Source organism: Condylostylus longicornis, unplaced genomic scaffold (genome assembly GCF_029603195.1).
Source record: "Condylostylus longicornis isolate FDR11 unplaced genomic scaffold, ASM2960319v2 ptg000001l, whole genome shotgun sequence".
NCBI classification, from domain to species: domain Eukaryota; kingdom Metazoa; phylum Arthropoda; class Insecta; order Diptera; family Dolichopodidae; genus Condylostylus; species Condylostylus longicornis.
The window spans coordinates 5184228-5256316 of NW_026577970.1; the positions used below are offsets into that span (position 1 = coordinate 5184228).

Sequence of the window (72089 nt, forward strand, 5' to 3'; positions counted from 1 at the left end):
TACCAAAATCTTCGAAATCAAAATTCAATTTATATCAATTTGGCATTTTTAATACTCGTAATTCAGTTTTATGCGTTGTACACAAAATCTGTACTTTTTAACAATCTTTACTTTTTAACTTATTTTATTTACATAGTTCATTAGCGTTTTAACTGACGGTGCAACAGAAACTTTGCAAATTTTTTAATTAAATGATTAAAAAAAAAAATAAAAAATTTTGGTCCAATAAAGCAGCCCTGCTTACAACTAGAGCACATTCGAAAATTGCTGCTATTTTTAACATTTTTTTAAAAAATTTTTTCTAGAAATTGATTACAAACACATTTAAATTTTTGAGTTATATTTTAACATTACAAAATCGGCATATTTTTTCCTATACCTTAGTACAGACTAAATAAAAATTACTTAGCACTTCTATTTCAAATTTTCTTTTCTTTCTTTTTTACTTTTTTATTTTTTAAAAAATTAATTAAATTTTCTAAATTACTTTTTATTTTTTATGAGTATTTACTTTTGTTATTGTTATTATTATAAATTCAATTAAATACAAATACACAGCATATATATATATATATATATATATATATACATATATAAATACAATTACAAAATAAAAACAACTTTGAAATGATCCAAACTCGCTACCTAAAATTTCCTGTAATTTATTTCAACTTAATTTAATTATAAAATCAAAAAAAAGAAAAAAAGAGTTTTTAAATTTAACAAAGAAAAAACACACAAAGAAGGTATAATAGATAAGGAAAAGCAAAATTACTGAATTATACAACGAAAATTTAAAATATTTATAAAAGCAAAAAAAAAATATTTAAATAACATTATTATTAATTTTTAATTTTAATAAAATAATATTTTTTAATTTATTTTGTTTGTAATTAAATAATAAAATAATTCAACTTAATTTAAAAAAAAAAAAAAAACAAAAAACTAATGATTGTGGAACTAAAATATTACAAAACTATGAAAAGAAAGTCAATTCTAAGAAATTAAAAAAAATTAAAAAAAAATTAAATTATCAAAAAAATAAAATGCTTAAAAAAAACTGTTGTAAGTCCACAAAAACGAAAATTGTTGTCCCTCCACCCTTAATCCTTTTTCCACTTTCACAATCCCTAAAAATTTCTTAATAAATAGAAAAGAAATTAAAAAAAAAAATTAAAACAATTAAAACCAATAATAATTATATAAAGAGATTGCCTTTGTAAATATATTAAATTAAAAACTAATAAAACAAAAAGAAAATAAATTGTATTATTTTAAAATTTAAATTATAAATGGTATTTTTATTTAAAAAATAATTATTATTTTAGAAATGAATGAAGAACCTATTCTTTAAAATCAATTTAACGTTAACTTTTGATAAATAATACTCTACTAAATTAATCTACTATTACTAACTACTGAATTACTCTACTTGCACCTTTGTACCACATAATTTGAGAACTTAGTTTTTTGTGGTACCACGTTGTACCACAAAAAAAACTGAGTTCTCAAATTATGGGTGTTTTTGAAAAGAAAGCGGCTCAATAAAGACAGTCGATTCAAAATCAATTTTATATGTTATCAGTCGATTTAAGTCGAAAATGGCTATTTTAGTTTTTTATGACAGTGTTATTATTATTTTTAGACTTGTCTAAAACTAGTTTATTTCAAAACCACATATATTGGCAGTCATTTTGTTGAAACAGAAATTTTCGGTTGCAATTCAAAAAATTTGGAAATAGCATTTTTTTTCTCTTAACACAGTGGCGTAGAATTATTCTTGTTATTATACTTGTAGAATTATTCTTCTTCTATCAACTTCTAATAATATTCATCAATACGTTCTTACAACTAACTAACATGCTGCCGTATTTTCAAAAAAAAAAATATATATATTAAATGTTAGAAAACCAAACAGTTACGAAGAGGGTATTTTATCCATATCATAAATTTCTTCATAGATTTTCCACGAACTATGAATTATGAAATTATTTAATTGAATTTTTAAGAAAAAGTCTCATTTAATTTGAAATACTATGACAAGAGAAAACTTCTTGGACATATAAAAATTTTTATGAAATTTTCTTGGCCCTTTTCTAAACTAATTCGCTAATAAACATAGCCATATAACGAAATAAGCATGAGGAGTGCATTTTAAATAAATTTTACAGAATTAAGTTAAAATATATTGCACATAATCACCACGTTGTTTTTTCGCAGTAATGCGTTTTGCAGTTATTGTTTTGCAGTTCATGTTTTTGAAAATTCATTTCCAACTTTTCTAGTAGTAAGCATTTACATGCAGTGTGTTAGTTTAAAGAATTTTCAAGGTAGTATTTTTGAAAATTAAGTTCTAATTTAGCAATATTTTTGAAAATAGAACGCTGCAAACTATGATTCTTTTTAAATAAACTTTTTTAAGAACTTTTCTGATTTCAAAACTATACTAGGACTTCAGATTTTCTCTCAGTATTTGACGTAAGAAATTTTTTGTTTTTTTTACAACAGGTCCAGCTCAGTACTGATTTTCAAAAACATCTTATACTGCGTTTTATATTAAACTACTAATTGTTAAGATTGAAAAAATTCACATCTCAAGCGTAAGTATTGTTGTTTTCTTTATTACAGAATTCGTTTTCTTTTTAAATTTATAAAATTATTTTTACATACATGTATTATAAAATTTCAAACAATTCAAATTTAAATTTTCTAATTACAAACTTTAACATAAAATTTATTAAAAAAATGAAACAAATAAATGAGGTGAAAATAAACAAATTTTCATTTTAATAAAAAAAAAAAAACTTAATTTTTCTTAAAAAATTTCAATTAAATTATTATTTTTCGAGTTTAATTACAATTCAATTTAAGGTTTAATCACAATATTATTTTCTTTTGTATATTGTACAAATCTTAATTTTAGTTTTGCTTTTTTTTTACCTTTTTATTATATATGTAACATGCATGAATATTGAAATAAAACAAGTATTTTTATTTAATATTTTAATAAAAAATTAACCTAAATATAAAAAGGGATTGAAAGAACTTTATTGTTTTAAAGACTTTTAAATGCAATTTAAAATTTTTTAATTAAAGCCTAATTTTATAAATAATTTTATATTTTTATAATTTAGTATTTAATTCATATTGAATAGAACGACTTCAGGTACTTCACAATTTTATTTGAAATACAATTAAAATACAAATTTGTGTTAAAAATCTTTTTTAATTAAAATTATAAATGCTTTCAAATTTAAGAAAATTTAAAAATTTTTTGGTATATTTTCAATCATTTCTATTATTATTTTTAAGTCTATTTTTTTTTCATTAAAAAATATTATAATTTTTAATTAAAAATAAATTCTAATTACTTATAACCTAATAAAAAGTACATTTATTTTTTTGCTTTATAATTCTTTATTTTTAGTAAAACTTGGAACTATTAAAGGATTGTTTAAAAAAAATATATATATGTATGAATCGTTTATGTATTCTAAACTTATTTTTAATATTTGCATTTTGTTGCAAAATTACAAACAAATAAAATTACTAATATTACTAATATTAATATAAATTTTCTTCATAACGATAATCCCCAACATTAAAAACTTTTAATAGAGCCGACCAATATCAAAATATTCGAAAAATTTAACTATCCTAAATATATTTTCTGTTTTTTTTTTTTTAATTTATAAAAATTTTTTTATATAAAATTTTGTATATTACTTTAAATTATTGCAAAACCTTTCTTATTTTTATCACTCATATTTAATAAAAAATTATTATCAGGTTAAAGATCATTCATAAAAAATTCATTTAAATACATTATTTTATAATAAAAACTATAATAAAGAATTTGCAATAAAAGCTATAATGAAAAACTTTACGAAAGTTTAAAGAATTAATTTCTTTTAATAATAAAAGTTATTTTAATAATAACTTATTAAAATTATGAAATTTATAGTTTTAAAATTATGTGAATTATAGAAGATTTTAAAAAGTAAAATTAATTAAAATTTATTAAAAATACGATTACCGCAATACATTTATTAAAATATTTCCGTACGTACTTAAAATTTTAAAATATTAACAATTATGTATCTTATTATATTATATGTTTTAGATAATTTCCAATTCAAGCATAAACATATTAAGTAACATAACACCATTTTGTAAAATAACATCATACAATTTTTCAATATTACTAATTTAACTACATTGATTTTATTACAATTCCACTTAGCTCTTTTTACTTTACATTTTTTTTGTCATTTCAGTTAAATCCTTAATTTTAACAATATTTTATAAAATAAAATTAAATTAATTCAATTTTCTTAAAAATATCATGACCAAGTCTTTGTGATTATTTGAACTTCACCTTAAAAAAAAAACTTTTATAAACTTTGCAATTTACGAAATTTATAATATTATTTTCACTTATATTTCTTTTATTATTTTGAACTTCACTTAAAATTTTACTGGACATTTTTCTTTTTTTAACTATTTGGAAATATTTAATATAAAATCGATCATTTTCTTTTTTGACCACTTAAAAATTCAAACTATTTCTTATATCCAATTCATTTTTCATATCAAAAGAACAATCTTTAATAAATTCGTCGCATAAAACTTTATTTATAGCAGTTTCATATTGGTTAATTGCTGTTTCCAACATTTCATTTTTAGTAACCTAAAAGAACAAATCCATTTTAGAAATATTTGATTTTTCGATAATTCAGTTCTAACTTAGATCTTAATATCGAAACTGAGCCCATGTTAACTGAAAAGTTTTATTTATATTGAAAATTAATTTAATGAACTGATAAATAAAATATAGTTTAATTATTTTGTTAAACTATCGCCCCTTTAACTCAACATTGCGAAAATTGAAGCTTGAACGGGACGAATTCGTTCCTCCCAACTCTTGTTTTTTTAGCAAAAACTATCACATTTCGTTTTCGTCCTGTTACTGAGAAAAGGAAAAAAAATTCTTACCAGCTACATTAATTTACATTGGCCTAATAATGCATCCAAATTTATAAAATTCGAACACCTATGTAAAAAATAAACAGGCTATATACATATGCTCATTTTATTTGAATCATCAAAAAACAATTATTTTACTTCGACATTATATTATTTTCACCAACTCACCCAAATTTACCAAATCAAAACTAACGAAAAAATTCCGAATATATTGTTTGACACATTCATACGTATTTAGGTGTTAACAGTGTCGCTAAAACAACATTAAATGATTTCCGCCGTAATTTAACTAACATTTCAATATTTATTAACACTAATTCACACAATTAATAGGATGAATCTATTATTTTGTTAACATTATTACTATTACGTTAATTAATAGAAATTAATTTCTTACAAAAATTACCTTAAGATATGAATTCACATGTTGTGATATTAATTTTAAATCCTGTACCAAACCGTTTACATTGTCATATCCTCCAATTTGCGCCTTCATGATTATAGATCGTAAGTCTAAAAACTTGGGAGATTTCATCATAAAATCCGGAAACTAAAATAATATTTATTTAAAATTTAGTTTTCTTGGTATTTAGCACATGATCTTACATAATTTTTCATGAATCTTCCTTCCAGAAATAAGTTTCCTTCTGGGATGCTTTGAATTTTCTCTAGCAATATTTCCAATTTATTTTTAGTATCATTAACTTTTAATTTGACAGATGAAACAAAAGGACCCGGAAATTTGTGTATATTTGTTTCCAACATCTTAATATCATATGGTTCAAAACTACTTGTTGTTTTTTCATTGCCGACAATATTAATCGATTCAAGTAATTTAGTATCTATTTCTTTATTTACATAACTCGTATCAATGCACGAAAATTCAAAATTATCCTTTTTTTCATTATTAGGAGTTTTGTAAACATTATTAAAAGAATTTATAAAAGGATAACTGCTATCTATTTTAGATATGGATAATGAATTTACTGTAGGTAATTGATTAGTCCACCCCAAAGCGTCCGGTGAAATTGAGGTTTCACCGTTCATTTTGAAACCGTTTTCGAAATTGGACACAACTGGCCCAGTTTCAAATATATCGAAAGGTTCAATAGTCTTAGAAAAATAATCTTGATCATCATCTTCATTGTTTGACTGTTTTAATATTGGATTATAAACTCCAGTTTTAATGTACACTCCACTATCAATTGTTTTTCGCTGCTTTTGTCTTGAATCTTCTACCAACGATGAATAGTGACTTTCGTTTACCGTTTTGGCAGCAATATCTACAAAAAATAATATTTTACTCAAGATTGAAAATTTCCTTAAGTTTTTTTGCAATCACCTAAATCTTTAACTACGTTCAACTTTAAATGTTCTAGCGACATTGTGGATTTTCCATTTAATTCGATGTTTATATTATTGATTGATGTTTTTACTGGAGTATTAAAGCTATTAGTTTTTACTCCATTTTCAACCTTTTTAGCAATATTTTGATTTTGAACGAGTTGATCTAAATTAACGAAAGATTTGATTAAATTTTCAACAAAATTCACAGTCGCGTCTTGCCAAACTGCAAAGCTTCCTATAAAGTCTGAACTGAATTCTGCCTTTATTTTATTTAATCCCTCTGGAGTGTTATAAATGTAGCCTTTGACAATAATCCAAGCATTTATAATTCTTGTAAAAACAAATATCAAATCTTTTACAGCCCATGCTATTCCTTGGGAGTTGATATTAGGTAAAACACCATCTGGACGAATTAAGTCTTGTTTCATTCTGGCGCAAAGACTATCAATTTTCTTAAAGCATGGTCGATTCCGATGAGTATACGCAATTCTTTCAGCAGTTTCGCTTCCACGCATCGCCAAAAGAGTCAATTCTCCTGATTGTTTCTCGTTCAGTGTTGAACTCGAAGTACTATTTTCATTCTCTTTCACATTTACAAAACTTGTATTAATAGATGGTTTTCCATTTTTGGAAGGAACCACATTGGAATCTGGTAATTTGTAACTGCAAATATTAGAACATGAGCTGTAGAATAACAAGAATTGTCAATATCTTTCATTTTTAGAATTTTAAGTTGAATAAAAGCGATGTGTGTAGTACAACATACAAAATTTTTCTTCAACTTCTTTATACTATGTTCAAACATTCATAGATGATATGCCATACGAACAGACTCGCCTATATAAATGGCGATTAGTTTTTATTTGGGCTAATATTTTTTACCTAATAAAAATCGGCAATCAAGACTGTATCATCTATGTATCCTATATTTAATAACCACTCGCTAAGTATTGAAAGCGCAAATATCAAAATTCCATATTGTGGGAATTACAAAAAACATGGAATTCTCCCACAAGAATATTTAATTCTTCGTACGTTAACATCTGAACGCATTTGCATACTACTTACATACATATGTAGGCGATTATGTATACATATTATAATTAAATCTTTACCTGTATTCTTGTGTTTGAGGTGCAAACTGTGCTGGATAATATGGTACTTGAGGGTAAAAACCTGGTGCTGGTGCTGGGGCTAATAACCCTGTTTGTTGCATACAAAATGGCGAAATAAACTGAGGGTACGGCCAATATGACATTCCTACTTTTTGTTTTTTTTTTATAAAATTATAATTTTATTAGGTCTCTATTAAAAAAAAAAAAAACTTCAACTGATATTTAAATTTGGCCTACCTTCCGAAAACATTCGATTTATATTTTCAAAATTCATAACAACGGAATCCTTAGATTTATTTTTAAAATTTTGATATTCATCATGAATATCAAAACTTTTATTATCGGAAATTTGTGGTTTATTAACAGGTACATGCTCTGAATACATTCTTTCGTTATCTGGATAATTCACAAACGTCTGTTCTGTCTCGTTTTCTAGCTTTATATTGTTAAAGCCTAAAATTTGGCGAGCTTCAAAAAAAATGGTATGAAAATATATTTCACGCATGTTCCTTATGAAAAAAGAAAATAGCTTACGTTTCTTTTCATTAGACATCCTGTACAAAGTTATATGTACATACATATATAAACCTGTGCTAAATATTTGAATTCTTTTTTAAAAAAGAATATTGAAAAACTTTTTTGCAGGCAGGCAGGTACAGTATAAAATAATATTGCAATTGTTTTAAAGAAAATTTACTTGCATACAAAGTTAAAAAAACTGCGTTCCTATAGTTACCATTATTTTTAACTACTAGATGTTAAAATGTGAATACCGAAAAACCGTCAATAATTTTTTTATTTCGCCAAAAGAACGAAGAAACTTATTTTGAATTTTAAATTAACCAACTGGGAAAATTTGATTCCAACATAGCACAAACCACATTACTACCAACACAAAACAATTACCAGTTTTGCCAAAAGTTAATTAGAAAATAAGAATCATTAATTCTCACTACGTTTATATGAAGCTTGAAGCCGATTCGAAGTGAATTTCGAATTCATATAACGCTACTTGACTTGAAATTTTCAACTCTAATCAATCCGACAAAATTATTAGCTTAACTTGAAAATCAACTGGATATACGTCGATTGAAAAATTTAAAATAACAACTTAATATACAATGCTTGTCAACTATAATGTCAAACTCAAATCTATTTCAAGTAGTATTATTTCAATCTGTAAAGTAACGTGTATACGCAGATTGAAATTTTGAGGCAAGTACTCGATTCGCAATATAAACAAATTATCCATAGGTACTGGTCTCACAGAATAAATTTTTAGTTTTGTAGTTCTGTCATGTTTCAAATTTTTAGTTGTCAATTGTTGGCTTTTTCCATATTTTATTGGATATTACTTCATTTAACATAAATAGCTTTTTGATTTAATAAACAAACAAAATGTGCCACATGTGAGAGATTTTTTCGGGAGGCGATAAACATATTTATACTAATGTGATGAGATAGAATTTTCTTGATTACAAACAATATACATATGTGTACATAAATAAAACCCATCCCAATAAGAAAAAAGCTTAATAGTATCAGAATTATTATAAATGAACAAAAATCTTGGTCTGTTCTCGTCATACCCCTTTGTTTTATTATGAAGAGATTTGTGGTTTTTTTCTGGAAATCGAGTGAAATTAAAATCAAATTAGAATGAAATTTATATTTTAGACAGAAAATTAATAAGTCGGTTTCCGAACATACTACTTTTTACTAAAATGTAGTTTATCACACTATTTGTTTCAATTCACAGATGATCGCACACTGTAATAAAATAAATAACAAATTGAAATAATTAAAAGTGCTAGAGAAATATTTAAAAAAAGTGCATATTTAAAAAAAGATGAGTAATTTAATAGATCATAATATTCTAAGAAGAAATATGGTAACTAAATATCATTTAAAACAACATCCTGAATGACTGGAACAAGCGAGCATGAAAATTATTTCTTATTATTACTCATTATTATTACAACTTTTATTTTTCCTTTAAGATATAATAAAAACATTGCGTTCTGAATATTCTTATACGAATTAAAAAACTACGAAACAAACAATAAGAAAATTCTAATTGAATATTCGGAATGGATTAACGAAAACGACAACCTAGAACAGCATCAAGTAACGATTTTGTGTTTAATTACAGCTCCTTCTGAAAATCCCAAGTTCAAATATTATTTAAAGTACATTTTTTTTCCAAAAAGCACCAAAACAGCTGTTAGAGGAATTGCGATTGATTACAATAATATTTGGTACAAGTACTAAAACTATTCGTGGAACCTCAGTTAAAAAAAATAATCAATAAATTAAAATTTGTTTTTCATTGTTTTTTTCTCCAATTTAAAACTAAACAATAAAAACTATATTTCGTAAAAAAAATAGCTATCAAAATGGCTGAAATTTCGGTTCCAAACAATACAAATGATAAACTAACGAATCTAATAAAAGAAGCAGAATCTTTGAAAACGAAATTGGAAGAAGAACGCCAAAAATTAAATGATATGAATCGTATGTGTGGGTTTTTCTCAAGAAAAATAATTAAATTTTCTCACTTAAATTTTAGTCACAACTGTTGCTGAAAGGCTAGAAATGATAACGTACATTAACATTAAGCCAAGAAGAGTTTTAAAAGGTCATCAAGCCAAAGTACTGTGCTCAGATTGGTCACCAGATAAACGTCATATTGTTTCATCTTCTCAAGGTACATATAAACAATTTAATATTATTTAGGCATTATATGAACAGAATGAGATAATTTACTCAATAATTTTATTTGAATGAGGTATTTAAATTATTTGAATCAAATTTAATTTTTAGACGGCAAACTTATAATTTGGGATGCATTTACTTGCAATAAAGAGCATGCTATAACAATGCCAACAACATGGGTAATGTCATGTGCTTATGCTCCATCAGGGAATTTGGTTGCGTGCGGGTACGTTGCGTTTAATATGCATTTATTAATATAGTGTAACATTTCATTTTGTATTTAGAGGCTTGGACAATAAAGTAACAGTTTATCCAATATTAAATGATGAGGATATGTCAACAAAAAAGCGAACTGTTGGAACACACACGAGCTATATGTCTTGTTGCATATTTCCGAATTCTGATCAGCAAATATTAACTGGTAGTGGTGATTCTACATGCGCTTTATGGGATGTAGAATCGGGCCAACTTTTACAGAGTTTCCACGGTCATACTGGGGATGTTATGTCTATTGACTTAGCACCTAACGAGACTGGAAATACTTTTGTTTCTGGGGTATTTTTGCTTTAATTTTCCCATAGATAATTAATATATACTAAAAAATTCCCACAGAGCTGTGACAAAATGGCTTTTATTTGGGATATGCGTTCTGGGCAAGTTGTTCAATCATTTGAAGGGCATCAATCTGATGTGAATAGTGTTAAATTTCACCCTTCAGGTGATGCTATCGCTACAGGTTCTGACGATAGTACTGTAAGTAATAACTTAGTGATCTAGAATAGATTTTTTTAAATAGTTTAAATATTTTCTTCCGATTTTAACTTTTTTTAGTGTCGTCTATTTGATATGAGGGCAGACAAAGAAATTGCTATTTATGCAAAAGAAAGTATAATATTTGGTGTGAATTCTGTAGATTTTTCAGTCAGTGGTCGTCTATTATTCGCTGGTTACAACGATTACACTGTTAATATATGGGATTCATTAAAATCACAAAGGCATAACCCTACTTTTAAAATCAAAATCAAATATAGAATAATATTTCAATTTTAGAGTTTGTCTATTATATGGTCATGAAAACAAAGTTTCTTGTGTTCAAGTTTCCCCAGATGGAACAGCGTTATCAACTGGTAGTTGGGATTATACAATCAGAGTACAACTTTTTATATATTTAAATATTTTTCTAAATTATTAGTATCACGTTATTTTGTAATACAGGTCTGGGCTTAAACTTACTATAATAAGCATAAAAAGGAATAAACAAAATTACGCGCACAAATACTTCAAAAAAATATTAAATATAAATAAGTTACAATCCGGTTTATGGAAAAAAGGATTAAAAGTTATTAAAAATTGGTATAACTTTGAAACTGGATAACAAGATTGATCTTTATTTACATACGAAATCTAATAGAATTGAACTTAAAACTTAATAATTCCTATAAGTATAAATTGATGTCGTCTAGTCTTTTTTAAATTTATGTATTAGTTTTAAGATTTTTATTTTGTGATATCTTTTTGTTGGTTTAGTGTAAAGTAAACTTATATGATTGTATAGTTAAAGTGATAACAGAAAATCAAGTACATATATTAAATGTTACTAATTGCATTTCTCATATGCATTAAAAATTGTTTATTTGTCGATGGTTATTTATTTTCGTTGAATTTAACATAATGTTGTACAAAAAATGAAAACAAAATATTTTGTTATCATTAAAGTATAATAAACAACTAAATTTAAAAGTTCAGAAACTAAATTTTATTCATTTGAAACACATTATTTTCGTTTATGAATATGACCTTAATAAAATCCAAAAAATTTTTAACTCTTATTTAGAAAAAAAAATATGTACGTAAATAGTAATTTTATAAAATCTAAATAATAGAACTTAATGCAAATCGACTAATTTTCATTCTTAATTCTAAGGATCTTACAATTAAAATACAACAGTACATAACTAACTTTAGTAAATACTTTATAAGGAATGAATAATGCAGAAACAAAATATAAATATAATACAAAAAGGAATTTCAAGAATTAAATATCTTCTTTTTTCTTCTTAATTTTCTTGAAGTTCTCCTTTTTGTCTTTAATTTCGATATCGCCATTTAATTTGCGCTTTTTATTATAATCTTTCAATTTATTTGAATATACTTTATCCGTTTCTTTTATTTGTTCAGACTGTATTGTCCATTCTATGTTTTTTGAAACCATTTTTGTAGGATCATCCTCAACGTTATAATCAGGAATCTCAATCCCTAACCTCTTACAAACTTTACTCATTATAACGTCCACATATCCAGATATAATTAAATCAGCTTTTTTATCATGTTTTGTTGGTTGCAAATTACAAATTATTAATTTGCCACCAAACTTTTTGTTCTTCAACGGTAAATTACCACTGGGAACTAAAAAATATATCCTAAATATGTTGTACTAATTCTCTAAAATTATTTATATTAATCCAAAACGTACCGATCTGTAATGTGGTTCCAAGACAAACATTTAAATCGGCTAAACTTGAATTTAAAAATGACAATTCTAAATCTCGATCTGGTAAATCAGCCTCCCAATCTAATATGTTGTCTATCAACTGACCACCACGGCAAGCTCTTGAATTTCCCCCACCTGAATTAAATTAGAACGATGTAAAATGTAATTAATTAAAGCATGAAAATAATTCAGTACCTCGACATAAACCGCCTATATATTTCTGTCCCACAGACGTAGTGCATTTGTTTCTTACATATTGCTTTTTACATTTGTTACATTGTTCTATAAACTAAAAAAAAAATTAAACTAAATAAAAAAAGATATTAGTTCTGCACAATTTTGATGCTATACCATATTTCCATGAAGCTCAGCTAAAAATTTTCTTTGTAGCCCAGATTTTAAATGTAAACCATCAATGTTTTGACTAACAACATAATGAATGTAACCTTTTTCAACTAAAGCTTTAATAGCCATATGAGTTTTAGAAGGTATTGCATCATCAAAAGAAACGTTAATATTTGGTTTTTCTCCTTTTTGCTCAAGAGTCCACACTCCTTTAGGTCCGCGAAAATCTGGTATTCCTACTGATGTGCTAAATATAAAAACAACTTCAAATTGGTTTTGTTCGAATATTTTGCAATATATTAAATTTGAAATATACCTGATTCCCGCTCCAGTGTGGAAAACAACATGTTTTGATCTAAAATTAAGTATTTTTAAAATAAAATTTTTTTTTGCAAAAATACTAAAAATAAGTACGTTTCAAGTAAGCTGACTAACGATTCACATTTATCGTTTAAAACTTTTTCATCATCGAATTTTTCCGGCAAGCCAAGAATTCCTTTATTTTCGTAAGGAGATAATCCTTCGGCATAATTGCAAGACATTTAAACAAATCACTTAATAGAATTTCAAGCCTAAATTGATATTGATTGTTGATAATAACAATAATAAAATAATAAAGAAAGATCTGATATTGACAGCTAAAATACTTTTGCAGACTGCATAATTATATGAAAAAATATCTGTTTAAAATGCAAAGTGAAACATGTCATAATATAATGTACACAACGAATTAGTCCATTTTACAAAACTAATTTTGATTACTAAAATTTGTGGGTTGCAATTGTCACCACCGTTTGATTGACAATGATAATTGAGATTGTGGGGATTGGCCATCAAACATAAGCTGAAACTTTTTTAAAGCAAAAACTAAAAAATAATTCAAAATATTTTTTTATTTTAGATATCTGTAAAAAAAAAACAAATTTAAACAAAACTCTTTTATTTTTTTTCTCTTTGAATAAATTTATTTTATAAATTGCAAATAACTATAAGTATTTTAATATCACAATATTTTATTTCCATCGAAAATGAACATATTTTGTTAAAAAATTTCTTATATTATCAGTTTTGTTTGACAATTTTACTGAACAACTCTAAATAATATTAATAACAATAAATATAAGTACATATAAATTTTAATAACTCTAAAACAATATAGTTTTTAACCAATTTTTATTAATATGATGGTTATTGCTCATTGAGGTAGATTGATATGTTGTCGTTTTCTTCCTTATTCATTAATTAAGGTTCACATACTAATTCGTTCTAAAACAAAATATTTTAGAATATAAATTTATTATTAAATATTCTATGATTTTTTATTTAGAAATTGCACTAATTTTATAAATAAAATGACAAAATCTCCTTTGTTTACTTTTTTTACAGCGGCGCGTAGTTTTTTCAGAAAAAAAAAACAACACTTGACATTTAATGTTAATTTCATTTTGACAAATGACAATGCTTAGAGCAAAGAAATTTTACCTGAAGTTTTTGGCTTCACTATGTTTTTTTTTTCAAGATACGATATTTTAGGGATTGTAAGTGAAATAGAAACAAAGATGCTCCTTCATTTAGTATTTCTAATTCGTTGTTTAAACCCATGTCTATTTAGTCAAAATATAAAATTGGATATAAAATGTTTGTCAACAGTAATTTATGTACATATATATACTAATTTTAACAGAAGTAAAAAAAATATTGATGACATGTAAAGATTTCCAACTTCATTTTGTGGGGATTTGTAAAAAAATAAACATGAAAAAAATTGTTGTACTGTTGGTATGAGAAAACTTTGTTAAAATTCTGAAGAAAAAGAACATATACACAAGGAACGTGGAAGAATTATTTAAATCAATAATGAGTTAAGATTTTCTATAAAAAATGTTCATTGAAATTTTTTGCAGATCACTAGTGTTAGGACCAGGTATTTTTTAGTTTATTAAGAACTCGTATAAAAATGCTATTTGTGGCCTTTAATGATGTGTCATTAATTCTCATTTCAGGTCTGTACTTTTGTCATATCAAGACACGTATATAATATGTACAATTTTTTTAAACAATGTTTTTAGTAGTATAGGTTTGAAAGAAGTTTATTAATTGATAAATTTAAAATTAAAAACAAAGAGATTTAAGTTGCAAGAAATAAAGGCCTTTATTTATCTTATATACAACATCGAATTTCCGGCAATTTGACATGACTAAATATACATAAATACTAACCGGTACTAAAAGATAAATTAAAATAAATTTTTGCGGAGAAAATTGGAATAATCTGCTCATATAAATATAATTTATCGTAAACTCATAAATTTTTTTAAAATTAAAAAGCTTATCTTTCATTGCAGGTTTTATTGAAAGACTGATCATTTGTTTATGAATAGTAACTTATACAGATAAGTTTTAATACAATTATCCAAAATGAAAGCTTTTTACATAGGAATTATTTTTGTGATTTTATCACTTAAACACATACTAGTCAGTAGCACGAAATCATCAGTCTCATCCACATCGTTTTGCACAAAAGAAGATCATTCTTGTAAAAACGCTATACCTATTAATAAAATGAATCAAGCTCGTTATGATTTTTATCGCATTTATTATGTTCATCTGGACACAGAAGAACAAGTAAAAGTTTTCCAAGATTTAGAAGCAAAAAGTGATAGTCATACCTTCTATGGACACGCAAGGCATACAGATCAAAAGCTTACAATTATGGTAGCAGCACATAAAATTGCTGACTTTGTTGATTTGTTGGAATTGTATAAAGTAGAGCACCGTGTTCTGGTATGTTGTAACATATTAAAGTGTGTCAACTATAATATGCATTTTTTTTTAGACCTATAATTTCCAAGAAAAAATTGATCGTCAAAATCTTGATGTGCAACCGAAAAATATATCGCCAAATCGATTTGATTGGGATCATTATTTTCATTTAGAAACTATATATGATTGGCTAGCTTTGCAAGCAAAAGATCACAAATTAGAATTGATAGAGATGGGAAACAGTCATGAAGGGATTCCAATTAAGGGAATAAAATTTATAAGTAATCCTAGTAATCCAACAGTTTTCATTGAAAGTGGAATACACGCTCGGGAATGGATTGCTCCTGCTACTGCAACATTTCTTCTTAACGAACTGCTAACATCTACAGACAATAAAATTAAGAAATATGCACAAAAACTTAATTGGGTAATTTTTCCTGTAGTAAATCCAGACGGTTATAAATATACATTTGAAAAAGACCGTATGTGGCGTAAAAATCGCCGCTTCTTTGGTTTATGCCGAGGAGTAGATCTAAACAGAAATTTTCCTTTCCATTGGAATGAAACTGGTTCGAGCGACGATCAATGTGCTTATGATTATGCTGGACCTGAAGGAGCCAGTGAAGATGAAACTAAATGTATCATTAAATTTATTGAAGATAATATTAGTAAATTGAATATTAAAACATATATCGCGCTACATTCATTTTCACAATTAATAATGTTTCCTTACGGATTTACACCTGAAAAAGTTGAAAACTATAACGATTTGAAAGCTATTGGAGATAAGGCGGTTGAATCTATTAAAGAAGTAACTGGAAAAGTATATAAAAGTGGGAGTCTCTATGAAACCATATATCCCTCAAGGTAAGGTTACAATTTACAAAATTGCTAACTTATGATTTTCAATAAAAAGGGATTTATGTTGTATTATTCAAAATTTTTAGCGGCGGAAGCAAAGACTGGTCTCATGCTATTGGTAAAATTCCAATAACTTACACGTTTGAATTAAGAGGTGCCCCAGATAGCGAAGATCTATTCATTTTGCCAGCTAGTGAAATTCGAGATACTGGTAAAGAAGCTGTTGCTGCTATTATGACTATCGTAGAGGAAGCTGATAAAAGAGGATACTATAACAATTAATTTTTTATGATAAAGAAATCTAGAAAAAATGGGTTTTATAAAATAAGTACTCGTTTCTTTGTCGTAAATCAAATTATTTTTATTACAAAAAGTAAAATGTAAAGGTGCCACATATAAAAAATGTTATCACAATAAACTTTTTTGTTATTCTTAATTTAAGTTATCATTATTTAATTAAATTATTTTCCCCACTCTACACCGCTTAAAATAAACAACTTTTTTATATGTATGTATTTACTTACCTTTTACTCGCTTTTACATAAATAGATTGCAAAATTCTGTTTTTTTTTAGAATTAATCAAGACTTGATATTCTTAAAGTTCTTATAGTGAGTTCCAGTTAAATATTGCATTAGGCTTCAGACTATACTTCTAAAAAATTTTAATATACATATAATATATACGCAAATATAAATTCATATCAAAGCTTTACCCACTGAAATATTTAAAAGAAAACTAGATATACGATTTTCTTTTAATCACCTGTTGAATTAAATATTTTCTATAATTTGTGAAAGTATGTTTTGAATTTTTATAATTCACATGAATTTTAAAACTTTTTTCATTTCAATTTTTCTTTAAATATTTATACTCATGTATACATCCTTTATACAAAGCAATTATTTTGAGTTTATTACTTAACTGAAAATTTAGAAATACCAAAAATACATATTTTACATATAAAATATCTTTATTTCATTAAAGATATTTTACATATAAAATATCTTTATTTCATTAAAGATATTTTATATATCTTTGCAATAAAGTTTATATTTTTAAAAGCATATAAAGATACACGATAAACTTAATAAGTAAATTATAAGTATTTTTTTTGAATAAGTAGCTCGTTAAGGCCTTTGCGATTTTATAACTATGAAATTTGCATTCCCGCAACTTGATAAATAATTTTTATATAAACATTAATTTGAACCGCGATCAGAGAGTTTTAAATTGTCAGGAATACAAAAATTTTTATTAGAAATTATGATATTTTTCCGAAATTTAAAAATTTTTTTTTTAAGATGTGTTGAAAGAAAACATCCTTTTCTTTGGAATAAAACCCTTTTATATTTGTTTCGAAGAAAATCAGCTTTGATTGAATGCGATCTAGCGCACGAAATATATTAGCAAGAATAAAACTGTTTTATTAGTTTTGAAAAAAGGAGCTTTCTGTAAATACATCTAAAACAAATTGTGCAGAAGTTAACCAAGTCAAATAGTAAATTTTGAAAATTAATATAATTATTAACGTCGATCAAGTAATTGAGTTAAAAAATTTAATACATAAAAGGAGTTTAATAAAACCTACTAAATTCTTCTTTATAATTTTTATCAATTTCTATCGTTATTATTATTCTTATCTAGTAAAAAATGCAAATTCATAATTCAAATTTATCTTCATTACTATTTTTGAGATTAATATTTCATACGGGGAATACAAAATTCTATGGAAAAATTCAAATTTCTTATATTTTTTGATATTTTAATTCATGAGATATGAAGTACTGTAATTTCTATCAATATTTTAATAATTAACTTAAAAAAATGTGTTGACCAAATTTTTCGATTAAATATTTGCAGAAAGATTCAAAATAATTAAGTAAGTCACATCAATTATTTAATAATAAAGTATGAATGTATGAATAAATAAAGTTAAAGTAAGGATTTTATTAACCATTAAAACAATAAATAAAATTTTTTATTTTTCGAATTTTTTATTCCATTTTAAAAATGTACACATGTTTAAAGAAAAAAAAATTAATTAATTGAGTACAAAAATTAACTAAACAGTTAAATAAAAAAAAAATAACTCTTTACATTTTTATTTAAATAAAATAATAATGAAATTAAATAGTTCCTATATTTCATTTGTGTTTTTATCTTTATAATGATTAAAAACTAAACTAATTTAATTTTAACCTATTTTTTACGTTTATTAAATATCAAAAATTTATTTAATTTTTTTTTTCTTCTCATCCATAAAACGGATAAAAGCAAAGCTTCTTTAAATTTAAAAAAATCATGTAATTTTTTTCTTCTCCTTCTTTTCTATTTTCCTCTTCTTATTTATATTTTTAAAATAAATACATAAATGACTAACTAGAATATTATTTAAGTATATAATATATATATATATATATATATATATACAGGTCTTCATATATATACATATATGTAAATATGTATATATATACGTATAATATAATTTTTTTATGAAATTAAAATGTCATAACATTAATTTCATTTAGTTTAAAGTTTAAAAAACTATAAGTAAAAGAAGAAAAACAATTTTGAATGTTAATATAAATGAAAAAAAAAAATCAAAATTTCCAGTAATTTATTTACATTTTATGGATTAATCATAATATGTATGCATAATTAATTTGTAGTTGCTGAAATTTTATTTACACATTATCCATATTCTCTTAGGAGCATCTCACTTGTGATTATGGGATTCATAAGCATTGAGATTTTTATTATTATAAATTAGGAATTTCGAAACAGTTTTTTATTGAAATTTCGAAATTGATTTAATTTAAACTTCGAATTCAATTTTATTCCAAAAAATTAACAAAATTTTTGGATGACATCCCATTACCTCAAGCTTTAGGCGTCCCAAATGATAAATATGATGATATTTTAATTTTTTTTTCAATTCTTAAATTTTGTTTCTTTCTTCAAACTTATCTTTTAAACTGACTTTTCTTTTTTTAAATTATTATGTTGTATATTTATCTTTTGATTCATTTTGTTTTTACTTCAAATTTTGAAAATTTTAATTTATTTATTTTGGTTTTTGTTTTTTTTTTTAATAAGAATACATTAATTAGTTTACTTAGAGCATATTGATTTTCTGGTTACGTAACATATTAATACTAAATCAGATCAAATCAGAATAAGAAATGTAAGAATAATAGTCAAGAAATCAGAAAAATTCATACATTATATCTTTCGACAAAATTATAAATTTATTCTGATGGATTAATTTTCAAAAATTTGTTTTCTGCAAAGCTAAATTTTATAGTACTAGCAAAAACAAAAATTTGTGTATAAAATAACTAAACCGTATATCTTTTTATAAATATCACCTGAAACGAAGCGGTATATTCAAAATGGGGTTGTAATTTTTAGAATAAAATTAAACTTTAGCATTTGAAATTTTATACTGAAAACGCGTCAACATAATATTGAATAATATTTCATTCATCTCAAATGATACATCCAACAGAATATGAGTGAATAAATATAATAAATAGTGAAATGTAATGAAAGCGACCAAAAAACAAAAATTAATTTTTTGCTTAAGAACTTAAGCTTAAATCATATACAATGTATAAAATTTTGATGTTTTTATACAATGAATTAAAAGAAAGTATTTTTTAATGATTTCAGAAAGTTAAAATTTTAAATTGACTAAAATAATTAAGTAATTAAGATCAATATTAATATAATTTTGATGTTTTTTAAACTTTGTTGTAATACAAAACAAAAAAAAACATGTTATGTTGTCAATTAATATTTAAATATTATAATTGTTCGTTCTTTTTTTCTAATATACACATTTTATTTTTTTGTTATTGATATTTGAAATTATGTAATTTAATTAAAAATTTATTTAAGTTATTTATTAACATATACACTTTTTATCATGTATGTTTTTTTTTATTATTATATTAGTTTATAAATATATTACATTTAATATAATATTTTTGTTTTTATTATATTTTTTCGAATTCTATTTACGAATAAAGTTTTAATTACATTCATTAAATTAACATATTATTATTTTTTTGCTTTTTTTTTTTGTAAATTTACATTGTGAAATTTTCAGTCCATAAAAGTTTATATTCGTAGTAACTGAACGAAATAATGATTTAATAAAATTTTTTTTAAATGTAAAGTACTTAAAAAAACTATAGGAATTAAGTTTGTTATTTTTGCTTTCATATTCAAAATTTTATGCATTTATTAGATTTACAAGTGACTTGTGTACCAAAAAACAAATTCTTCAAAAACATTTTAATCAGTAGTATGTCGTCAGTTATACGATATCAGGCGCTTGTTCGAAATTTAGTTTTTATAAAAATGAAAAAGTAAACCCATCAAATACAAGAACTTAAATCCTTCAAGAAGGTTTCAGATTTCTTGTATTTATTGCTTGTAAACTCCGAAACCGTTTTAAATTGAGTTTTAAAATTAAAGTAGTTTATAAAAATTTAATTTAATATTAAAGTAATTTAAACTTTACATTTAAAGTAAATTGCCATCACATAACTGACGATTAATAATTTTAAATAATTTTAAGAGAAGAATGATTTACAAAAACATAAGATATATATTAAAAATTTATGATTGAAATTTCAAGAAAAATTACTTTTTGTAAATACTTGAAGCATACATACAATTGTAATTAATTTAAATATTAAAATGTTTTGAAATTACATTTTACGTAAAAATTTTAGTAAAATTTTCTTGAAATTTTCTACCAAAATTTTATTGTTCTTAATATTCTGATTTTTAATTTTTTTTTATTTTATAAGAATATCTAAACATTCAAAATTTAGAATATGTTTTATTTATTGATTTTAAAAAATATTTTTTAGGAAATTTAGACATTGTTTTGAAAAAACACCAATATTTTATATATATATATTGATTTTAATATATTATTTATTGTTTTTGTTTTTGCCTCAAATATATTTTATATGCAATTTATTATGCTATTAATATAAAGTATTTAAATTTAAAACTAAGTATAATTTAAATACTTGAATATTTACAGTTACTTTCGTTCAAAAGGTATCCCCAGTATACCATGGATGAATCCATGGTGCAGAAGGTGGTGGAGTTGGTGGATAAATTGTTGGAGATGGTAAACCATGCCCTCCTTGTACAGCTGCTGCTGCTGCAGCTACGGCAGCCATGTGATATGGTGTTGCAGGCCCGGTCGGTGATGAAAAATGTGAATTATATAAAGAGGCTGCAGTTGCATTCGTAGCACTATTTGAAGAAGATGATGACGACGATGAAGATAACGATGCAGATGTTGTGTTAGATGTTGAAGAACTAGAATGATAGCCACTACTATTGCTATGATTATTATTTGTTCTGGAATTAATATTATGAATAGATTCTGTACTACCACCATAAATTGACGATGGTGTCGTTGAATCTGCATATATTGATCCGCCATGTCTTTCATTACTTGAACTTGAATTGCTAGTTATACCAGATCTGCTTATTGCATGAGATTGGTTCAATACTGTTTCCGCACTTAAACCGCTAAACATAGAAAAAAAGTCAGGAGTTGTGGATTTGTGACTTAAATTATTTAAAATATTAGGTGTTGAATTCGAAGAATTATTTGTATAGCGGCAAGATGACAGTCTATCAGAGTTACGTTCTTTGGAATTTTCTTGATTATTATTACAATTACTACTATGGTTACTGCTATTATTGCGCAATTGATTATTACTATTATTGCTACTGCTACTACTACTGCTACTAACACGATTGTTTTTATCTATATTAGAAGATGATGAGGAACTTTTATTTCCGGAATTTGAAGCCGATTGAGATGGTGTATTTAAAGCCGCTGCAGCAGCAGCAGCCGCAGCAGCTGCAGCTGCTGCCGGCGATGTCATCCAATCAAACGCAGTAAAAGGATTTCCACTCAAAGGTGGAGAAAGCATAGTTGATGCTGCTCCAGTTAAATTGTGCCCAGCTAAAAATGAACTTGCATATGGATTGTGATGATCAAAATATGTTTGCGCGGCTAGTGCTGCTGCTAATGCTGCCTTTTCACGTTCTTGTCTTGACAATGATGCTCCAATAGAAGATGATATAGATGCTGATGCAGAAGTAGTACTGTCTTTCGTAGCACTTTTACTTCCATTAGTGGAATTGTAATGATGATTGGTGTTATTACTGTCATTACTTGAACTATTTTTTGTCGCAGAAACAGATTGATGGTTTTGGGAGCACATCATATTGTCTAAATGATGACTTCCTCCTAGTAAATGATGATGATGTGCTCCCCACCCCAATTCCTAGCTTATTCGTGAACGTTTCTGTGGCGGTTGCTCTTGACTTCTCATCATATATCGTAGTTGTGGCATATACTTAATTACATCACGAACTAAAATTAATGGAATATTCTCGGAATGTGGTTTACCATTTTCTATTAATGTTTGAATTTGCCGCCTGTAATTAAAGTAATAGTGTTAGCTGTATATACTTGAAATTTTCGAAAATTATTTTGCATAAAATTTTATTAATCGAGAGTTCCACAATTAAGTGAAAATTTAAAATAGATTTTGGGAATTTATATAGATTCTTACCTATTTCCTTTATACATTTCAACTCCTAAAGCTTCAATTAAGCGCTTACAATGGTCCAATTGTACATTTGGAAAGAAATGTTCACGAAAATCGGCTAAAGTCATTAATTGATCCGTATCATTATATGCTTTCATATTTATACATGAAATCATAGTATTATCGAAAACTAAAACTTTCTGTACTTTATATGGTGGGGATTGAGTATTTGATGGTATCTCTGGTATTATCCTTAGCATTTGATTATGAGGATCAGTTGTCATTGCATTAACAGCAGCGCTCGCACGTTGTTGTTGTTGTTGTGCAAGTAATTGTTGTTGCAATGCAACAGTATTCGCAGCTGCCATAGCATTTTGCCTTACTTGCATTTGCAATTGATTATACGTTTGTTGTTGTTGTTGCTGCTGCCTTTGTTGCTGTTGCTGTTGTTGCGCTTGCAATTGGTTCGCTGTTGCCGGATTTAAAGACCTTCGAGAAGGAGGAGACAAATCAGTTACTTCCATTGTTCCATTTAATAAACTTGTAGAGGTATTGGTAGATAGTTGTAGTAATGATAGTTGTGATGCAGGAGAGAGCAAATCTTTACTTGTACTAGAATTGGTTGAACATATAACGCTCTTTTGCCTTGTTTGCGATACAGGATTAATTTGGGATTGGGATACTTTGGAATTATTAGGGTTTGCAAGAGATATGCTAATTTCTGGATTTTGAAAATATAAACCTTGGTTTCCACTACTTTTATTTGGGAAACTATGACTTTGATTATTAGTATTTATTTGAGGTGGCTTTGGCACCACTTTATTTGAATTATGTGAAGATATATTTTGTGTTATATAAGTGGACATAGCTGGATTAAGTAAAACTTTACGAACAAGTTCATCTAAATGAGAGTTTTGTAGCAAATGATCTACATTGCCATTATTATTGCTGTTTTTATTTGAATTATTATTATTGTTATTATCATTATTATTATTAATACATTTATTACTATAATAATTGTAATTGTTATTACCGTTATTATTATAATTTTTGTTAAAATTATTATAATTGCTATCATTGTTATGAAAACTATTATTTATACTATTAATATCACCATTGCTAACACTGCTAGTACTACTACTTGCACTGCTACTTCTACTATTGCCAGAACTATTATAATTAAGAACATAATTTTGATTATTTTGCCGCCTAACAGGAAGCAATGATGGTATATTATCTATTTTATTTTTATTTAAAATATTTCGTGAATTTTTATTATTTATATCATCATTGTTATAATTATTAATGCCGTTTACAGTGATGTTGTTATAAGCATAATGATGTTTCTGAAGTTGCGGTGTAATTGGTGGTGAAATTAAAGCAGGATTTTGATTTATTGTAGGTAATGAATTATTTTCACTAATATTATTAAAAGGAGTTGTAAGGGAAGGATTATTTTCATTAGGAATTTGGTTTATTGTATTTGTGGTAGCTGATAAAGAGCGTTGTAGAGTTGCCATACTAGTACTAGCAGTAGAATTCAACCTAGAAACATTATACAGCAAAATTGGAGATATGGTATTTTTTCTCAATTTGATATTTTTATTATTTATTTAATTTCAATAAACGATTATTTACAAAAAAAAAAGAAAAAAAATATCAAAACTATTGATATTTTAAACAATTTAACTTTTTTACATGTTGACCTATTAAATTTACTTTCCCGAATTTTCATTTTATATCTAAATATATAATGCATAAAAATATATACATATATGATTTTATATACATAATTTTATCCTTAATTATGTACAAAATTCAAGTTAGTGGAAAATTTACTTATGATTTTAAATTTTATTTAAATTGCATACGCATAATGAATCTAGGTACAAAAATAAATTAAAAGTACGAAAATTATAACATTTAATAGAATCTTACTAATTTTGAAATAAATCAAAATTGAAATTAAAGTAAGTGCAGCTCTAAAAAATTATATTATAAAAATTATTTTAAATGAAATATTTTGCTAGATTCCAAAGTTCTATTAAATATTCTTAAATTGTTGTGAATTTAATTTTTATTTATTTCATTTAGAACTTACATGGCAATAAGTAAAAACAACTTACATAATTTCAACTGAAATACATTCAAAAACTTTAAAATTGTTGGAAAAAATTTTATAGACTTTAATTAATGAAAGCACCTAGAATTTAGACTAAGATTTTTCTTAAAAATTTAATTGTGTTTCATTGAGTTTATTAGAGAATTTCTTTATTATTATTTTTTTTTTTGTTTTGTATTTTTGTATCATAAGAATTTTAAAATCATAGAACACTATTCCTAAAATATTGTTAAAAGCAGTGGTCGAAGTGGGATACTCAAACTAGTGGGATGGTAAAAAAAACAAATAAAAATAAAAAAAAAAGTATTGTTTTAGTTATTTTTTAAAAAAATAACTAAACAAAATTTACCAAACTTTGGAAGTAAACTAACGAGAATATTTATATTCAAAATTAAATCAACTAAAAATTGAATCAAAAACTGTGCAAATTGTTACCAAAGAAATGCATATACTACTATGTAGTAACGAAAATTTCACTAATAGAAAAAAATTATACGTTACTATTTGAAATTGGTCTTATTTAAAATTACATATATTTAATTTTTTGTTAAAAACTTTTTAAAATTCATTAGAAAATTTTCTTAAATTTTAAAAAATATGTTCCGGAACGCATTTTTCTCTCCTATTAAGTAGTAGAATGGATTTCCAATTATTTAAAAGTACTGGGATGGCATCCCACTCTATCCCGCCTCACTTCGAGCACTGGTTAAAAGTAAATTTTTTTAAAGAACGTTCTTTTTCTTTTTTATTAGACCACCTTTTTTACTGAATTGAAAATTAAAAATTAAAAATTGATTAAATATTTGTAAACGTATAATTTAAATAATAGTAAATATCTCAATATTACACAAGTCATGTTACATTTTGTAGTTTTTCTTTATTGCCACAGTTTTTTTTAAATTTTTTAAACAAATTTAATTACATTAACCGTGCAAGACAAATTAAAATACATTAATCGTACATATTAAATAAATGTATACAGATGACTTTTTACTAGAGCCCCCGTCATCTTTGTCACAAAAAAATTAGTGAAAAGGTAAATGAGTGAATGATAAACAACTGTTCATTTTATTTTAAATGATAAATTTCCAATGCACAATGACAACTATTTTTGATAATTCATTTTTGAACGATGACACAAAAAATGAATGATAGATTCACAAAAATGTGAATCATAAAAACAATGATGACAGGCCCCTTAATAAAAATAATTTTTTCAATATTTTATAAATTTGATTTTCGTACTTTTTTTTAATTACTTACAAAAACTACATAAAAACTAAAATAAAGAAAATATTATAGTGTTTTACATATAAAGTAGGAATAAATACAGAATAAAAGATTTTGTTGCAAAAGATGTAAAAAAATTCATGAAATAAAATAATGGTAAAATAAAAAAAATAATTATAACCAAAAATTGAAAAAAAAAAAACAATAAAACAAAAACGTACGATATTTTTAAATAAAGAAAAAGAAACGCATGCACAATTATCTTCTAATTGAAATTAAATAAAAAAAAAATTTCATGAACAAGTTGCAAAAAAAATAAATAAAATCGGTAAAGTAAATTTAACAACGCAAGGTAATTTTATAAATAATATAAGTAGTATTTTTTATATAATATGAAATTGAAATTTTAGGAGAGAGTAAAATAAATAAAATTAAATAACAAAAACAGAAATTTACAAAACTAAATTTACCATATCAAAATAAAAATTAAAAATATTAATCATAATATCAAAAAAAAAGAATTAAAAATATATTAACATAAAAATTACACAGCGATTGAAAATATTCAAAAATTGTTTGCCAAATATATACACATATAAATTTAAATTAAAAGCATAATAAAAAACGCTTTATAAATTTTTATATATTTATAAATAAAAGTAATATTAATTACTTAAAATAAGTAATTAATAATTTTTTCTTTATAAATAAAATTAAATTTTATTTACTCAACCGAATTTAATAAACAAACATTTTACTAAGCATATTATAAAAAATAAATTTTTGCTATTTTAAATACTTAATATTTTACAATTTAATATCTAATACAAATTTAATTATATTAAAAGCAAACTTAAAATAAAATTTCTTAAACTATATTAAATTATACGAAAAATAAAATTTTTAAATAGTTTAAAAATTAGATACAAATAAATAGAAAAATATTTATAAATATTTAATTACAGTTTAATTTATTTTTGGTAAATTAAAATTGTGATATATATACAAACAAAACAATTAGTGAATTTTATTATTTATATTATAATTTTTATAAAAGATGTGGTAAATTCAGTTAATTTATTGTGCGTTATATATAACTAAATATTATTTTCAAAGGCAACTCTACAAATTTAATTATATATATTTTTTAGTAATACCCTCCACAAAAATCCTTTTTGCTTAATGTTTTTTTTTTTTATACATGAACGGTTTTTACGAAAATCAGTTTTTATAATGTTTTATTTTTATTTTAAATTTCAATCTCTCTCTCCTAAACATCACCTAAACTTATAATAATAAATTTAATAATATAATTTTATTTTATTTATAAATTTATTAAATTTTATAGAATTCTCAATAAAATATTATATTATATTATTTAACATAAAAAAGTATAGATATTATTTAATAAAACTTACATATGAGATTGACTTTGTGATCTTACTAAAGGTGGTGGTTGTTGTTGTTGTGGATGTTGCATACCAGTCATTTGTAATCCGTTTGCATAATTATATTGTTGACGATTTGATAAAAGATTTTGCATTGTTTGATTTCGTCCAGCAGCATAACCTCTTTGATTTTGTTGCTGTTGTGCCTAAAATTTAAAAACAAAAATAAAATATTTCTTTTTTTGCTTTTTTTTTTAAATTTTTATAAAAACAAAACCTAATAATAGTAATATCTATGATAAAAGGAAAATAATAGTAATAAACTCTTTAAAAATTCTTACATATTATGATATTTTAATATTATTATAAATTTTTTTTTCACATTGGAACCTATATTTCTTTAAATTTTTTGGCTAAAATTAAAATAAACTTGAATTTATTTTCAAAAATCAAAAATTTAATATTTTGTTATATTTTTAAAAAAAAATTCTAAAATTTAAAGAAATATAAATCTTAATTAATAGTTATTAATTTTTTGAAGACGAATAAATATATGTAAGTATATGTTAGAAACAACATTACGTAATCATTATAATAATAGTTAATATGAAAATGGTGTTATAATAAAAATGAGAAAATCTAATATGAAATATTTATATTGAATAAAAAATTAATAATAATAATTCATATTAATAAAATTGATAATTCTGATGCAAAAGCATAATATTATGTTATAACAATTGAGTAGTTCAAAAATTTTTTCAGATAAGAAATCTAAAGCAGTTCATAACACATAATGTCATTAAATTTAATTAAATACAATAAGCTTCAAAAGACATTGTAAAAACTATTTAAAACTTTTGAATTTTATTAATAATATAACTTTTTTGTTTATTGATAACTTTAAAAGTGAATTTAATTACCTAACAAAAAATTCAAAAATACAAAAATTATTTTAACGCGCTAAAAATAAAGCTTATTATCTTCAATACATAATATTATGAAAAATGCTTCTACCTTAAAAACATAAGGTTTCAAATATTATACTTTTCTAATGTATGTTCATTATTATTTATTTCTTTCTTTATATAAATATTTTCTGCGCTACATACGCAAGCTGATTTTATTCTAATCAAAACAAACAAAATTCTAATATGGCTAACTATGCTTTATTGGAAATAACAAATTTTTTTTTCTAAAGTTATTTTTTTAATTTTTTGTTTCTAAAGATATTTGATTTCTTATATTTTAGTTCTAATTTTGAATTTTATCACATATTTTAAGCGTAAATTTTTCTTTATTTTTCGAATTTTTATTTTTTTGCTGCTTTCTTAAACTGTTTTTATGGATTATTAAATACATTAACAAATTAAAATAGATTATTAATTTATTGGACGATTTCTTTTGAAGCCCATTGTATGTAACATGAAATTTTCATCAACTAAATTAAAAAACTGCATTTAAGAACGGAAAGTCACCAATTTTTTACAAAAATTTGATCCAAAAATTTTATTTACTTTACTTATTTATTGTTATTTTTTTAATTTGCAATTTAATTAAAAATTAAAATTAATTATACTTATAAAATACAATGTTATTATTATTATAAAGATTATTAAAATTTTAAATTTATATTAAAAACAAATAAAATAAACAAATTTGATATTCTTTTATATACCTGCGCAGCCAGCAGCTGAGCGGTTTGTGCCTGTGATACTTGCGATAATAAGGCTGGATTAAGACCCCAACCATTTGTCAGTGCCTAAAATGAATTTTAAGCGAAATTAGAGTTTTTTTTTGTTTTTCTTTAACTTTTCTTATATGTACATAACTATAATGTCTAAAATTAAAATAAAAAATAGCAAAAATAAACAAGTACTTAAATCTTAAGTTTAATTCAGATATAATACAATATATTTTCAAAAATAAAATGTAAAAAAATAAAAAAAAATAAAGTATATCAAAATCAATTAAATTTGTACAGCAACTCTGCAAGTACTATTACTCCTTAAAAGTCGGAAAAAAGGAGAAATTGAATTAGACTATTTGAAAATTTAAGGATACTTAAAAATTTTATGGTTAGAATTAAATCAGAAGTGTTACGTATCCTTAAAAATAAAATAAAAATATTTTTAGAGACACAAACAAACCAAAGTTTTTTAATGAGAAAAAATTTGAAAATTTAAGCGCACAATATAATGAACAACGCAGCTTTGCCAAACAAAGCAATGAAAGAAACATTAAACATAATTTACATGGAAAGCAATTTAAAGCACAAAAAAAACAAGGAACAGGACAGAAGTTATAAAAACAAAATGTATCAATACAATTAAATGCAACAAAAATAATAAATAGAAATTCTATGAAAAAAAAAATAATTTTATAGCAAAGATAAAAGAAAAATATTTTTATTAATACTTTAATATAGTTATTACCTGTACTGCTGCTGCTGCAGTTTGTTGCGCTGCAAATGCTGTATTCAATCGCTGTTGTGTTGCCACTGAATTAGGATTTTGTAATGCTGCAGCATTTTGATAAGCTTTATTTCTTAATTGATTTGCAATATTATTTGCGTTTTGTGCTTGTTGTTGTTTTGCTAAATTTGGGATAACAGAAGGTTGTGTTATTTTTGGTGGTGGACCTGAAGGTTGTCTTGTCCAATTAACTGAATTGCCAGGATTTTTAGATGCAATTAATAAATTTGAATCAACAACTTTACTAGGCCAATAGTCTTCAAATTCAGTACCATTTGGAAAATAACTTTTAATATCTTTTAAACTAATTACAGCTACTGATTCACTTGAAAATAATTCATTTCGTATACCTTGAACCTTACAACAAAATTTTAAATATGCTAAATCCCATCCAGATAAACAATCTGCTTTTTGTCTTAAATTATCAGTTTCACCTTCAAAATAAAATAATGGTACAACTTGTTCATTATTTCGTACTGTGTATGGTACTACAGATTCCTTATTTATTCTAATAAAACCACAACGATCTGATGGACTTTTACTACCGGATAATAATTTACGATAACAAATATCTAAAAATTGATAAAATTTTGTAGCATCACTTAATCGTACCACTAAATCTTTTAATGTAAATAAATCTCGACCAAATTGCGCATCACAATGTTTGTGATTAATTTCATTTAATAAACGACTTTCAGCCTCTGTTATGAAGTAACTACGAACATATGTACAACTACTATAAATATCTGGATGCAAATAAGATAAATATTTATTTAGTAATTTCATTTCAACCATTCTAACAGCGCAATATTTCTCTCCCGATCTTGTTACATATGGTATATAAATTTTTCCAAATGTTGCCCATCCAAAATGTCCTTTTTGAGATTCTTCATCATTACAAACTTTTTTGTCTGGATCTGGACTTGCAGATGAGCTATTAGTTGAATTAACGTTACCACTATTTTCGGTTGATGATACTGTTGATGATTTTGAGCCATTTGATGCTGCTGACGCCGCCACTGTTGATGATGAGGTGGCACCATTCTGTTGACTACTCCCCAATCCTGATATATTTGGTGTAGTTGGTGTTCCTGATATATTAAATGGAATATTACCATTTTGTAATTGAGAATTCGGTGGTTTTCTTGTTAAATAATTTAATATATTAGTTTGATTACCAGGTAGTCCGGGTATATGCTGGCTTGATGATAAAGCAGCTGTTGCCATCTGTTGCCGGTTAACTAAAAAATTTATATAATATTGTACATAAATGCTGATGCAATAAATAAATGAAGTTTATATAACGAAGTTTTGTATATTAAATAATTTTTATTAAATATAACAGTTTTACATTTCTTTTCCTCGAAATTTTTTAGATATACTCGTAAATTAAAATGTTGGATTGAAAATATTTAAAGGGTTTAAATTTTTGTGGAATTGTTTTTGCAACTGCATGATTTAATATATTATATTTATATACTTTAATTGAATGTGTAAGACTCAGACACCTAACAATGTAGAATAATAAGTTTGCTAAAATACATTTCCGAATATCTGTATTTTTCCTGCAAAACTTGAGGACGACAAACTATTTGTATATAAATTTTATTTTCACATATATTTATATATAAACTCATAATTTTCGTTTTTCAACTTTTCTTTTGAATTTCTTGTGAAAGTTGAACATACTATCTTTTAATGAAGAAGATTTTAATAGCATCATCAAGTCACTAAACGGCTTCAATCTTTCACTTCGCCTCTAAAAAACGGACTATTATGAATATAGTACGAATATTAAGACAAAATTTATTTGAAATTGAGAAGTGTAATATGCTAAACCTGATTCAAATAACCTGAAAACATGCTAAATTTATTATAAATCAGTAAGTTTCGTTGCATGTTTTCAAATTTGAATAAGCTTAAATTTATTTAAGATTTACCAGCTACTTTTTTCAGTAGCAACTTTTTTTGTTTATTTGTTTTTTTTTATTTTCTTAATAGAAAAATGATAAATCGACAAGTATAAGTAATTACTTGTTTGTTCAAATAAGTACTTATTTGAGTTAAGAGGTTTGTTTGTTCACTTGTAAAGATTTTGTATGTTATTAAAATACTAAAATATTTTATAAATTTAATTAAAGTATTAAAATATTATCTATTAAAAAGTAGTTTAATTAATAATTTCAAAGAATTCCACTTTTTCGCTTTCAAGCAGCTTCTAGACCTTTTAAAAAATTTATTTTGTTTGAAAAATTTCTTTGTTCCTCTTTCCCCCTCTACGTTATGGCCTCAAGAATTTCTAAAAAAAATTCAATTATTTATTTGCAGAATGAGTCCATTTTTTCTTTATAGTTAACTTTTTTTTTATTATTTATTTTAAAGCTATTCATTTGAACCCACTTTATCCGAAACTCAAAATATTTCAAGTGCGTATTTTTCAACAAGCTCAACTCATTAATCAAATTATTAAATAAAACAATCTAATTTTTAAGGGAATAATTTTAATTAAGAATAATAAACAGAAGTAACGCTTTGCCAAATGGTACTGAGTTCTTTACCATTGGTGTTAAACGTAATACTTATAAAAAATGCAATTAGTCAATTACAATAATACAGTTTTAAAAAACCAGTACACTAAGTCCATCATCATATACGACATCTTCTAATACGATATTCGAGTTACGACATGGTATAAATTTGAACCATTTTTATTCGGCTTGCAACATTAATCCCTGGACCCTGATACAACATTAAAAATTATTAATTTTTTTGACAGATTTTACTGATTTTTGAATAAAAATCGATACCGATTTTTGTTGTAAGGCATGTCTAAAGCGCATACTTCAATAATGAACTCTTTTTAGTTAAAAATACTAGTCAGTAGTTGAAAATACGAATTGAAGTGATATATACATGTATGTCAACTTAATCAGATTTTATTTGATTTATTTTTGTTTCAAATTTGAATTTTTTTGGTTTTTTTATTACTTATATTTTGTTATTATTTTAAACTTTGTTACCTTTTTTAAAAAAACAGGTGAGTTATAACATATATAAAAATAGTTGTAATACTTATATTATAAAATAGTTTGTCTAATTCACTTTTGGTTTCCATACATTTTTTTCCTCCTCAAACGACTATAAGAGTTACGACATAAATTTCTGGAACCAAAAATGTCGTATGGCGAGGACTTATAGTGTATAATTTACTTAATCTTTTATTTTTCTGTTAGTTATCATTTGAGTTGGATGAATATGTACATTGTATGAATATGTACATTTATGTTTTTTGTAATGAGAGAGTAATGAAAATTTATGAGAAATTGAGGTTCTCATGTCAAGGTGTAGTTATAGTGTTATAAGCAATATACATCATAATAATCTAAATGCGTTTTCAATTAGACGTACATATATTTCTTTTCAAGAGACAAGTGCAAAGAGTGTAAATCATGCATATATTATGAAGTTAAATAGGGATTGCAGAAAATGAACATGCCACATGGGTTATGTTTACAAATTTTGTGCTAATTGCGAAGCTATTTATATATATAAATATATATACTTATATATATAAATATATATATATATATATATGTATATATACATATATGTTATGTACGTATTTGTATTTATTTACATAATATACACGATAATCAATAACGCCTCATGAATACATGACCTAACCATGTTAACATACCCAACAAAATTACTACATGACCCCACCACCTCTTTGTTCTTATTTGAAATTTCTTTAACTACTTACTTATATCATGCAATATATTTATAGCGTATCTATTTATCTTTACCACAAGAACTTTTTCAAGATAATCTAATATTCAGTTTCACAAATTTCTTGTATAAGCATTATCTGTCTTTTATATGTAATTTAGTTGGTAAAACATGTGTTTATCTCCAAATATTAATTTTCAATTAACATTTGGAAATAATTTTTAATATTAACTTATGATAAATGAAAACAGTAGACCTACGCCTAAAAGTCGCTGCAGTTACCTTTGCAATTCCACTAAGGTTTGTAAGTTTTTTTCTTAAAATTTTTATTATTAAAAAATGACATCTGAGATATGTAGTTTCCTATTTTGGTAATAGTTGAACTTTATGTAACTTACTATTTACATTTACGACAAAATCTAAGATTTAATTTGGGTCTAATGAAAATCGTATACGTAAACCTTGTTTGATATCAAACATTTTGTGACGCCAAAATAAAGGAATCATTATCAGGTTTAATGTCAGGTTTTTAAAAGTAAAATGGCGACAAATTAATTTTTAAGAAAGTCTTAAAAAGCTATCAACTGATTTTTATATTTTGGTTATAATTTTTTACATTTTGACGTTAAATAAACCCCAATTATTCAAAATGTACTAATAAAATATTCGAATATTTTATTAGTAAACAGAGGAGTGAAAGTTCTTAGATTTGTTAATGCATCTTGAATTAATAATTATCTTAGTAAAAATTTACTCTTATGTTGTATCTTACTTTATTAATTATAAATTTTTAGTAATTCTTTTTAATTTCTTAAAAAGTTTTTACTCAGATCAGTTATTCTGCTCAGTAATAAAGTATATTAAATTATTTAGAACGGCAAATAACAGCATTTATTTCGAACAAGACTAGGTTCGGCCTTAAGTCAATTTTATTCAAATTGAAATTCTCCCAAAAAAACAAATCAAATTAATAAACTAAAAAAAGGAGTGTATATTTACTCAATGCCGCTTAACACGTTGAACGCCCAGCGTAAATCAATGAAGTTTCTCCCGGGCTCAAATCAGGTTGTGTAAATAGCACGATATGGAAGGGCGGCACAATGCAACGCGTCGTTTAAATCTACTCATAGTGTTACCTATTTACGGACGATGGCGTCCCTTTGAAAACATATCCATAGACGTGGTGTTCAACTTCAAATTATTATATATAGATTCTTGGGCGAATTGTTCTTCGCATATTTAAAGTAAAATTTTCAAAAGTTTATAATTATTTACAATATATATGCAATTATTCCAATTCAACAACCTTGCCAACGAGCTTGGGAGGAGTAGATCTTTTGGGCCGCTGTGCATCATCGTTTCAACTTAAAAGCCAATGGAATTGTTAAAAAACTTAGAATTTAAAATCCAAGTTTCTTACTTATAGCTTCCAACTTACAAGAGTAAATTATGGATAAATGTTATGTAGTACAAAGAATAGGTAAAATCAGTATCAATTACTGTTCAAAATTTATAGTTCTGCTAACTTATTGGACAATTTTTCTGCAATATTTTACATACAAAATTTGGATTACAAAATTATTAACTTAATTATTATAATACTTTTAAAATTGGGGTTGGATCAATTTCAACCAGTACAAGTATTGAAAATCTGATGTGATCAGCACATAACCGACCGCATTGTGTATTGTTTAGTTAAATGAAAGTGTTACAGAATATTATAAAAATGTCTGTTAAATACTTCTTTCCAAATTTTTAGGACATTAGTAAGCTTATAGTTTCGGTAGTTAGTTTCGGTAACAACTAGAACTCAAATATCAAATTTCAAGAAATTCCATCAATTCGTTCCGTAGATATGGTGAAAAATGTAAAATCGGCCCGCAGATCAGTTTTCGAGTCCTGATCTTTCCAAAAAATTTATATGTTCATTGTTTTAATACGAGGAATTCAAATATTAAATTTCAATGAAATCGGTTGATTATTTCTCTTTATATACACAAAAATATATATTTGGCCCGTAGTAAACGTCCAGTTGCTGATGCCTGTTTGCTAAGCTTATATACAAAATCTTAAGTAAATCGGTTGAATATTTTCTTCAAAATGTTCAAAAATGTAAAACAGGCCCGCTAAAAAGTGCAGTTCCCGAGGCCTGATATATACCAAAATTTGATCAATCCGTGCCATGGTGGAAATAAACTTACATATAAAATTTCATCAAAATCGGTTCAGCCGAACTTGAGATACACGCGTGCACACACAGACCGACAAACCGACAGGTTGCTAAAAATAGTTTATTTACACTTCCCTACTATGGAGAAGTACGTTCCCACCGAAAACTCGATATGCAAAATTTGTTGCCATCACATAACCTACCTATTGTTTATACAATACGGTCGGTAAAAATGGGTTGGATTATTATCAATTTCGAAAGTTTTTTTTTCAAATTTTATCTGAAACCTCACATCATATAAACTTGTTTAAAAGAAATCAACGAAATATGTAAATAAATAATTTGGAACTCTTTACAAGGAGTTCATTAATATAGTCTAATAGTAGATCATGAATTTATATACGTTTTGCCATTATAATAGTTTTAAATTTAAGATCTTCATCCAGCAAGAAGATGAAAATCCAGCAAATTGAATTTTTATAATACTTTCTACTGTAATGATTCTAACATTTGACAAGAACAAAGTTTTGGAATCGCCTAAAATTTATTTTAAATCAAAATCAAATGCAACGACACTGGATCTTCAAATAAAAACCAAGTTTTATTGGAATGTACGATTTGACAAAAACTGATTTTACGCAATACAGACAGTATAATATTGTGTAAACATTTTTTAAAATACAATAACTTAAGCTGGATTCATTGATTTGTCGTTTTTGAGCTGAGCTATTTGTAGTCAAACTATTTCTTCTCTTGATTGTTCATTGGTTCGTTTGAAAAAAGCTGATCGTTTTTTTTTATTATGATGCATTTATTACTTTTTTGACAAGAATTAAAGTTAAAATTAATTCAATTTCTGAGAGAAAAAAAAACAGTTCTAAAAACAAAGAGAATGTCAAAAATTCAAATTTTCATACAAAATACATCAGCTCGTCGCAAAAGCGATGAACCAGTGAAAACAGCCTAAGAACGGAACGTGATATTTTTATTTTTATAACACGGACCCTGCATATGATTTGGATGTTATTAATTTGCTATCATGGCAATAAAGCCATATTTTTTACAAATTATTGTGTAGTTAGATATATAGTTGATTTTAAAATGTTTGAGCAACGACTCCTTAATACTGTTTCAATCATTGTCAGTTTTAAAATCTTACAACTTTATATATTGGAGAGCGAGAAGTTAAATTTTGTTAAAAAAAGCTTTTGAAATAGCATGCAGCCTGATAAATTAAATGAAGCACATCAGTATACACTATTTTTTTTTTTCAATAAAAATGCCTCTACCTACTTAATATAATTTTTTTTTTTAAATTTCTATTATAATTTTAAATATCCATATTTTCATATTATTTTTTTTCTCTTATATTTAAATGGCCTTTTTTTTTATTTGGTTAAAATGTAAAAATTTTAATCCTCAAAAATTTAATAAATACCTATGTTTGTATGTACATATGTATATATGTAGGTATTTATTTATCAAAACACACTTCTAAACATAAGAACATTTTTATGTAAAAAAATACACCCAAACATTCACTCATACCACGAGTATACATTCTTAGTATACCTACACAATTAATTTATAAACATAAAATAAATAAATATTTCTGAGTGTATATAAGCATTCATTAATATTCTTAATTAATAAACAAAAGTAATAAGAGGCCCCTTTAATTTCGATTTAGGTAAAACAAGAAAAAAAGATGTAGTAATAAAAATAAAAAATAAACGAAAATCAAAAATTACTTTGTTCGTAGAATCAATAAACATACCACATACATATACATATATGAATGTTATATGAATGTTTGTATATAGCAAAACAAGGTGAATATAATATAAGAAAACACATAATAATGCATGTATGTATGTATGCATAAGAAATATATTTCTTAGCATATACATATTTCTTATGTATTAGTCCTTTAATATACTTAATTCATAGTTATACAAAGTGTACATACATATGTATGTATATATATAAATGTATTTTTGTAAGATTATATGTATGTATGATTTAGTATATTATATGTATCTACCATTGGATACATACACATTTATGTATTCATTCGTATATAAAATAATGTATTTAGATGTATGTATATAGCTATGTATGTATCCATTGAATGAGTGTGTACCTACTTATTAAAAATTTTTTAAAAGAGGCCCCGTTTAAATGATTCGCCTCGCTAAAGATTGTCTACAAAATTAAATTTGAGGTTACAATTTTGCTTTTTTTTTCTTTTTGGTAGAAGCTTTATAGAGCACGACCATTTTTTTTCCAATTCAAATATGTAGTATTCATGTTCGTTCATGTTCCTTTCTAATAAGTTACAAAAAAAAAATAAGAATAACTTTTTTGTACACACTTCCATATCCACTTATACATATGTATATTTATATGTACATATATATTAAATACAAAAATAAAATTTAGAAAGTTTAATGGAAAATAAGCAGTTTTTATCGACTAAATTATGTATAAACATACAACGAACGTACATATTATTTACATAACCGTAATGTAAATATAAAAGATCTACTTTACCTTTATATCCTTTTATTCAGCTTGAAATTTTTTTTTGAGTTAAAATATTTAAAAAATATTAAATATAAAATTTCTTATTAAAAAACAAAAAAGTCTTCTATCAAACACAATTAACAAAATAAGCTTGCCGAAGTGTTTACTTGATAGTACGCACTTAGTTAGTATGTACCTATGTACCTAAAAATGCTCTGTCAAATTAAAGAAGGAAAGAAGAACTTACCAATTTGTTGTTGTTGAGCAACTTGTTTTGCTAATGCTAATCTTTGTTGTTCAAGCATTTTAGCAGCCATTTCAGCAATTTCAGCTTCATCATGTCGTTCTTGTTTAATAGTAGTATTACTACTGCTATTACCATTGTTAATATTTCCAATTGATGTTGTACTATTTCCATTAGAATTATTTCCATTATTACTAGTATTATTATTACTATTATTATTTAATGTTGTTGATGATGACGATGATGAAGGTATTGATGATAGCGTTGTACCTGGTGGTAATTGATGGCCATCAGCTCCTGTTACTGATGTTATTGTCAGAGTAGGAACTGCTAGTGCCGAAGACATAATTCTTAATTATATTATGTTTTTGTTTTTTTTTTTTATCTTAGATTTTAATTAATAATTATTCCAATTTGCTTTCTTTTATTATTGATAATTTTGTTTTACATATATTTTAAATTTCCGCTTTTGACAGATAAATTTTGGTTAACTTTGATTACACAAAAATAATTAAATTATTCCATAATTTTATTTGAGAAAAAAAATTCTTTTATGTATATAAAAAACTAATTTTATTTTTATTTATTTATAAACACTCATGAAAATTTTTCTATCCATGGTGAAAAATTTTCAATTTGGATTCTTAAACTTATGTTGTTGGTATTATTTTGAAGTTGACGTTTTATTTTGATAATTTACACCTTTTTTTTTTATCACAATAAAATTTCATTTAAATTTAAGGTTATGTTAATTGTTATATGAATTATATTCATATATTTATTTTGTATACCATTAAATAGACATAAAATTTTGTATATTAACATACATTCATACGGTATTCTCGTTCAATTATGAACAAATTGTTTTAGATAAAAATTGTTTACAATCATAAAAATTAAAATTAACAATAACCACTACGTAATGAACAATTCATTATTCATTTTGTTTTTAACATATTAATTACTGGAAAAATAATTCGTATCTAATTTATTTTTAATTCTAGATCGTCCATAATTTTTTTAATTTAAATTTGTTTTGTAAATTTTTTAAAGACCATAGATAGCTTTTGTGGGATGATAGTTGAGCTATTTTTACTAAGAATTATTTTAAACTATGTAGTTAATTTGTTTTTGTAATACTAGAAGAAAAATTAGTAGATAATAGATTACTTAAATTCTACATAAAAATAAAAATTAGCATAAATAAATTCAAAATATTTTATTTATAATACTTCAAAAAATTTTCTTTATATTTTATATTATTTTATTTTCAGACCGCTATATTGCGCCCCGAATTTTCATTAACACCAACGAGATAGACCGATTTTCACACACTAAAAAAACAAAGTACAAATGCATTATCTCGAAGTCCCCTTTGAAAGCAAAAAAAAATACATACGTATGTATGTATATAAAACAAAATAAAAAATATAAATATATAAAAGAAAAATGAAAACATAAAAACAAACAAGAGAAAAAGAATTGTTTGTGTGAACTTTTATTTTGTTCATACACATTTTTATGTACATATTATATAAAAATTTCATTAAACTACTACATTGAAAAGGGAACATATAATATCTATATGTAAAATAATATGTTTACTTTGCAGCCGTTTCGCACACTATTAATGTCTATATAGTAAAGTAAAAAATCCCGTTTCACAGAAATTTCAATAAAATTTATGACATTAATACATATGTACCACATCAATAGTATTGAACAACCAAAGTTGTTCTCAAAATTTCTGTTACATAGTTTAGTTTTATTACAAGACTTTACAGAAAGTAGAGAACATATTGTATTTTATAACATAGGTGTGTAAAAATATAGAGTAAATTTCTAAGTCTAATATTCGCCTATTATTTGTCATTCAAAATTCAAGAATATTTGCAAAATTTACGAATAAGTTTTATAATATAATAATATGTATGTCATAATTAATGAATCGATCCATAGAAATTATATATTTGATTTCCGAAATAGAAATATATACATTACATGAAATACTACACATTGACAAATACACGTGTCAGTCATATTTTACAGGCCCAGCCATTGATGTAGTTAAAAGAGCTCAATTAAAGTCACTCACACATATTTTCGTGAAAGTCATGAGATAGTTTTATTACTTGATTTGTGTACTTATATTAATGTAAAAAAGTATTAAATTATTCTAAATACTTTATTAACAAAATAAAAAATTAATGAATTTATAAAATTAAGTTTTCTTAAAAAGTGTCAATTCTTCTGAATACAAACATGCAAAGTTAATCATTTAAAAAAATGTATTATTTAATTAACAATTTTTGAAACCCATACAAAAATTAAAAGTATAAGTACACACCAAAATTTTTTTATGTCCTACTAATTATCATGTGTAAACTCTATATAATTATAAGGCTTTGTTTACATTTCCCTCTATATTCATAAATACGAACGGAATCAAACACCGAAACTAAAAACGAACACATCTACAAATTATGTCTCAATATTATTTCTTGCATGTCGTAACACTACTATAAAATTTTATTTCAAAACACATTCATACATATTTACTATGTATATATGAAATTACGATTTTTTCTTTCAAAAAATACGTCAAAGTTGCAGAAAAGATATTTATGTTACTTATATAATTACATACATATATCATATGTATATGTATAATATGCTGAGCAGGGAGCACACACATTCATGTAAATATTAATTTACAGTGGGGTAAATAATCTTATTTAGATATTTTGATTTTTTTTACATTTATTTGGAATGTGTATTGTAATAAAGTAAAAAACTGTGTTTTTCTTTACAATAATTACTTACGCACAAACATGCATGCATACTATCTTGCAGTAAATCACATGGTTAGTATTTAACTGTTTTATGTATGTACGTACATATGCACCTATGTTCATACTCATGTACATAAACCATTTACTAGATTTCATACTTACTTTCATTCTTGGATTACTATTTTTAATTTAATTTAAATGTGTTGGTATTGTTAATTTTACTGTTGTTTTTGTTTAATTTTTGATAAAATAACATCAACGACAAAATGCAAAGTAATTGATGATGAAGAATAAGAGAAATTTATTTTAAATCAGATACTATTTGGCTTCGTTTAGCATTTTATCAAAAAAAAAATATAAGTATGTACATATGTATATTATGTATGCATGCCTTTGCAATTAGGACAACATATTGAAATTTCCTTTAAGTTTCAAAGCATGATTGGGTTGGAAACCTTTTTCATAAATATTAACAAATACATTATGCAAGTATGTATGTATGTATATAGTACGTTTGTACATACACGTTGTGCGTTTGTATATATGTACATGTGAATTTCAAAAAGAAGGAAAATATTTTCTAGCGGAGCTTCTTCTAAAAATATAAACGGTACTTAATTAGGTGTACATACATAAGTATGTATGCAATTTTGTATGTACATAAGTACATAGTGTAGTTTTCTGTATCTACATCTACAATATACTGTATGTATGTACATATGTGCGTATGTATTAGGTATTTGTAGAAAATTATTTATATTTATAAACTAAATTTGAAATTTCAAAAAATAATTTTGAAAATTTTAAAAGAAAAAATATCTGAATATATACATAGCTTTATATACAGATTTATGAGTAATATATGTATGTATATCATGTTCACACATAAAATCTGCATAATTTAATATGTATCTACATAATGCAAACGAAAATACACAGCAATATAATCGAACATATTTCAATATGCAGTATATACTTATGTATGTACATATAAAACTTATTTTTTTGCATATTATACGTCCAAATATTCATATACAGTAGGTACATATTTATGTCTGCAAACATTATGTATGTATGTATATTAAATTGGAGTACAAAAACAAAAATATTTTCTATATAAATACATAATATGTACATATGTATGTACACATATAATTTTTCCAGAGTCTTGTCTTTCCTTGAGATAATCTAATGCAAGGCCCTCTAGACTTCGTCCATTTTATATTTTCTTATTAAAATACAATACAAAATTTTTGACGTTGAATAAGGTATAATATATCGCTCAGCTTGCTATGAAAAAACTACGTAAGGAAAAAAACTAATTTTTTTTTATAAATACATAATACAGTATGGATGTATGTACATACTTATGTAAGTTTATACATTATATGGTTATTTATTACAATTAACATACATATTACAATGATGCACATATACATAAGTACATACATTGTTCGCAAATATACTTGCACATAAATATGGGCTTATGAGCATTATATATCTACATACATATTCATTTAGGTAACTATACTCCACTCAGGCAATCATCCATATATACATATGTATCTATATCTTAAGTACATTTTAAAATATAATTTGTATGCATTATTGAACACATTATTTTGGTTTATAAAGTATATACTACATAGAGTCATTGGTAGCATGTATGAATATATGTGCACATGCAGATAAGTTTGGACGCACGAATGAAAGCGAATTAATTCGTAATAAATTATACAAATGGAATAAAATATTTTGGAAATTCTTATGTTCATAAATACGTATGTATGTATGTATGTACAGAAATAAAATAAAATAATTAGAGATACATGTTCATATATTTATACATATGTGAGTACCTAAATACAAATATTTTATCTAAATATAAATATGCATGCATTTATTCATTTTTACATACATTTTTTGAATAAAATAAGAAATGTAATTTCTACATAAAAATGTATGTATGTACTCGTATGTGTTCATATGGGCCCCCAAGCAATATATTCATTCATTATAAATAAAATCATACATTCATATGTACATATGAAAATATGTATATACACACATAATATGTAGAAATCAGTTAAATGTGTATATATGTATTTATGTATGAATGCATACGCCCATATGTATATTAAAATATTAGATGTAGGAGTTTAGAACCAAAATTCAACTGTTATATTGAACATGATACAACAAATATTTTAATGATAAATAAAAAATAATTGTAAGCGGTCCTTAAGATTCTTGCCTTAATGCATTGTCAAATTTTAGTACTTTTCTCTTTCAGACTTTTTTAGTAAGTTATATACTTGACACTGATCAATAGGTAAATTTAAAAATTCAATAATGTCATTATATCAAAAGTTTAAAATTCAAAATTGTGGTAAGTTTCATATTATGGCGCTTAGGTTAAGAACGATTGGTTCACAGTTAAAAAAATTCTGCCTGAATAATGTAGCAAAGAAGTCTTTAAATTTACATACATATAGGCATTGGTTTCTAACAGTTTAAATTCTCATTAACCCGAAAAAATAAAAATTTAGAACAAATTATAGGAAAGTATACATTGTATACGTAACTTTGTTTCATTATATAAAACAAATAAAAAAGTATGAATATTTTTCATTATTTTGAACCATTTACCACTCTTACCATTGAATTTTTAACCATTTCCGTTGTATCAAAACGAAGTATCAAAATACAGCCATATATGTATATAATGTATATCAATGCATACATACATACATTTATTATAAAGGAGTTTTTATTAAAATAAAAACCCAAATAAATTTTAAAGAACCAATTTTTTTTTTTTTTGAAGAATCATTATTAAAATTTCGATATTAAATTTAACCCATTTTGATGTAAAACTGTAAAATTTTTGATTTTATAATGTCTAATATATGCACTATACATATGTACATATACATACATGGCTATACAAACTTTATAATACATTGTACATTTGTACATTTTATTTAAATTTTTGGCACAAATTAAAAAAAAAAATCGATTTCAAGAGTTTCTCTTAATTTTTAAGGGCCTTTCAAAAAAAATAATTTTTTTTTTTTAAAACAAGATCAAATAATAATGATGGTCTCAGATGGTGAACTTATGTTTGTATGTATAAATGTACATATGTGTAGAGAATATATAAATGAGTATCCTCATATCTGTATGTATTTCTGTATATGTATATGTATATGGATACGAATTGAATAATTTTTACGAATATGATAACATGTATTGGCACATATTTGCTTATTTTGTATGTTTGAATGCATGTGCATTTATTAAAATTTCTTATACATAATATATGTACATATGTATGTATGTATATATTTCTTTAAATTTGTGCATACATAAAAACACGCAAACATATGTAAGTTCGTATGTAGCTATATTAGGTCTATATGTATAACTGAATATAATATGTACAATCTGACACATAAATATCGTTTTCACATTATCGTATGAGCGTATGAACGTACATTATGTACACGAATACTGACAAAAATATATGAATTAGCACATAACTTACATTCGTAAGGTAGCTATATTTATTTTATCGTTTCTAATATTGCCCTTATTAGAAACGTATTATACTATACATATATATATTATATACACATAAATAATGTAATTAGAGATTTGATAAAATTATTGCATATATGTACATATGTATGTAAGTATGTACTTATATACATATGTATGTATATTCATTCCTACTTAATCGTATTTACGAACATAAATAATATTATGTACAGTATTTTTATTTAATTAATAATATTGCTAATTTCTGTTCACATATGTGTACGTACAGCATGCGGTATATAATGTATATATTTTTATGTACTAATCATACATACAAATGAGAAAATTGACATTATGTGTGCACAAACATATGTATATGTGTACATATGTATGTACATATCTTCAGAATAAATAAACCCCCCCATATAAAATAAGATAAAGTCATTGCAACATTCAACATAGCAACTAAAAACAAATATAATTTTCTTTCTCTTATTTGTTTTTTTTTGTTTCAGGTTTTATTTTTCATGAGAATAGAGGTATACGAAAACCAGTTTAATGCCATGGTAATAATGTAGTATGTGGCAATATTGAAATCAAGAAGTATGTGTATTATTTAGTAGGGGCCTTTCATTAGATTCACAAAAAAATTTCAACCATTTTCTTCTTTTTCTTTTGTACATTTTTAATGGGAATTTCCGTTGAATATTTTATTATTTTAACAGAAAGATTATATGCATACACATGACATATATATATATATATTTATATACTATATATATATATAAATTTACTTATATGTTTGGAAATACATAAATAAATTTCATATATAAAGTTATAGCAACAGTACGTATTGATCTTTTACAAGAGTACGTATTTGTTTATAAATATCTATGAAATATTGATATTATTTACATATGTATGTATGTACCTATAAAAAAGAGTAAAAAATTAGTTTACACATATATATTTATGTATATACATATGCTTGTAATATTGTATATGAATAAGTGATGTTTGCATAATAAATAAACTTCAACTATGTATGTATATACCTCATACATACTCTATAAACAAAACTATATACATATTTATGTATGTATATGAAAATGTAAATCTATGTATGTATGTATGTTCTCATAATTTGCGATCCATTTAAATGAACATTTAAATGTTTTATAAAAATTAAGTATTGCTTGAGTTAAGGTATATACATATACACATACTTACGCACATAAGTATATAGTGAATAATTTAAATATAGGGCGCGTCACATGGCTAAAATAAAGAATAAGAAACATTTTTCGTTTACATACACACATACATACATACATAAGTACAATATATATGTATGGTCATGTGTATATATATGGATATATATAGTATGTTATTATTTAATTAATTTATTATGTAATGATATAATAATTGAAATAACAAAATATAAATTATTTGAAATTAACGTTGAGTTCAAATTTAATTACAGCTGAATCATACGTACATATATTACTTACATACATACATACATATATACGTACTATGATGTACATACATGCATATGATGTGTATGTGTATGTAAGTATTTTTGATAGATGTCAATTTTTATAAATTAGAATATGTCATTAAAAAAAAAATTTTTAATTATTTACAAAAAAAAAAAATGGAACAAAATAATTATTTTTAAGCTTTAAAATGAAATTGCCATAACAACTTTCTTCTTCAGAAATTGTAATTTATTTTTCTATATTACGTACAATACCTACATACGTACATACATACATATCGAGATATAAATTAAATGCATAGTAAATATTGAAAATATAAAATTAAAATATGTAAAACTGCAAAAATGGAACTTATGGGCGACACCAAATGCAAGATCTAACGTCACATGACATTTTCCATAATACTGTTTTAATTACTGAATAAATCAATTGAACATTAGATCTGCATTTTGGTAGGTTCCAGAACTCAGAACTACCGTTCAATTTCAGTTCAAAATCAGCAAAGAAGGCAACTCTTAGAATAATAAATTTGTAATATAATCTATTTAATGTAATAATAATAAATTTAATTAATTTTAAAAACTCCGCTTGGTAACATAGAAATGTATGAAATTTCTAGAAAAAAATGTATTCAAAATGTATCCACCCTCGTAAAGTAGCATTATTATACTAAGCGGTCTTATTTTGTACAAATTAGCTCACAATTAATATTACTTTGCTTTATTCTGCAATGCGAGTTTTAATATTTATAGTATGTAGAAGTTAAGATCAGAAAATACACGTTCCGTTGCTGCGGTAAAAGCGATTTACCATGAAAATTTTAATATTTGCAATCAATGCATTCTCAATTACAGCTAGCTTGCAGCAATATGTTTCTGGTATGTTCTTGTCTAAAAGTTGTAGATTTGAACGCAAGGAGGGTGGCACAAATTTAATATAGTATCTTCCTTACTTTCTTCTAAAAAATTTGGAAATCGGTTTAGTAAAGGTTGCAAATAACATTCTCTTGAAAATAAAGTGATTTCGCGATTTAATATTAGCAGCATTTTGATAGTTTTGTAATATTTTTTTAGAGTTTGACAAATAAGTGTATCTACATTTCAGCAAAATATCGTGATATTTGTCGGTCTGTTCTGTTCAACCTTAAGTTCAGCTGAATCTAAAAAGAAATTTATACAAATGCAGATATAAATAAATGAAAATCTCCAAGAAGTCAAATCTTTATTGTGAAGAAAATCAATTGTCAAATAAAATTAGACGCGACAAAATATATTAATAATAATGTAATTCAGGTAAATTAATATTTGGTTGGAAAAAGTTATTAAGTGCTTTGTTCATTAACTGTATTTTGCATTCAGAGGAGGTATTACAGATATTTTAATATAAATATGTACCAATTCATAAACTTAAAAATTCCGGTTTCGTTATAGACCAGCTGGTTTTAAATGGCATGCATATGTTCTATAAAAATATAATTTTTGACGTTGAGACTAAACGGAGGTAATAATAAAAGACTATGTATAAATTTTGTGAGTTCAGGGAGGAGCATAGGGCTGGTGCACCATTTTGTAGGTAACCATAAACACCAATTTCTTAAGTCATGGAGTTTACTAGGTTGGTGACGAAGCTACCGTAGTTTTTAAATTACATATTAAAACTAAATAAAATAATTAAAAATTATTTTATATATTTAAGGTTATTGATATTTACTATTTTATTTTACTGGTATTTTTAATATATGTATTGGATATTATTGATAGATGGCAATTAACTAATATTAACTTTTTACTTTTATATGTAATGTTTATAAAGCTATAAAATATTGAATATAATTTTTATAGTGAACTGACTGGGCTTTGTACCCGAGATCCTTCTGTTAAAGGACTAGTGCAATAACCACTGCATCATTGGTCAGGCAGTATCTATTGTTAGTTTATGGAAAATTTTCGACAAAATTCAAAAATTTGTATGTGGACATAAAAATTTAAAGTCAAATATTTTTTATTATTATATACATACATACCTTTTGAATCAATATATAATATGATATTGATTTTCACAAAAAGGACTAGATGTTTAAAAGAAAAATTGGAAGGAAGTGTATCGTTCGTCTTGGTGCTTGCTACAAGCATAACAAAAAATAAGACATAACAAAATTTCAAACTTCAGAGATTACTTCAGATTTAAATCCTTTTGAAAATTTCATTTTGAAAATAACCACTATAATATTATTTTTGTTAAAAATAATAAAAAATAAATAATGCATTTTTTATGTACTTAAATAAAATAATATATAAGTATATACATGTTTGCTTATAAAATAATGCAATGGAAACTACTCGTACTAACAAATATGAAAACACAATACGTTTAATGTATGTAAAGCACTACGTATATATACATATATATATATGTATATATATTTAACTATAGATGTGCTATGTGTCTAAATTTTTCTGTTGTACGAATGAACAATTATGTATATTTTTAGCTATGTCTTTATGTATGTATCTATATATTTTTATAACATAAAAACTCTAATAGAATGAAAATGCTATTTTTTTTGTTTTAAAAATAAATTGTGTAGGTATTATGTACCTACCTAAAAATATGAATGAATGTATAAAAATATAAAAATTTCTTATGATGTACGCACTTATAAACTTATAAAAATATTAAAATACAAATTGTACATATATATATAAATGGGTATAATGAAAGTTGTATATTTTTAAATTTTGTATAGAATAGTACACACCTAAGTACATACATATACATAAAATATAAAATAGAAATACTTGAATATTTTGAGTAAGGTGGATTAGATTTTCGAGTGAAGTAATTTTGAAAGTATTAGAATAAAACTATCACGTTTTGGTGCACACAAGTGCGATATTGAATTTTAAATTTAACTACCTACGTACTTGTATATATATGCACACAAACGTATATATATGAAAAATGGGCAGAAAAAAAGTACATATATGTATATGCAATTGTTAATATCGATATTTTGATTTTAGAATAGGGTATAAGAAAAACTTTCTATTTAATTTTACCTGTGCGCCATGATTAGCATTATAAATATGTAGGTATGTGTCTACCCAAATTTTATTAGCGTGTAAGTATATATATGTTTGCATTAGTACGTACTTATATTTGTTACTTACATATATGTTTATTCAAGTCCTTATTCAAATGTTTTTTTTTTTTTAAATAATGATAGCCATAAAATATCGCTACCTAACATTTAGGATTATAAGTATAGTTCGAATAAATTTCGGGGCAAAGATTTCTCTTGGAAATCCTTGGCGGCAATTTGTATAGGTAAAAAATTTTCGATTTTAAATTTGAAAATTTTTAGATATTATTATACCTAGTACGTGAATTTCAGAAAGCGATGTTTCAAAATGTCGTAAAGAATTTTAAAAATATTACCGTATTTTTTACAGCTAATTATTTCTGTATCTGTTTTGGCTTATACATGCTTAAATGGTAACAAATTATTGCAAAATTAATCACAACATATATTTTTTTGGGGAAAATGGCCAGGAGGCTTGGAGTCGCTACGACGGATGTATGTCGTGGATGTCGGGATGTGGCAGAAGTGGAGGATGTAGAGCATGTTCTCTGTACCTGTCCATTTTTAATGTGGAAGAGAAAATGTTTCTTGAGGGCTTATTTTTATGATGGCCTGGTGAACCTATCCGAGGTGTCCCTCGCGATTTTTGGGCTTCGCTAGGCAGTTTGGCTGGTTTGGATTGGGGGTCTGATTGCATGGAGGTTGTTGGGTGTTGCTTTTGGGGGTTGCCGATGGGCCTTTTCTGTTGGCCTGGTGCATGGTCTTCGCGTGGGTATACGGGTGGAGCTCCTTCTCTTACTACTAAAATAATTTAATATTTCATTTCGAGATGTTACCGTTAAATGCTGGTAGGCCTAGTTGCCTTTTTTAAGAAAAGTATCTATTTCTTTGGAGCATGCAACTCTGAAATAATAAGGATGAAGTGTTTACGAAACGAATACGTTACTTATATGTTGAAAAATTATGTTCTTCCACTAGATTTAATTGATATTGGAACAGAACTGCATTTATTTTTTATAAAATTATCATTTTATTTACAGTTTCAGGAATTCAGAAGAATATAGTTATTTGCCCGAAACTCTGAATATTTCAATATAATTTTAGTACAATATGTCAGGACAAATAAAAGAGTACTTTTGTCCTTTATAAAAAAGTATTTTTTTAGTTTTAAAATTTTGAAGCTTCCACCGCCTGAACTCTACTCTTAATAGATAACAATTTTGAAATTTTTATAATCTATTCAGAAATATTTTTTTTGTTAAAAATTTGTTCAGAAATTGTGCGTGTATATGATTTGAAAATGCGTCACCTACAACGCATTTCAATAGCAGTCACAATTCGATATTATTTATGTCAGTATGTATACACAATAAAAAAAGTATAAAAGACGTTTATAAGTGTGTCTGATAAATATGTTTTAAAATGTTGTCTAATTTTTTATCCTTGCAAGAAAAAAACTGTAGAGTCGAAAATAAATGGCAATCTACTAATATGAGAAAATTTCATGACATTTTTAATTTTAATTTAAAAATGTCATGGAATTTGTAATTCAGAATAGGGTACAACAAAAAAGAATATACGTATGAGGGTATGAAGTTATGTAAATATAAAAATTTTGAAACCATTTTTCTTGTCCAAACTAAAATCCGCAACCATACTAATTAATTTTTTTCCATAATTAATTTAAAAATTGGATCTATTTTTCTCTTTAAAAAGCGACTTCAATTAACTGAAAGCGTCATTATTTGAATTTACTAGAATTTTGTATAATAGCAGATATGAAAAGAAAAAAAACCGTTTCAGTTCGCTTTTCCGAAAAAAGAAAGAAATTTGTCCTTCTTTGGAAATTAAAGAAGGACAAAGAAAATGTGCAATGTTTGACTACATTTCTGTTAGAGACTTACATGAAAACACGGGGACTTCATAAATGTCTCGAAAAAGTTCCAAAAATTATGCCAATTTGTAAAATTTATAAAACTGTTGACATTGTGCCGATAATACAATGTGTCATTTTTAAAATTATGATCATTCTTACCACAATGCTGGAAGAAGAAAGGTGCACTGAATAATAGAAGACGCCATAATTGATCAATAAATACACATCTATACTTACGCATGTGCAAAAATACAAGCCTTTTATATTTGTGTTGTATTCTGTCATACGAGTATATTCATTTAATCACAACGTCCTCGTATATCTATTTACAGTGACATGTATTTCGATTGCGGATCGGACAAAATGGAAACTACTTTTTAACTTATTCCTTATTAGTTATCAGATTTTAGTTTCAATACAAAAGAAATTTTATTAATAATATCAGGAAGCAATTGATATTTAAGAAACTACTTAATGTTACGAGTATATCCAAAATGAATATTCGTTGTTTTGTAAAATGATTCGAGCAAAATTCATGCTGATCATTGTGCAAATTAAATTTTACGACCCATTAAAACGATGAACAAGAATCACCTTTAAATTTAAACAAAAATTAATAAGATTAATCTAAGAATTCATGGAGCGGTCTATAAAATATTTTTTGTAATTACTACCAAATATGTATGTACATATATGGATGTGTTTGGTTAAGCCCTACATATCTCTAAAACGGTACAACGAATGTTGAAACGGGAATATTTAAAAAAAAAACTCCAAATATCTCTGTTTTTATGGATTTTGCTGTAGTTGTATGAAAAAATTTACGTTATATCTGAAAGAAACTTGGGTTTATTAGAACATACATATATGTATGTATGCAAATGTATGTGTTAACATTGTATATATGTACATAATATGTTATATATTTTTTCATTTCATTTTACGGCCAACATAACCCGGATAAGTACAAATGTATGTACTATATATCTTATGTAAAAATGTATATTAATATTTGCATAGGTATACCCACATTCTCCGTCCTTAAAATAGATCAGACAACTTTTAAGCTATGAGCGTAATTGTATGCACAAATAAATTTACCCACTTGTATGTACTTAACTCAAGTACATGCATACCTATTTTACATATATACTTATGTATATCCGCAATATGGATGCACACATTGTACATACATATATTGCATATATCTAATGATTCAAAAAAAAAGTTTCTTTTTAGTGAAGTTAGATTTTGTAGTTTAAATACCTTCATAACTGTATTGGTAAGATTATTATTACACTCTGCTCTGCTTTGTTTTTTTGTATTTTTTTTTTTTTAATTTTTGGTATCATAGCTGAGCCAAAATGATTGAATTTTGTGTGTTGAAAGTACAAAAATTTAATGCTGGTACAGTAAAATCTTTATTTACTCTTTTTCTTTTTGCTTATTTTTTGGCGAATTCTTATATAGCTTAACCAATAACAGGGTATGGTACACCACACCACATCACTATATAAGTATGTAGATAGCAGTATAACACCAACACAAACTATAAAACAGCACAAGCACGTTCACACAAAGGCCACATCATATTCTACATATATGTAACTAACTAGTTTTCTGTTTTGAATACTTTTTTTTCAATTTTATTCATCACAAAACACTATGGGTATTATAATACGACGATACAACAAAAAAAAACACACAAAACTAAAAAGTATGAATGCAGGGCCTCGAATTAGATTATTGAAGGAAAATACTAAAAATAATGAAATTAAAATTCGTTCTTCTATTGCACGGAGCTTGTCGGTATCGTTTCGTTTGTCGTTTTTCATAATAACGTTATTTTTATAATAAAAATAACAAAACAAAAGAAAAAAAAAGTATTGCTATTATGATTGCCAGCTATTTATGAGGTTATGACATAAAAAGATAAAATTTTGCTTTGAATTTAATTGTAAGTATAACCATATACACACGTCTGTATATACAAGATAAAATTACTGTTCTGTATATTTGCCTATGTATATTTTGGTTTGAATACAGCTATGTATGTATTCAAACATAAAATATGCGAAATATTGAACTACGTTAGTTCATTTACTGATTAATTCGACCAAAAGATTTCTTATTGTACATACATATGTAGTTCATTTATAAAAAAAGATTGCAATAATTAAATTGACAAAAAACTATAAATTTAAGTTTAAAGTACATACATATATTAACATCCTTACAGGAATTTTGAATAATGAAGTAGATTACGGAGAAACTGTCAGTAGATAGTAAACTAACACAATGAATATACCAAAATTAGTAATACCATTAAGCTTTTGTCAAAGGAGAAATATTTGGTATTTTTAATAGAATTAATTTGAAAAACAGAAAAACATTAATCTTAAAAATTAAAAATGAATTCCTTTTATTCTTCCATTTTAATGTAATATATTTTTTGAAATTTATGTACATATGTAATCCGGTATAAAAATTTCTGAAAATATACATACATACATACATATATATTTTCCCTTCAAAATTTAATTCTGGGTTCAATTGTTAACGGCATGTGATTGTAATTATTGGATAAAACTAAAAATTTTCATTCATCCTAGGTAAGTTTTTAATAGCTCTGTAGCTCATTATTTATTGTGCTTCAGAACTAATTCCAATACATGCATTATGTTTGTATTGTTTCTGTTGTTTGTATAAAGAAATTTTATTTATACATATATGAGCACCAAGAAGCGCCATATATAAAATTATTTTAATTTAAAAAAAAGCCATTTGGTAATCCTAATATTTTCGAAGGTTTTTTCTATACTTAAAGATGGATACAAAAAGAGACCATGCACGTCTGTCGTTATATACCTGAAAATATGCTTATATACATATTATGCATATAAATATGTTTTATATATACAAATATGTATGTATGTATGTTGATATTTACATTTCTACGTACCTAAATAGTATGTACCAAAATTTGTTTTTATAATTATGTACAGAAATTTTTATGCATGTATATAAATAGGTATTTTTATATTTTTGAATCAAATATATATACATACATATGTACATATCTTGTGAACATAATAATTGTAAATATTCTCATGTACTTATATAATACTATATATAAGATACACACAATAAATAATCTTAGTGCTTAAGCTATAGGAACCTTGGGAAATACATTAAATTTTTATTGAAATTGGTTAGCATCAAAATCCGTAGGTAAATATTATATCCATACCATACAAGTACTATATATTGTAGATTCATTTGTACTCGTACATACCTACATATGTACATTATGTGCCACTTATATATTGTATGAATTGAAGTTTAACAAATTTTGCAGTTTCAAAATTTTATGTACCTACTGTATACAAGTATACGATTTGCATGGGTTTCTATGACAATTGGTTATGAAAAGAGACACATTTAGCATGAATCCCGATAAAATCTTTTGAATATGACCCAAACAAGTTAAACAAAAACATATGTATGTACATACATACAGTTATAAATATGGATACAATTTTAATTTTTAAGAAATGATTTTAAATTTTAATTATAGCAATTCACATATTTGCAATAAAATACTACTTAATAAATCTACACACAATGTACATTTGCACACATACATACATATACATATGTAAGTAAATATAAATTGAGATTTTGTTTATATGATTATGAAAATTTGTAGTTTCCGATTTAAGTTCGAAAACATGAATAATTAAGAAGTCAAATTACTTTCGATTGAAGTTAGTTCACTAATAATGCAATTAGAAAGTTTTTGGAATCCGGTTTGCTTGAAAACTCATTGAATCTTTCAATGGACAAATTACGAAACTGAAGCCCAGAATTTTCAATAATTCCATAATTTTATTAGCACAATAAAAAATTTAATTAGCACAATCAACAGCATGGATTTTTCTCGAATCATTTTTCAAAACAACAAATATTCATAAAAATGAGTATCCCAGCTTAAAAGCAAAAATTAAAAAAAATTCAGTACTTGTTGCGATAATTGTGTTTAATTTCAATTATTTTGAAGAAATTGTCCCGGATATTATTGAGAAATTGGATAATGGAAAATGTATATGTATGTATGTACATATATATATGATTTTCATAAGTTTTAGGAATCTATAATTTTTTGATGTAAAAAATAGTATAATTTTCCAATATATCAAAATTATTGAGACCATTTTTCTCGAGTTATCACCTACCATCATTAAAACGAATACCACGCGTGTAGTATAGAAAAAATAAAAGCTCTTGTACTAACCAATATAAATTTATATATATGGATACTTCTATGTATATACATAAACACATACATTTGAAAATTTGTATTCTGGGTAATAATTATATATGTAAAAGTTAAATATTTTACGTTTTATATACTAAAATAAAATAAGAGTTTTAATCTGACATAGTAATTAGAAGGCGTCTATAATTATAGTAAAAAATAATCTTACCAAACTTAGAATTTATTTTTAAAGGATCAAAAATAGTTCAAAATCCATGATAATCATATAACATACAGAAATACATACATACATATATATAGACTCACACATTTATTACACATAACCAGTATTGGGTTTATATAGAAAGCGTTAGACGATAATTATTATAGGAAAAATTCATAAATAACTTCTTTGATATTAAAATTAGATACATAAATTTTCCTGCAGTAAAATATTTGGTTTTACCTTAGCTATTGTACTTTACAATTTTGAATTATATAAGACTTTCAAAATTATAGATATTAACAATATCGGATATATATATACGTGATTCATATGTCATTGCAACTTAAAAAAAATTTTAGTACCTATAAATAGTGGAAAATATAAATTTCGTTTGAGGTACACACGTAAATCATCTTTGTGGACGATGATCCAATGGAACGGACAATTAACTCTTAACAATATTTTTAATATTTGATTTGTTGCAAGTCTATTCATTATTATATTAGATATTAGATATTGTCGAAAATTTAAATTTCCGGAGGACCCGTTGTATTTTAAAGGTGTGATCAATTTGTCGTTTTTGTAAATTTCTCAATACAAAATTTCATTATAATCAGCTTAATCAACATTTATCACTCATCAACATTTCGAATAAATTTAAAATATTGTGTTTTTACATTTCTCTAATAATAGGCATTTCCGTTCAAAATTCAAACATAACATGCGAAATTTCGGGAATGGTGCACATTCAAGGCTGTACATTTGGAGGACAGCCCTGAATATGCACCAGTAGTATAACACATTTTCCTTTAAATGCGGAAATTAAGATTGGAGCTTGTATTTAAGAATAGAGTTTGTATTTAAAGTTCTTTTTTATTACCGTACAATTTGCATAAATTTCGGAGAGATCTAGAAGTAAATTTTTTTATATGTACACAGAAAATTTTGTCGTAAGTACACAAAACTTTGAATTATAAATGTATATTGCTACTTAATTTAGCTAAACATCAGCATAAACTGTTACATTTTTGGTTTTGCAGAAATTCAATAGAACTAATATTGTTGGCGAAACGAAAAGGCGAAAACCCAAATTTTGTAAAACTATGGGCGGTAACAACTCGGAAGGGGAAAGAAAAACATATATGAATTAGGAGAAAAATTTCTCCGAAAAATAATGAAAAGCCGGTTTGAGATAACGATTAATTCCCAATTTTGTTTGGGGGGTGAACATGATTTATAAAGTATACTACATAATTGTCCTTCTATGTCTTGTTTAGCCCCTTCAGTGAATAATTTTTATTCTTAAGAAATGCAGTACGAGTATAACTATACATACAGATATAATTTATGTATTAAATATTTTAATATAAGGAATGTATTATTTATAAAACAGAAGGAATTAATGATTATTTTCTTTGTTGGTTCTGCAAATAAACCTAAGAAAATGGATGCTTATATTATGTGGGTGATGGAAATACTAAATTTAAATAAATTATAAATACATACTAAATATGTATGTGTGCGTATATTATATATGTATTTGTATTCTCATTTGATTAATGAAATTTCTATTGAGTTTTCGGTGACATCATCTGAAATTAAAGAACGGAATCGGTACGTGTATAAAAATCACATCATAATGTTATTGCTAATTCAAATTCAATGAGCATTGGATGAAAAATACAGTTGTAGAGACACTGTCTATGACTCATAAATGGCTGAACTATTGAACACATTTCATTTTTATTATTTTGTAGTGAAAATTCCGTAAATTTAGCATGAAATGTTAATCAGTAGATAGAAAATATTTAAGTGCAATATGTATGTACATACATATGTACATATACAACAAAGGGTGCTGATATGATAACCAATCTCAAAAAAATTCGTAAAAAAAAAGTCTAATTATTTCAATTTTTTAGTTTCTAAAATATTCTAGTTATTTTTGACTTATGTACATAGTATCCATAATTACCAATACCGATAATATCCAAGCCCATATAATTATAAGATAGACTATTTACAAAATACAACCCTAATTTAATCATTATATACGACCAAATTTAAAACAAGCGTCCTCATCGCCGACTGATTATTTTTATTCACTTCCAAAAAAATGTAAACATTTTTATGTTTATTAATTTTCAAAAATGTTTCAGTCATTCCTTTAATTCAAAATTCATAATTTTGGATGTCTAGATCTCATGGAAATAACATGTCAAGAGAAAAAGAAATAGAAATATAAAAGAAGAACATACATTTGAGTCTATATGTCAGACCATTATTTAGTACACCCTTCGAAAATACGTTCGAAACGGTATAACTATTTGCTTCTAGGTCTAAAATGACAACATGCAACAGAGTGTTGATATGTAACCAAAAAGTAAAACCTTTATAGAAATGAGGTGTGTAGGTATTAGGTTATGTCAAGCAAACACATATCAAATAAATGCAGGCTTTCCAGAACAAGGTCCTTCGTAATATAGTGGGTGTTCCCTGGTATGACACTATTGTTAGTGACAGTAATAGGGATTTTGGTGATGAATAGACGAATAGTAAGAGGTGAAATAAGGAACTGTGGCTTAAAACATAGTTTCTTATCATCCCGGGTAATAGAGAAGAACTATAGACTAATGGTTAGTTAGTTTGGTAGTTTTAGGAATTTATGGCCACTCAGGTGCGTTTTAGGTTGGGTTAAAGTTTGACAACTGTATTTGAAAAAAATTATTGAATTTATTAACAAAGCGAAGGGAATTTTCAGATTGCTAGTTTTATGTTGATTCTACTTGAAACTTAAAATTTTATGAACTTTATAAATATCACTATTCATATGGAATAATTTTATGAATAAATTTTAAAATTGTGATTAGTGTACAATTCTAGTATTTAACTACCTATACAAATTTTGTTTTTGTCATAAATCTACCTTACATATTATATACCAGTACATTCATTATCAGGTTAAGTAGGTCTTTATTAAACAATAAAATACTTGGGAAGTCTCATATAATAATGTTGCAATTTGTATTTACATACATTGTTTTTTTTTGTATTGAAAAATTTACAGATTTACATACATACGTGTTTAATTTTATTTAATCTATTATTAGCATAGTAAAAAACTTCGATTCAAATTAAAGCTCAAACGAAAAAGATTTCTTGAATTCGAAAATATTCTTGTAATCTACAGCATTTTTTAAAGAGCATCTTTTAGCTAATTATATGAGGTAATTTTTTGGTAAATTGTTTCTTGAAAGAAAACTAGAATGTTAAATGAAATCAACTGAAACTTGTGTCTTAGTTGCATTTACATTTCAGTTTGTTTGAACTAATTTAAGCAATTAGTTCTAACAAAATTAATAATAGATTTAGCCAATTCACTGCATATACACATACCTACATTTCAATTGGAAACTTTTTAATTTTTCTTGAGCTACAGTCGCTGAAATTTTTATTATAGGGAACTCAAACTATTCTTAGTGTATAGATAGGTAACAACCTATCTATACATTCATACAGCATAGCATGTATCTTGGTTTATTATAGCTCATTGTTACATAGATAAGTAGAAACATTTTTCTCACAATTCTTTTCCAGATTTTATAAACGAAAAATTTAAATATGAACATATACATAGGTACATTCGCAATAGCAACAGATTTTCTAAGAAGATTTTCTGAAACACATATATATGTATATATATATACATATTTATTTGTTTATATATTGTATGTTTGTATATATGGAATAAATATGCATGGCTAAAGCATTATTATTTAGTAAATAAAATTTTTCCAGAAAATATTCACATTATTGCATTTTTTTATGAATAGCACATAAATATTTTACTTGAAATTGTTTTTAGATATATGTAGTTATGGATGGATGTAAATTTCTAAAAAAAAACAAAATAATAGATATTTTTTATACACATAGATACAAATATAACTTTAATGTTATCACGCCCCATCACTTGTATTTCGAAATTTCTTATTTATATTCTTACTTACTTTACTTTTTACAAACCAATTAGGTTTGGCATATAAAAATAATGAAGCGTTACTCTTACTTTTAATTTAAAATTACAGTATTATTTTTGTGTAATTACAATTTTGCACGAAGATTTATTACAGCTTAAAAAGCAAAATAAGTGCATGTTCACCTGCATAAAAAAAATGCTTATTGTAAATACGAAATTTCTATAATCACAAATGTTCTTAGATTTTAGCAGAAGTAAGATCACAACCTGTACGTTTAAAATAAGACGGAATAGTAACTAGCAATATAAATAGGACGGCAAATTATGGACGTTACGTTAATTTTTCAGCGTTTTTGAAGTCGGAAATTAAATATACAAACACATATACATACACATATTCTTATATATATTCTTTATCGCCTTATTTTTAAACAAAATTATCGTTAGCATTGAGGACTAACGTGGGGTAATTTTATGAATTTTTTTTGGTATTCAATTTTATATAGGATTTTTATGGTACGCATAAACGTCTTTGGGATAAAATTTCTTCAAAATTCAATCAAAAGTGGAAAATTCTTTTGAAAAACGCCGAAAAGGTTGACTGGAAAGACGTACTTCTATTTTGTGGCTATAGGTACTGCTATATATATTTTACTACACTATAAAAATTTTTTACGCTCGACTTTACTACTTTTAGTCAAGCTCGATTGTCTTTAATCGACTAATAAGGTCGATTTTTTTGATTGCGCACGCTAAGAAGCACGTTCAAGTATAATGTACAAATGTAAGGGCATACACACACACATACGTATATACATACATACATATTGTGTTTATTAAAAAATTTTAAAAATTTGATTTCGTAGTGGAATTTTTTTTTTCATTTTATTTTAGAATCAGTACCAAAAACTTTTATCAAGTAATAAACTTTATTATTATTACTTGTGTACATACACACATAAAATATACATATATAAATGAAAATATGTATGTATGTAAGTATGTATGAACGAATATTTTGTATTTTTATTTGAGCTTGGGATATTTTTTTTTTTTAATTACATAAAAATAATACAACTTATAATGGCCTTCATAAAACAAAAAAATATACAAAAAGTAGAAAAAAAAGCAAAATAGTGGAAAAAAAAATCTAAAAAAACAAAAATGACGGGCGAAAATGTGCTTATAGATACCCGACCTCGATACTAATCAACAACCATTAGACATACTATACTATATAAAATACATACATAGGTGTGTATGTTTGTTTATATACAATGACTATATACATACTTTCATTTTATATAGATTTATTTATCAATATTAAGTACATTATATTGTATGTACATATATCTACATACATACATATAAATATTTTGTGTTAAAATATACACATTTAGGTATACATATATAAATACATAGAGAAACTTATAAAAATATAAGTAAAATGTAAAACAAAAAAAAAAAAAGATTAATGTTCATGCTGTGTGATAGTGTTGCGTCACTATATTATTGTACGTGCGGGCATATTGAAAAAAACCAAAAGAAAGGCCCCAGTTAAATATTCTCTGTTTTTTTTTGTAGTGTGCTAGCAATAATTTCCAATTTATAATATGATACGACGAACGAACGAACGAACAAACGAACGAAACGAATAATGACTTATGAGTTTTTTGTTTTGTTTTTTTCTTTTCTTGTTTTTGTTTTTATATTGTATTTAAACAGCAGAGTTTCGGAGAAATATGTACAAGCAAAATAGCAACAACAACAAAAAAAATGTTAATAATAATAAGAAGAAGAAAAAGAAAAACAGAAAAAAAAACCAAAAATAACTTTTCGACGTTGTGAGTTTGAGTTTTAGTTGGAAAAAAAAAAATAAAAAAACGAAAAAAAAAAAACAAAGAAATTCACAAATTTTTAATGGGGGTTTCGCGACGTTATATAAAAACTTCTGTATTTTTTTCGTCGTGTCTTCTGGATGTAGTGTAGATGTAGTCATAAATTTTAAGTGAGAAAAAGCAAAAAACTGGTTTTTTCTCGTTATTTTTTTTGGCATGATTCAGTCAGTTATATTGTGTCTGTGTATGTGCATAATATAAGTAATTAATATATATACATACATATGTACTTAATATAATGTAAGTTTGGAGCATGGTTATATGGTCTTTATAATTTTAAATAGATTTAAAATGCAGCCACCTCAAATAAAGAATTTCAAATGCTATGTACATATGTATACATTCATATGTATACATAATATGTATGTATATATGAAGTTGTATGGATTCGTAGAGAAGTTTAGCTCGTCAAAGAGTGTTTTGGAGTATGCATATACTATTAATGCAGTTTATATAACTTAACGCGTATATACAAACATTCATTGTATGTACATACTTGTGTACATAATTCCATATCTAAGTATGAAGGCACGTAAAGTAGACATGCACATAAGTAAATACAGTGCTTTGTCATATAGTACAGGGAGATTCAAAATTTTCCGTTTTTCCGTTACTGCTTACAATTTGTATAAATGTTTTTAGTAATTCTATATTAAATTCTATAGAACTGAACCGCAAGCTGAGCATTCTTTGCTATTTATTAAATCAATAAAATTTGGAAAAGTGGAGAAGAAGTAAAGTAGAAAAAGGTTTAAAATACAAAAAAAAAAAAACGCAAATAATAAATTCAAATTTTAAAATTCGATAAATTTTTTTATAAAATAAATAACAAAGAAAACCGAGAATGTTAGAGTTAGAAATGGAACCTGCATATTAAGCAAACTGAGATATGAAAATTTTTTAATCAATTTATGTTTGATCAAGAGCAATAACAAGCTATTACCTGCCACGAATCCAAAATTTTTCAATCCCTGGTCTTGTTAGTACACACAACATTCTGTAAAATATTAAAAAAAATATTTCAAATTTAACAAAAACTTTTACAAATTTTGTCATTTATTTTCAAATTAAATGTCAGCATATTATAAATGTACATACATATGTACGTATGTATATGTACATCTATGTATTTAAATAATATGTAAATATGCAATATTATATTATGTTAAATACGTACGTATGACTTATTATGACTAATCATTTTTATAAATAACTTAAGCAATAATTGTATATATTTTACATGGATTTTTATACACACATATGTATTTACATAAATATATACAACATATACTTATGTGCCCATCTACAGATACACCACTGTAAATTAAATGCAAACTAAAAATATAATCACATGATTTGGCATGGTAAGAAAAACTTTGACTTCATAAATACATATACATACTTACATACAATGTTTACATAAATACATATATGAGTATAAAAAAAAATTATTTTAAAGGAATTTTCTTGTTTTAAGAAACAGAATATTTTGTAGTTTTTCTTGGTACATAATATTATGTATGTGCCTACATACATAATGGATGTGTTTATTCTTAAATTTGTTTGAAACAGAAATGTAAATTCGCTATGTAGTATACATATGTATATGTTTTATTAATATCGTACATTGTACATAATTTCATACTTAATTTTAGAAAAAATACAGCCCTGGAAATCATAGGGTACCCTTCAGTGCATCAATCAAATGTTCAAATACGTATAATACATTCGAAAATTCCAAGATCATCCGTATGCGCCTACGAGTATTATAAGATCATCCGTATGCGATCATCCGTATGCGCCACTAATATTTATGTGCTTATAAACGTACAAAATATGATTTAAAAAAAAAAGATCATGTTAAAGACACTATTTCCCTAAAATCTATTTTATATTTCTCCTCCCCTTCAATTTAAGAGTTCCAAACGCGATAGAAATTTAAATATTTCCAGGTTACCGTGATGTACAAAAAACAATTTTTTTTTAATCTTATAAAATTAAACCGATTCTTTTCTTTTTCAGAGCAATTTTTCTACTACACGTCAAATCGGATATGTTTCAAATGTTAAAAGTATATATAGATATCAATAAATGTTCAGTCCCGTAGCTTCAGTTAACTTTGTATATTAAGCTCTATTGAAATTCTATAAAAGTGCAAAATTATATGACAGTGATCGTGCTCTTAAACAGACGTACGGGAGAATGATTTTGCCTTTACCAAATTAATTACAGTAAAACTATTTTTAAATGCGTATCGAAAAAATTCGAGTAAAGCTCTGAACCGAACCCGTTTAACTGGGTAATTTTAAAAGTGAAATGTACCATTTTACAAATCGTGAGTTTGATCGACTACATTTTTTGTTTAAGATTCAAATGGTAACCTTGTTTCTTCCAAATTAAATAAGGAAACCGTATACATCCAATTTAAGTTCGTAAACTCATTACGATATGTGTATATGTAAAATTAGTACCTTCTTTTTTCCTTTATATTGTTATGAAAAAATATTTCCGCACTATATGCACGTTTGCGATTTTTTTTTCAAAAAAGTACCTATTTATGAATTCTAACATATCTAGCTCGTTTTGTACACACTGTTTTGCTTTTATGCTAAATGCATTTTTTATCGAAATTTATCTCACATAAGGAGGAGATTGTGAGGTGCATTAATATACACATATATATATATGTATGTATATTAAATTTTTATATATACATTAAATTCATATACATACTTATAGAGTTACGAAAGATGTAGATACATAATTCTTAAAAATGTTTCGAAATTGCATTGATTGTATTGTAGTTAATGTCTATATTATATGTATGTATGTAAGTAAATTAAATATTATGTAAGTACATACATACATATGTATATAAACATGGACATTGGTTGTTATTTAGAAGTTTGTTCCTCTATGTTTAGTTTTTCCATAGATATACTATCTATGTAAAAAAGCTATAATTTTATTGAAATTCTTCAAAATTTTATTCCTACATATAGTTTGTATACAGTGCAACAAAAATTAATTCGGTCACTTACAGCTTAAATTATTTTAATATAAACAAACGTAACTAAACTTGAACGTAGCTTTACTTAATAAATATTACTTAAACAATAGTTAAAATTTATGATTAAACTCTAGACTTTTGAAATGTTAAATATAGTTTATAAAATAATTACATTACACATAATATCTGTAATGTTGAAATTTATTATATTTTTAAGTTAATATTGTTCACGTACCTATGTAATACAATATCTTTATCATCACAAATGTTTTGCCCACCAAAATACCCACATAATAATTTTCTATTATGCCCATATGTACCTACGTATAAAGTATATTTGTGTATATTATTTATATGATAAATTCAAGATAAATCATCATAAGTGCAGTGAATATAACGTACATGTACAAATATACTTGCATTAGATCAAATATGTATGTTTATTTCGAATATAAAATTCCACGGAAATCTATAATTCTATGAATCAAAATAAATTTGGGAATTTAATATGAAATCAAATTTCTTAGAAAATTTGTGTCGAAAATTGAATCTTAGATATTACAATATGTCAAATTTTCGTGAGAATATTCATTCTCTTACGAAACTTTTACTTAAGTTTCAAAATTGAATGAGCTGAACGAATAAGTTATGGAAAAGTAAAATACAATATATTATAATTTATATTTTGAACCTTTCGCATTTTGCTTAAATTTTTTGAAATTAATTTAAAAAAAATCGAATCAAACCAGTGCCTTACAACATAGGACATTTTCACAAAAAAATTTGTGTTGTTTAAAAAATCTTCTTAAATCTAGAAAAATTTACGTTACTTTTATTACGTAATTACAATAAACTGTCCCAAAATACTACTACAATAAATGCTATTTTTGCAGACTTTTAGGATGAGATGGTAAGTTATTCATCTCATCCAGACGTGTAAATTAAGACAAACAATCATTAATTTACATACAGACGCTTTATCTCTTACAGAGGCAAAGCCAGATAAAAACCAGATTTATGGTTTAATAAAGAGAAATAGATTTTCAACAAACTGCATTTTACAAAATGGAAGTTTTATATATATGTATGTCAAAGAATGTAGAAATTTTGTAAACTGGCGGCGCGGAAACAAAAAGACGGTTAGATTCTCGTCTAAAGTGAAACTAATAATCAATTTTTTTTCAGTTGTTCTTATAAAATCATATTCTAACATAAAAATGAAAATTTTTGCGTTTTTGTATTTTAATTAGCTTTCAATAAATTTATGTACAAATGTATGTAAGTATTTATGTACATTACCAATAAAAATACCGTTAATACCAAATATACGATACTCCAAAAAAACACATATAATAAAATACAAAATTTTTAAGAATTAATTATGTTTGCATGTATGAATGCATAATAAATTCTAACGCTTAAGTTTGTATCAAATTTTTAGGTTTTAAAATTAGCAAGCCAGCTAGCAATAATAACAAAACTTTGAAAATTTAAATTCATTAAAAATAATTTTTATGGTTTATGCTAACGGCAATTTCCTTTTTGTGGTTTTATATGTTTCTTGTCTTTCGTTACTAAGGGGCAGTAAACAAACCTTTAATGTACATACACATACACACTTACATAATTATTTAATCCATAGTATTCAAAACGAATGAAATTTTATAAATAGACAATAAATATTTTCTTATTTTTATCATTTTTAATGTATCTATATACATACATAAGTATATTCAACATATATATATTTACATACTTATATATAATCCATGTATAATTATGTATATAGGTATTTATATAAATGTTTTAACCAGAACTGTACCAATCTACATAATATATTTGTACATATGTATGTATGCATATACATAAATTATTAAAAATTTAAATTTTTTTCAAAAAATATTAATCATTTTATTTATAGATGTTGAAACTAAATCGTATATACATATATCTGTATACATGTACACTCATTCAATGGGACTGAAAAATTAAATGAGAACGTTAAAAATAAAACACATTAAGCACCAAATTTTTTTAAAAATTTTAAATTCTGATCCATTATAAAATTTAAAATGCAAACACAATAGAGAAAAAAATTAAATTGTTTTAAATCACTTTACTAGATACATTTTTGTTATATTTGACACAATTATTGACTTTATTTTCAAGAATGGACTTGTGCTCTTAAAGCTAGTTTCAAAATTTTATTTCGATCACTTATTGCGGTATTTGCCGTTCTATGCACCACACTTACCCCGGTAATATTGTTTCATTTGATTTCTTGTAAGTAGCCAGTTGAAGAAGCCTGGTTCTTAGAACTTAAAATATAAACTTAGAATTTTGATTCATAATCGCTTGTTAGAAAAATTGTTAACAATGTTAGAAATTTGTTCATTCTTGAAATGAGCTAGAAAATTATACGCCTGCCTACTGTATACATAATTGAAAGCAATTGTATAGAACATTACTGTATATATGGTTGTTGCTTATAAGCAATAAAGTAAGTTTAAGATCGTAATGAAACCTAGGTAAACAAATTTCCCTAGGCTTTAAAAATTACACTTTTTAATGTGTTTAAAACTACACTTTATTTCAAATCCTATTTCCTCTCTCTGAGTCTTTTCATGTTTTTTCTCTCTCTTTCTGCTTTGGAGTTAATGGTGATAATACGATGTTAAATTAGGGTGGCAAAGATCGTAAAGCTTTCAAAATGTTAAAATTTAGGCCTTAGACAAATAATAACAAAATCTAATAACAGTTTCTTACCAAAGTTACCAAGTCCTGTATACTACACTTACATTTTTAAAGCATACAGTCCTCGGACTTTTTAATATTAGATCAAAGTTTTTTAATAGAGAATTTCTTTTCAGTTTACGCTAAAATAATTTTAAAGTAAAATAATTGTAGAAATACACATGCAAATGTACATAAATATGTTGTATGTATGCACTTTGAAAATTGAAATTCACAATAAAATAAAAAAAAAATATAAATAAATAAATGCTAATAGGTAAATGAAACTTGCATTCATTTAAGTATGTAAGTGTATGTATTAATGAATATATGCACCATATACTATAAACATATACTTACTTATATAACAAAAAATAAAGAAAATTCCTCAACTTTCTCTTTCTGAAGAGAAACGTGAAATGTATAGTAAGATTAAAATCTTATGAAGTTTTTTCTCTATAACGAAAGACAATAATTATTTTTTCCATTTGTTTGTATGTACGTATTTGCATATTTAAACTGTAATGGAAGAAGAGTTCAATTGCAAAAGACTTCTTTTAAATTACAAGTTTTATCAAACATATGTACATATACATATATGTATATACATCTTTATAAGAGGAGTACATACGGTCTGCATATCCATATACATATGTCGTGTATGTACATACATATGTATGTATGTAGGTATAGTAAAAATTATTTTAATTAAAGAAATATTTTTAAATAATTAAATATAATTGTGTGGATCATATTAAAACAATATCATTTTACATTCAATACTATACAAATTAACAAAAAAAATTTTAAATAAAATTAAAAATATTAATTTGATGGGACCTTTACATATTTAAAGAAAAAGGTATAAAACTATGAAAAATATTAGAGATTTTTTTTAACAAAATCTTCCAATTTGAATTTCGTACCGCCATCTGGTATCATAACAATAACTTACTTACATATGCAATTATGTACCTATATTATGTCGTTTTAAATTATCCACAACTTAATAAAATACTTACATAAGTATATGTATATATTTATTTCAAATTTTTTCTTAATTTCTTATTAATGCAATGTTGGAGTAATGGAGTAAAATTATCAAAATCGAAATCATTAAGAAAATTTTCTAAAATGTGTTGAAAAAAATTAGAATGGGAGTGGGAAGAATGTGTTTTAACATAAGCATTTTTATATATACATATACGCATTAATGGATTTACAAACATATGTATGTATATAGTAAAGTAAAATCAAATTAAAATCGAGTGGGTGGAATGTGTGTACATAATGTACATATATATCTACGTAGCCGAAGAAATAATAAACGATTTCAGTTTTAATTAGGCGCTATTTCTAATGGGTACATGTTATATGGGGATTTTGCATAATGTGTATATGATTATATACATACATATGTATGTATACGAGCAGAATATGCGAATAATTGAAATTGTACACGCATATGCATATATGTATATGCATCTATATATACATATAATTTATAAATTGAATAGTGTAGGGACGAAAGTATAAAACACAACTTTTATGCACATAATATTCAAATCTTAATTGCATATAGGTACTACATTTTGATGTTGATGTAGATCCATATATGTACGTGTTTAAATAAGTATTCACAAAGGTTTGTACCTATTTAATATTCAAGTATTATTGCGTTTAGCTATTACATTTTCTAGTAAATACATACATACATACATACATTACATACATTTAAAAAAAAAAACACAATATTTTAATTTTTCTACGATAAATCTATTATCATTTTACTACTTATCATCATATGAAAGAATGTACATATTATATACTTTGATACATACAGACATACATAAATTATGCTACGAGCAGAATGTTTATTTACAAATCTATAGTCATGTACCTGGGTTAAAATTATAACAATATTCACGTTTAATATATGTACCTACAATATAAGTACCTCTGTATAAACATTCATATTATTTATACTTATTGAGATGCAAACATGAATTTATACATATGTAGGTATAAAACGGCATACATACATATAGTAATATCCATGTTTGTATATTTATGTACCTACTTGCAGTAATATTATTATAAATTGCTGACTCAAGTAATATTTTTATTTTTGTTTTTTGTTTGCATTATATTTTTTTACATGCTGTTTATGGCACAGCAACAGAGCACAAAACTTTAAAATAGACGGACATAAAAACAAAAACAAAAGAAAAGAGCAAAAAAAATATAAGAAACATTTTTTTTTTTTCTGTATTGCCATTGCATGTACATTTTACTTATATACAACAAAATAACCTCAATATTACTAACCTAACCGAAGTATTTTTAATATTAAAATGGGGCCTTTCATTAAATTACACCGAAAAAAAAAAATTCTCTGTGGGATTTCATATTTGTGTTTTTTTTTTATTTCATTGAATTTATTCTTATATATGTATGTACATAAATATACATACACAAGTACGTTTACAATAACTATTGATACTATATATATATACACACACATGTACTTATATATGTATGCATTATGAACAGAAACAGTTGTACTCATAATCAAGTATTATAACCTGGTGTAATGCTGATATGAAAATATGTATATAATATCTGCAAATATATGATGCGTTTGTATGTATGTATGTATAAAATATATAGTGTAAATTCATTTATTAAATTAAGCTCTTTTACATATATATATATGTATGTACGTATATATACTAACTTATGTGAAAACAATGGGTAGAAATGTATATTTGTAATATGTAAGTATGTATGTATTTTTGTAAATTATGAGCGATGGATCCAATTATCATGGATACGTTATTAAACAAACCAATGTTACCAAAGGGAAAGGTAAATAAAAGTATCCTATGGTTGGTATGTACTATACATTTGTAGCTATGAATGTTCGAAGATACGAAAATCCATATACAGCCATGCAAACGTATAATAACTTAATACCTTCTTTTGTTGAAAATGTTTGCATATTCACATAAATTTTAACATAAATATTATGTACATTATAATAAAGAGTTAGTATATAAGCATCTACATTATACACATATGTATGTACATATTATATTTATGAAAATATAGTAAATATATAAATTATTTACTAATATTACTATGCATATACGTACAATCGAACAAGCACATCTATGTAGTACATAATAAATATAACTTTTTCTTTTCTATTACTTTATATTTGTTCATAGTAAAATAAAAAAAAGACTATAAGAAAAATAAAAAAAAAAATGGTATAGAGAAAATATTGACAAAATAAAAAAAAAGGTAGTAGATAATGTAGTAAATAAGTCTGGAAATATAAACAAAAAATAAGAAAAAAGAGGGAGCAGAATAGAGAGCGGGATCAAGTCGATGGAGTAAGAAAAAAAAAGAGCAAAAAGAAGAAAAAACACTGAAAGAGGAAAAGAGTCGAATGAAACTCGAAACAATTTTTGTGATAATGCAATAATATACAAGAGTACAAACATATTTGAATTTATATACTTAAGTTCTATATTGTTATACTTACGTATAAGTAGGTTGAAAGCATCGATATTACTGTTGTTATATACACATATTTACCTACACTATTTATGTACTTATATACATACATATATATCACAAACATTTATGCATACCCATATAATTTGATTATGACTAGACTATATGGTGCGATGTTAATTTTTTACAACAAGTTTTATTCTGGTTTTTTTTTGTTTTTTTTTTTTGTTATCTTATATGTATATATGCATTAATGTATATAAATATATAATTTATATATGTAATGTTTCGATCAGATTCGAGATTAGTTTATTTTTGTTTATTATTATTTGTTTTTATTTTAATTTTACGTTATTTATATTTTGCTTCTTCTGTATAATTGTGTTTGAATATTTGTTTTTTGTATATACATATGTACGTACATTTTACGAGTATATTGATGTTACCGATTTATACGTATATACATATGTATGTACATCATTATTGCATGTTTGTACATAATAATATATTTATTACGAGCTTTCTTTTGTTTTCAAAGATAAATTTATGTATGATTGTGTTGTTTCT

At 24.9% G+C, this 72089-nt stretch overlaps 5 protein-coding genes across 5 annotated transcripts; 2 read left to right on the plus strand and 3 right to left on the minus strand.

Annotated features, from left to right (window-relative positions):
* Nucleotides 1-9743: 9743 nt before the first annotated feature.
* LOC129615685 (guanine nucleotide-binding protein subunit beta-5) lies at nucleotides 9744-11782 on the plus strand. Its single transcript, XM_055531076.1, has 8 exons — nucleotides 9744-9962; nucleotides 10018-10155; nucleotides 10272-10389; nucleotides 10448-10718; nucleotides 10776-10916; nucleotides 10995-11158; nucleotides 11214-11313; nucleotides 11379-11782. Exons 1-8 carry the CDS (start codon nucleotides 9845-9847, stop codon nucleotides 11388-11390), a joined length of 1062 nt encoding a protein of 353 aa, XP_055387051.1. The 5' UTR covers nucleotides 9744-9844; the 3' UTR covers nucleotides 11391-11782.
* Nucleotides 11783-12069: 287 nt separating this feature from the next.
* LOC129615778 (NAD-dependent protein deacetylase Sirt6) lies at nucleotides 12070-13636 on the minus strand. Its single transcript, XM_055531174.1, has 6 exons — nucleotides 13414-13636; nucleotides 13316-13354; nucleotides 13006-13246; nucleotides 12850-12943; nucleotides 12637-12789; nucleotides 12070-12569 (listed from the first exon to the last, which is right to left on the minus strand). Exons 1-6 carry the CDS (start codon nucleotides 13539-13541, stop codon nucleotides 12199-12201), a joined length of 1026 nt encoding a protein of 341 aa, XP_055387149.1. The 5' UTR covers nucleotides 13542-13636; the 3' UTR covers nucleotides 12070-12198.
* Nucleotides 13637-15095: 1459 nt separating this feature from the next.
* On the plus strand, nucleotides 15096-17059 carry LOC129609093 (zinc carboxypeptidase). Its single transcript, XM_055521002.1, has 4 exons — nucleotides 15096-15221; nucleotides 15345-15783; nucleotides 15836-16629; nucleotides 16710-17059. The coding sequence occupies exons 2-4, from the start codon at nucleotides 15418-15420 to the stop codon at nucleotides 16903-16905; spliced, it is 1356 nt and encodes a 451-aa protein (XP_055376977.1). The 5' UTR covers nucleotides 15096-15221; nucleotides 15345-15417; the 3' UTR covers nucleotides 16906-17059.
* A 4362-nt stretch (nucleotides 17060-21421) lies between these two features.
* On the minus strand, nucleotides 21422-23036 carry LOC129606419 (uncharacterized protein DDB_G0271670-like). Its single transcript, XM_055516778.1, has one exon. The coding sequence runs from the start codon at nucleotides 22892-22894 to the stop codon at nucleotides 21698-21700; it is 1197 nt and encodes a 398-aa protein (XP_055372753.1). The 5' UTR covers nucleotides 22895-23036; the 3' UTR covers nucleotides 21422-21697.
* On the minus strand, nucleotides 22955-39772 carry LOC129606341 (hybrid signal transduction histidine kinase L). Its single transcript, XM_055516661.1, has 6 exons — nucleotides 39108-39772; nucleotides 30397-31676; nucleotides 29640-29723; nucleotides 27992-28167; nucleotides 23246-24766; nucleotides 22955-23108 (listed from the first exon to the last, which is right to left on the minus strand). The coding sequence occupies exons 1-6, from the start codon at nucleotides 39448-39450 to the stop codon at nucleotides 22955-22957; spliced, it is 3558 nt and encodes a 1185-aa protein (XP_055372636.1). The 5' UTR covers nucleotides 39451-39772.
* Between the last annotated feature and the right edge of the window lie 32317 nt (nucleotides 39773-72089).

Excerpts from the sequence above, each read along its gene's own strand:
- LOC129615685 (XM_055531076.1), top strand. The coding sequence starts at position 9,845 with ATGGCTGAAATTTCGGTTCCAAACAATACAAATGATAAACTAACGAAT. Across the intron at positions 9,963-10,017 it reads AAAATTAAATGATATGAATC|TCACAACTGTTGCTGAAAGG; the intron begins GTATGTGTGGGT and ends CTTAAATTTTAG. Across the intron at positions 10,156-10,271 it reads TATTGTTTCATCTTCTCAAG|ACGGCAAACTTATAATTTGG; the intron begins GTACATATAAAC and ends TTTAATTTTTAG.
- LOC129615778 (XM_055531174.1), bottom strand. The coding sequence starts at position 13,541 with ATGTCTTGCAATTATGCCGAAGGATTATCTCCTTACGAAAATAAAGGA. Across the intron at positions 12,790-12,849 it reads TATAGGCGGTTTATGTCGAG|GTGGGGGAAATTCAAGAGCT; the intron begins GTACTGAATTAT and ends AATTTAATTCAG. Across the intron at positions 12,570-12,636 it reads TGGAACCACATTACAGATCG|TTCCCAGTGGTAATTTACCG; the intron begins GTACGTTTTGGA and ends TATATTTTTTAG.
- LOC129609093 (XM_055521002.1), top strand. The coding sequence starts at position 15,418 with ATGAAAGCTTTTTACATAGGAATTATTTTTGTGATTTTATCACTTAAA. Across the intron at positions 15,784-15,835 it reads AAGTAGAGCACCGTGTTCTG|ACCTATAATTTCCAAGAAAA; the intron begins GTATGTTGTAAC and ends ATTTTTTTTTAG. Across the intron at positions 16,630-16,709 it reads GAAACCATATATCCCTCAAG|CGGCGGAAGCAAAGACTGGT; the intron begins GTAAGGTTACAA and ends CAAAATTTTTAG.
- LOC129606419 (XM_055516778.1), bottom strand. The coding sequence starts at position 22,894 with ATGATGTGCTCCCAAAACCATCAATCTGTTTCTGCGACAAAAAATAGT.
- LOC129606341 (XM_055516661.1), bottom strand. The coding sequence starts at position 39,450 with ATGTCTTCGGCACTAGCAGTTCCTACTCTGACAATAACATCAGTAACA. Across the intron at positions 31,677-39,107 it reads TGCTCAACAACAACAAATTG|TTAACCGGCAACAGATGGCA; the intron begins GTAAGTTCTTCT and ends TAAATTTTTTAG. Across the intron at positions 28,168-29,639 it reads CTCAGCTGCTGGCTGCGCAG|GCACAACAGCAACAAAATCA; the intron begins GTATATAAAAGA and ends TTTAAATTTTAG.